Genomic DNA, 72,089 nt, shown 5'->3' with positions numbered 1-72,089 from the left:
ATACCGGGTTGGTTGGTTCGGGTCCAGAGTGGTTTCAGAGTGGAAACTTAAGTTGGAAAAGACAACCGGATGTTGACCTATGTGTAAAAGATCTCGAAATTTAATTCTGATGGTTCCATTACCTTTGTTAGGTGATTTTGGACTTAGGAGCGCGTCCGAAATATGATTTGGAGGTCCGGAGTGGAATTAGGCTTGAATTGGCGAAAGTTGGAAATTTGGCAATTTTGATCGATAGTGGAAAATTTAATATCGGGGTAATAATGTAATTTTGGAAGTTGAAGTAGGTTCGTAGTGTCATTTGTGATGTGTGTGCAAACTTTGAGGTCATTCGGACGTGTTTTGGTCAGTTTCGGCATCGGTTGCCAAATTTGGAAACTTAGAAGTTCTTAGGCTTGAATCTGAGGGTAATTTAGTATTTGGATGTTGTTTTGAGTGATTCGAAGGTTCGACTAAGTGACGGGAGTGTGACTGTACACCGTGGGGGATTGAGACTTGATCCGTCCCGGGAGACTGTGAAGTCTAATAGCCCTTATTTGTGTTTATGTGCATTCCTGTTTTTACTAGAACTTGACTTCCTTTCATGTTAGAAGTCATACTTAGGCTATATTCCGTTCATGGTAGTTATACTTAGTCATAGTGATTCTTGTACATGTCTACCTCAATCTCTGTTATTTGTTTTTCCCTAATGATATACTGTAACACTTTGATTTGGGTTGCTTTTTCTTTCTTTATTGAGAGCTATGAGACTAGAGAGGTTCATGACTGAGTAAGGCCGAAGGCCTGGTTGTGAGGTATTGTTCTATGGCACGTGAGTTGTCTGTGCGGATACTTATGTTTATACTATGGCACGTGAGTTGTCCGTGCAGAACGTGAGTTGTCCGTGAGGATTCAGATATGATTTTATAGCACGTGAGTTGTCCGTGCTTATAGAGCTTGGGCTGTAGGAGCCCCTCATGAGTCTGAACACCCCCAGTGAGCGCATGCACCTATTGAGAGTGTGTACTGAGGGCTGAGAGCCGAGAGTGTGAGGTTGAGATGGGTTGAGTGACTGCTGCCTTGGGAGGTTGTACCTTCATTATTTATTATTGCACTTGGTTGTTATCTGTTGTTGTTGTGAAATTTCTAGAAGATTCATATATGTTTTACATGAGCGCGAACTGTTTTGACTTATACCACAGGATTTGAAAGGACGTTCACTCTTTGCTGAAAACTTTTAAAATGAACTGTAATGTATAGCTCGTCACTGCTTCTCAGTTCCTTATTTATTTATGTTACTTGCTGAGTTGGTTGTACTCATGCTACACCATACACTTCATGTGCAGATCCAAGTGTGTTTGATTACGGAGGTCGTTGAGTCCGGAATGATTGAGTATCGGAGACTACGAGGTAGTTGCCAGCGTTCGCAGGGCCTTGTCTCTTCTTCTATATATTTCTTTGTGTCTTGTATTGATACTTAGACACTCGTTGTATTAGTTTGGTTATCTAGATGCTCATGACTTAGTGACACCCCGATGTCGGGCTATTTTTCCGCACTTATGTTTTGATTTGGGTTTTACCCCGTATTTATGAAAAACTCAGGATATTTTAAATATTTTAATTCACTTCTCTTTAAATTTTGAAAGAGTCTTGGAAAGGTCGGCTTGCCTAGTATCACGATAGGCGCCATCACGACAGGGTTAGTTTGGGTCGTGACCTTATAGTTGTGGGAGGGAAGAGTTCTGATAAGAACAAACTCTTTCTGACCAATCAAATTGAAGTGTGACATGACCGTATTTGATTGGCCAGAACATGTCACTTGCACATGTGGCGCAGTTTCATTGGCCTTTTGATTTGGCTTGGCATGCACTGTCATTTTGACACGTGGCATGATCATATTGGCACTTCAGTTTAACTTGGCGTTCCACGCCATTTGGCACGTGGCACCAAACTGGACCTCTAGGAAGAAGACATTTTTGGCTTAATGAAATGGGCCATGTTTTGTAACCAACTACATGGGCTAGCCCAATGGATTAAGGCTTATTTATTTAATCCATATATATGGGACTTATATAATTGATCCAATTATATTAGCTCATAATATTTATTTGAACTAGTATATTTAAAATAGGAAAAAAGTCCAAATATGCCCTTGTACTATACGAAATTGAGCACATTTTCCCTTCGTCAATACTTTATCTCAAGAATGCCCTTACCGTCACATAGTTGGTCTATAATGCCCTTAGAGTCACACAGTTGGCCCATATATGCCCTTTTTCGAAATAGAATCCACTCAAACTAATTAGCTCTTTCGTTAATTGTATTAAAGCGTATTACAAACACTATTTCCTTTTTATTAGTACATTTTTTTCTTTACTTCTCTCTTTTCTTTTCTTTTTTCTTTTCTTCTCTTTTTTTCCCTTTTTCTTTCTCCCTTATCCGACTTCCTCCATTGTTGATGTTTTCTCCATTTTCTTCACCAATTTCACTTACAAAACTCATGAATTCCAATTACTAAGAAAATTCTCCCATAAGGTAATCAAGTTCCAATTTCACTAGCTCTCTAAATAAACGAAATTAAATTATTTCAAAAATTATGGTTTAAACTTTAAACTAATAAAAATATCTCAACCTTTAACAATACTCAAAAGACCAAAATATTTAAATTATTTCAAGAAATATAATTTAATGATTAAAAGCCCAGAGTTCAAGTTCTAGTATTATAAATTTGAGTTGTTAGGCTTTTTTCATCTTTTTTCAGCTGAATATTTTCTATTTTTTTATTAACTATGTAAATTAGAGGTGTACATGGACCGGGTTGGTTCGATTTTTATCAAAACTAAACCAAACCAATTATATCGGTTTGGATTGGTTCGGTTTTGTTGGATTTTTCGGGTTTTTTGTTACATAAATATTATTTCAATCTTACTTTGTTTAATTTTTTATAATTAAATATATGTTTAGTAAAAATTAAAAAATTGACAAGCATATGATCTATTAAAATATTCTTATGAGAGAATTTTCTTAGTAATTGAAATTTATGAGTTTTGTCGAGTGAAATTGGTGACGAAAATGGAGAAGACATCAGCAATGGAGGAAATCAGATAAGGGAGAAAGAAAAGAAAAAAAAGAGAAGAATAGAAAGAAAAAAAAAGAGAAAGGTAAAGAAAAAAAAGTACTAGTATAAAGGAAATAGTGTTTGTAATACACTTTAATACAATTAACGAAAGAGCTAATTAGTTTGGGCGGATTCCGTTTCGAAAATGGAATATATGGGCCAACTGTGTAACTCTAAGGACATATATGGACCAACTATGTGACGGTAAAGGCATTCTTGAGCTAAATTATTAACGAAGGGCAAATGTGCTCAATTTCGTATAGTACAAGGGCATATTTGGACCTTTTCCGTTTAAAATATCATCCAGATTATTTATTGAATTTAAATCCAATAAATTTTATATGGCTACAAATATGATAGTGAGAAATGTCAAAAAGAATCTAAAATTTCAAGGCCAAGTGAACAAAGATGCTCAAAAAATTCTAAGCAAACAAAGGCAAATACCATGTTTTTCTTTTCTTTCTATTTTGCCTAAAACAAACATACTCCTCCCGTTTCAATTAATGTGAACCTATTTCTTTTTTAGTTCGTGCCAAAAGGAATGACTTATTTCCCTATTTGAAAATAATTTACCTTTATGCAATGATTTATAGCCACACAAAATAAATGTGCTTCATTTTACACCACAAGTTCAAAAGTTTTCTCTCTTTTCTTAAACTCCGTGTCCAGTCAAATAAGTTCACATAAATTGAAACGGAGGGAGTAATAATTAACAATAAAAAATTAAAAGTTGGTTTTTATGAAAAATAAACAAAACGTTCCCATTAGATTTTACATAGGGATGTCAATGATTCTCTGAAACTCAACTAATAACCAAATTAACCGAACCTTTCCAACCGATTATTAGGTTTTTCTTGATAAAGTTATAGGTCCGATAAAAATCTATGACCGCAACGAATAATTGGGAGTTCGATTAGGTATTTTTTAAATTAAATAAAAAATACCTAATCGAACCGAATAAATTTATACATACATAATATATTACATATACGAAGTTTAAAAATAATAAAGCATTAATATAATGTTAATGGAATTGCAACTAATTGTTTTCTAATATTTTTAATTTGAAATTTGTTATACAATTTATAATGGAATGTAATTGAAGACTCCATTTCAGCAACAAAAACAATCTTTACTGAATAAACCTCAAAATAAAGAGACATATACACGTTTATATCAAAAAAGAAAAGATGCACTTAGTTTTAGACCTATTTGCTTTTGAATATTAACCGTATAAACTAACTTTAAACTGTGATAATAATATTTTTTATCATTTTTATTAAACTTTTATTGACTTATAATTCTTCAAAAAAATTGAACTATAATATTTCAAAGATGAAATCTAAAAGTTTCTTTGAAATTGGAGTTTAAAGATGTCTTTATGCGTGCTATATCGTACCTCGTGCTAATCCTTTGAAAGCTTATATATGAATTCTTAGCTATAAAGCATAAAAATTTCAAAGTATATAAATTTATTGTATTCATAGGAACTTATAATTTTTCTTAATTTTTATTTATAATTCAAGCTAATTTCCAATAAAATATTATTTTCTGATATGGGGTACACGTGCAACGCGTGTATCTTAATACTAGTATATATAAATGTCTGAACAAAAACGTACACAATTTCACTTACATCCGTCCCTAAATTCTAGGTTTATAAAATTGTGTCATATAAAATGAAATAACGTAAGAACTTATCCTTGCTATAGGAAAGACCAATAAAAAAATTCATTTTTCGTGCTATATTACAAGCCTCATAAGAAAGGAAAAAACTCTTTCTCTACCGACAGAAGAAAATTTTTCTATCAATAAATTAAGTAGCTACTTCAATCACAAACTAATTAGTAAGTTATATGATATGAATCATTCATTCATCCCATTGGTAAGCAAAATTATTATACCAAATTAAGTGCACCAATAACTACTGAGATGGTATTATCCGTTCGTCCTTAACTAGAGTCTCGAGTTCTGTATATGAAGAATCCTAGAAACCGAACTCCAAAAGAAAAAGTAAACGGAATAAGCATTTATCGATTTACATACAATTAGGCAAATGGAGTTTCAAATCAATGGTACGTAACTCGTAGATTTTCATCTGAAGTGTTATTATTCTTCATCATTTTCTTATATAATTTTTTCTGCTCTTTAGCTATTATACCAATAAGTTTAGGACTAAAAACAAATGTCCTCCCACCCAAATTACATGTAAGTTTTAAGTATGTCCATGCATATGAAGAAGAAAAAAACACATGTACAAGTACTAAGAAAAATCCAGTATTAGCCACCTGAAAAAGACACTAGTATATGATCAATATTGTTATTTCCATCTAAGAAATATTTATTTATGCATAATATTGTAATTCTTCTTGTCACTAAGAAAAGTGGTAGCTATAGGACGTACTTATTTATATGGTAGCTATAGAAAGCTAATAACAACTAAACAATAGTGGTTTTTGAAAATTCCTCTATTAAATTTTGAAGCAATAAATTCAAAAGTATAGTGAGCTGAGGTTTTAGTGCAACGAACCCTCAAGTTAATTCCATTAAATTTATTGTCACGATCCGAAATTCCCACCTTCGGGACCGCGATGACGCCTAACATTTCACTTGCTAGGCAAGCCAACGTTAGAATAATCTTAACCATCTGTAAACAAATTAAATTAAACGGAAGTCAAGTACTGAAATAAAGTGCGGATGACCATAACTACCGAATCATCAAAATATATCCCCGAATCTGGTATCACAAGTGCACGAGCTACTAGAATAATACAAAGAAAGGTCTGAATAAAATGCAAGCTGTTTGAAAGATAATACACAACTAAGATAAGATAGAAGAGGATTTCGGAACTGCGGACGTTGTGCAGTTATACCTCAAATCTCCCCTGGGTAGCTGAATCCGAGCAAGTCTATGGTACGCCGCTGGGACCAACACCAAAATCTGCACAAGAAGTGCAGAGTGTAGTATAAGTACAACCGACCCCATATACTCCGTAAGTATCGAGCCTAACCTCGACGAAGTAGTGACGAGGCTATGACAAGACATGTACGTAAACAACCTTTACATGTATATACAAATACGAAGCAACAATAACACAATAAATAACAATTTATAAATTTGAGAGGGAAGATGCGAAGGGGCATGATATAATAATTTCAGCAGGAGAAGTGTCACGTAGCAGCCAATTAATTCATCAATAATAAAATGAGTTCGTGTTTTAACTCTCTTCTGGCACAGCATCACCCTTCATGCTTTTACACTCTTTGAAAATGGTACGGCATCACCCTTCGTGCTTTTATACTTTTTCTCACCATGAAAAGGATAATATAAATGGCACGGTATCACCCTTCGTGCTTTTACTCTCTTCCACAATATTCAACAATAATTAAATCAATAATAATTTCACGAATAATGATCAAATAATTAATAATAAACTTAAGATGGAATATCTTAATTAAATAGGCAATTAATCACAATGAACAAATTCCTCCCGCATGCTTTGACTCAACCACAATGCATAAGTACTCTTCACCTCACATATACGTTGTACCTGCACATTAAATCACGTAGCAAATAGACAAACAAGTCTTACTCCCTCAAGTCAAGGTTAACCACGACACTTACCTCTCTTTGCAACCAACTCAAGATTCCAATAAATTTTTGCCTTGCGAATTGGTGTCTAAATGACTCGAATCTAGTCACAAATAATTCAATATACTTAACACGAATTATAGAAACCAATTCTATATGAAAATACTAAATTTTTCAATTAAAATCCGAAATTCAATTCAAAAATCAACAGTAGTCGGGGCTCATGTCTCGAATCTCGAAAAAACTCACGAAATCAGAACACCCATTCTGAGACGAGTCCAACCATATAAAAATTATCAAATTCCGACATCGGATTGTCTTTCAAATCCTAAATTCCGACCTGGTGCGATTACATCAGGTTCTGCCAAGAACGAGCTTCAGCTTCTTTCAACATGCTCTACACGATCCGAATTTCACCCGAAACTCACCCGAGCTCTCGGGATCTCATCTGAATATTCCAACAAGTCCCGTAACATAATACAGACTTACTCGGGGTCTCAAATCACGTCGAATAATATCAAAATTGTAATTCACACCTCGATTCACATTTAAGAGTTTATGAAATTTTCACTTCACAAAACTCGTGCCGAAATGTATTAAATGAATCCAGAGTGATTTCACATTTGGCTCACAAGTCATAAATGACATAACGGAGCTATTCCAACTCTCGAAATTTTAACCCGAGTCCGATATTGATAAAGTCAAATTCACGGTCAAACTTGGGAATATTTAAGCTTTTAAACTTCTAATTTTCAATAAATGACGATAACTCGAGTTAGGGACCTCCAAATTAAATTCCGGGCATACACATAAGTCCGAAATTATGATACGGACCTACCGGAACTGTCATAACACTAATCCGGATCTGTTTGCTCAAAATGTTGACCGAAATCAACTTAAGTGAGTTTTAAAGCACAAATTCACATTTTTATCGATTTTTCACATAAAAGCTTTCCGAAAAATTATATGGGTTGCGCACACAAATCGCGAAAAGATGAATGGTGCTATTTGAGGCCTCAGAACACAAAAGTGAATATTAAATTTAAAGATGACATATCGGATCATTACATTTATATTCTGAATCCAACCATCGACGTCTCTGATAATGTACCTGAAGTATCATTGCATTCACTAAGCATTTCTATCAATGGACGAAGTTAGTATAAATATATATTTCTTAATCTTTATATATATAAAGGTCTGAACAAAAGCATATACAATTTCACTTACATCCGCCCCTAAATTACTTGACACCATGTTTATAGAATTGTGTCATATAAAATGAAACAGCGTAAGAACTTATCCGTGCTATAGAAAAGTCTAATAAAAAAAATCATTTTTCTTGCTATATTGCAAGCCTCATAAGAAAGGATCAAACTCTTTTTCTACCGACAAAAGACAATCTTTCTATCAATTAATTAACTACTTAATTTTTTAAGTTTTAAGTTTGTCCATGCATACGGAAAAAGAAACGAACACATGTACAAGTACTAAGAAAAATCCACTATTAGCCACCTGAAAAGGACACTAGTATAGATCAATATTTTTATTTCCATTTATCTACAACAAATATTTATTTATGCATAATATTGTAATTCTCATTTTCTCACAAATATTTATTTATGCATGATTTTTATTTCCATTCATCAGTTTTTTAGTCTACTCTAAAAGAAAAAGTTTTAAGCATACCACATGAAATCTTCTTGCTTTAGTAAAACGTATCGCAAGTGAACAAATATTATTTCTCGTTCAAAACTCTTTTTTCTAATTATTTAACCATTAAAATTCATTTTACATAGTTAAAACCAAATTTACCATTAACCTCACCACTTAAAATAATGATTTCATATCAGGTAGTTTAGATATGATAGGATTAAATTTTATATAAAGATTAACCCAAATCTTTATATAACCAATTTGTTGAAACAAAACCTGATCATATATTTCAAGTTGGACTCTTCCCGAGTGTCCTTCTCAAGCAAAACAATGGAGTCTGATAAGCAAATTCAGGCGAATTTCAAGGCATGTTAATTCTAGGACTGATCAAAACCCTAATATTGAAAAAACAAGAGCAAGAACAAGTTCTTTAAAAATCCATTGAATAAGTTCGACCCCATTTTTGTGATCCAAGTTCATGATCAATTGGCGTCTTCATACACTAGGCTCTTGAGTTTGTTCCTATATTAACCTTTTTTCCTATGGTGTTATCTTTTTCTTTGTCATTTTTGCAGCTCGACAGTTGGGTCTTGTGCAGAATCTATCAAAAAGTTGATAAGTCATTAAAAAGCATTCGAAGGGAACTGAACTCTCCTCTTTTTAGTAGTTCATTAGCTTTCTAGAAACTTATAGTTTTCGATCCAATAGTTTAGAGAAACTTGTTAGTCCCGCCAATATTGCTGTATTTGTAAATAATAATTTTGTAAAATATAAGTTATCGTAATGAAACAGTAATTAATTCGAGCCCACTGAATTCACAGTATTTCCTTAAGGAATTTAATCCCCTCCTAGTACCCAAGATAATGGATTATTTCCTCCCAGGATAGAACGAATCACACACTGGTGTAGCGGTACTTCAAACCCCAGTGTTTCAGCGAACACAAAGTTCGGTAGCAAATCACACTTACAGTTGCTTTGTTTGAAGTTAAAAATAATGCAGAACGAGGGAGTAGAATCTCAGAAAATCGTATGGAAATGCTGAGAGGAAGGAGTGCAATGTATAGCCAAATCTGTTGAGCGATTTCAGTTTGTGTCTTGTGTGTTGTGTGTCTTTCTTCAACAGCTGCTGCACATATATATAGCAGCCAATGTTAAAGAAGAACAATCGTCCACCCTCTATGGTGGAGCAAGCATTAGCTTGTTTGTGGAGCAAGCACAATCATGATGGGAAGAGCATTAGGCGGCTGCCTTGTGGTCAATACACGAATTGAAAAATATCCGTTATAAATGCGGATAATCTTACGTTAATATTTACTATTAACAAATAAATTTGGTCCAAAAAATTAATCAATCAATCGATCATTTGACCAAATCCAAATCCAAATCCAAATCTAAATCCGAAGCCGTAGCCGAAGCCGAGCCGAGAGAGCGACGACGACGACGGCGCGAGGCTTGCTTTCTTCTTAACTCTTTAAGAGCTACAAGAAGAGCAATTATATATATACCTACCAAAAATCTCTTCCTCTTCCAATATGGGACAATGTCTCATTGTCAAGAGGGGGAAACTTAAAATTTTACTCAAAAATTTCATTTTCCTTCTATTTCCCATTCACCCTCATTTTAAGACTATTTCATCTTAAAAACAAAAACCTCAACAATCCCCCACATGAATGGGGAATGGCTATATCACGGAAGTATGCATGGAAAAACTGTGTGATTTACAAGCAAGGATTAATCGCATCTGGATAAGTAGGTTTCCCTTTGAACTTTCCGTAGTAAACTTATGTCGGATATACTCGGTCAATCGGTAGATTTGATATCTTTGAACCGTCGATCTTTGGTGTATACCTAGACAACCATAAGTCACACAATCAACCCTTAACCGTCTTTGGTTCTCATTGTTGTATTCGTTTCAGCCATGAACACCGCCTGGTTTCATAAGTGCGTAGAGAACTGGCCTTACAAAGTTCTCCTTGAAGCGGCTAACACTTCACACTTACATAGGTGATTCCTAAACGTGTCATCCTGTAGATACACTATTTGATATACCCCGTATCAAATTTAGAAATCATTAAAAAGCCTTAATGCTTTATCCTTGGTACTGAACATTGTCTCATCACGAGAACGGACTAAAATTTTATTTGACAATGTTGAACCGTCATTAATGACTTTGTTTGATCTCCTTGAACCTAGATCTTGGGATCTCCAGTCTTCTAGGTAGAGTTACCGCCACAATGACTTGTTCTCGGCCATAGCCCCATTCCCCTTGATGATTTCTCAACTACCTCTCTAGTTAGGCCTTTTGTAAGTGGATCCGACACATTATCACTTGACTTTACATAGTCAATCGTGATAATTCCTCTAGAGAGTAATTGCCTAACGGTTTTATGTCTTCGTCGTATATGACGAGATTTACCGTTATACATAACGCTCCCAACCCTTCCAATTGCCGCTTGACTATCACAATGTATGCATATTGGTGCCAACGGTTTGGGCCAAAATGGAATGTCTTCCAAGAAATTTCGGAGCCATTCAGCTTCTTCACCGGCTTTATCTAAGGCTATGAATTCAGCCTCCATTGTAGAGCGGGCAATACATGTTTGTTTGGACGACTTCCAAGATACCGCTCCTCCACCAATAGTGAATACATATCCACTTGTGGACTTAGAATCAGTTGAACCGGTGATCCAATTTTCATCACAGTATCCCTCAATCACCGCAGGAAAATTACTGTAGTGCAATTCAAAGTTCTGGGTATATTCTAAATATCCCAAAACTCGTTTCATTGCCATCCAATGAGATTGGCCTGGATTGCTCGTATATCGACTCAGTTTACTTATAGCACAAGCTATATCTGGTCGTGTACAATTCATGATATACATTAAGCATCCCAACACACGAGCATAATCCAATTGTGATATGCTTTGGCCTTTATTCTTTGCTAATGCAAGATTCACGTCAATTGGAGTCTTTGCAACTTTAAAGCCCAAGTGCTTGAATTTTTCAAGTACTGTCTTAATATAATGAGATTGTGACAATGCCAGACCTTGAGAAGTCTTATGGATCTTAATTCCCAGAATTAAATCAGCAACTCCCAAGTCTTTCATATCAAACTTGCTATTGAGCATACGCTTAGTAGCATTTATGTTGGCAATGTCATTACTCATTATCAGCATATCATCCACATATAGGCAAACAATGACTATGTGATTTGGAACATTTTTAATGTACACATATTTATCACATTCATTTATCTTAAAACCATTTGACAATATTGTTTGGTCAAATTTCGCATGCCATTGTTTGGGTGCTTGTTTTAGTCCGTAAAGAGACTTAACAAGTCTACATACCTTCTTTTCTTTACCTGGAATCACAAACCCTTCAGGTTGTTCTATGTAAATTTCTTCCTCCAACTCTCCATTTAAGAAGGCCGTCTTAACATCCATTTGATGAATTTCAAGACCATATACTGCAGCTAATGCTACTAACATCCGTATGGACGTAATTCTTATAACTGGAGAGTATGTATCAAAGTAGTCTAGACCTTCTCGTTGTCTATACCCTTTGACTACGAGTCTTGCCTTGAATTTATCAATAGTGCCATCATCTTTGATTTTTCTCTTAAAAATCCATTTAGAACCCAAAGGTTTATTTCCAGGAGGAAGATCAACCAATTACCATGTATGGTTGTTTAATATGGATTCTATTTCACTATTGACTGCCTCTTTCCAAAATAATGATTCCGAAGAAGTCATAGCTTCTTTAAATGTTTGAGGATCATTTTCCAATAAGAAAGTTATAAAATCTGGTCCAAATGAAGTAGACGTTCTTTGACGTTTACTACGTCTTAGATCTTCCTGATTACATGTACTTTCTTTTGTTTCTTCCTGAGGTCGTTTAGATCCTTCACCAAACGACTCACATTCCTTTTTATACGGATATATATTTTCAAAAAACTCAGCATTATCTGATTCTATAACCGTATTATTATGAATGTCGGAATTTTCTGATTTATGAACCAGAAATCGATATGCTTTACTATTTGTCGCATATCCTATGAAAACACAATCAACGGTTTTCGGTCCTATCTTTACCCTTTTGGGTTTAGGAACTTGCACTTTTGCCAAACACCCCCACATTTTAAAATAATTCAAGTTGGGCTTCCTTCCTTTCCATTTTTCATATGGAATGGATTGTGTTTTGCTATGGGGCATTCGATTTAATATTCGATTAGCCGTAAGAATGGCTTCCCCCCACAAGTTCTGTGGCAATCCAGAACTTATCAACAACGCATTCATCATCTCCTTTAATGTGCGATTCTTTCTTTTCGCAATCCCATTAGATTGGGGCATGTAAGGGGCTGTTGTTTGATGAATAATTCCATATTCTAAACATATTTCTTCAAAAGGATATTCATATTCACCACCCCTATCACTTCTTATCATTTTTACTTTCTTGTTAAGTTGCGTTTCAACTTCATTTTTGTATTGCCTGAATGCGTCTATTGCTTTATCTTTACTATTCAGTAAGTAAACATAGCAATATCGAGTACCATCGTCAATAAAAGTTATGAAATACTTCTTTCCACCGCGAGATGGTATTGACTTCATGTCACAAATATCTGTGTGAATTAAGTCTAAAGGATTTGAATTCCTTTCAACTGACTTATAAGGATGTTTAACATACTTAGATTCCACACATGTTTGACATTTTAATTTTTCGCATTCAAACTTGGGCAGTACTTCCAAGTTAATCATTTTCCGTAAGGTTTTATAATTGACATGACCCAAACGTATATGCCATAAATCATTTGACTCAAGTAAGTAAGAAGAAGCTGAAATATTATTATTGTTTTCCACAACTATTACATTCAGATTGAAAAGGCCCTCAGTGAGGTAACCTTTTCCTACAAATATTTCATTCTTACTAATGACAACCTTGTTGGACACAAAAAGGCACTTAAAACCGTACTTAACAAGAAGTCCAGTAGAGACTAAATTCTTTCTCATTTCGGGAACATGAAGGACATTGTTCAAAGTCATGACCTTGCCAGAAGTCATTTTCAGAAATATCTTCCCATATCCTTCAACTTTTGCTGTTGAAGCATTTCCCATATAAACTGTCTCTCCGGGTCCAGCAGGAGAATAAGTAGCAAAAGCTTCTTTAACTGCACAAACATGGCGAGTGGCTCCTGAATCAAACCACCACAGTTTAGGATTTCCCACCAAGTTACATTCAGAAAGCATGGCACATAAGTTATCAACATCATTATGGTTTACTACCATGTTTGCTTGACCCCTTTTCTTGTCTTTCTTCGGAGCACGACACTCCGTAGATTTATGTCCGGTTTTTCCACAGTTGTAGCAGTTTCCACTGAACCGCTTCTTGCTTGGGTTGTATTTCGGACCAGAAGCCTTCTTCCTCTTTTTGTTATCTTCAACAATATTTGCTCCCATTATTGTTGAATTTCTACGGCCTCTCCTTTCAGCAGCTTTATTGTCCTCTTCGATTCTCAACCGAACAATGAGATCTTCAAGGGACATTTCCTTTCGTTTGTGTTTCAAATAATTTTTGAAGTCCTTCCACAACGGAGGCAACTTCTCAATCATTGCTGCTACTTGGAATGCTTCGTTGATGACAAGACCTTCAGCAAGTAGATCATGAATAATCATTTGCAATTCCTGGACTTGGGTAATAACAGACATGCTATCTACCATTTTGTAGTCCAAAAATTTTGCGGCAACGAATTTCTTCATCCCGGCATCTTCAGTTTTATATTTCTTTTCAAGCGCATTCCACAATTCTTTTGACGTCTCCACGCTACTGTATACATTATACAGATTATCATCCAGTCCGCTAAGAATATAATTCTTGCATAAAAAATCAGAATGCTTCCACGCTTCAATCACGAGAAAGCGTTCATTCTCTGGAGTTTTATCTAGCAGATCAGGAACATCTTCCTTGATGAACTTCTGTAGACATAACGTAGTTAAGTAGAAGAACATCTTCTGCTGCCAACGCTTGAAATCAATCCCGAAAAATTTTTCGGGTTTTTCTACCGGTGCCAATGCCGGTGTTCGGCTTGTCGATGCGTTGGCAGTCACCATCGGAACAGCTTGGTTTTCGCTTTCAGTCGTCATTTTTTTCTGTTAAAAAAAATGACACAAACAAACATTTAATACACGTTTTCAAACAGGAGTAAAAATCACGTAGATTTTAATCTCCAACAAATCGCCACAAAGGCTTTACTCTCCAAAACGGGAGTACACAAAACCACAAAGGTTTTAGTTTGCAGAATAATAAGAATAACACAAATACAGAAATAAATATTAAATTCCTTAAGATTGTTAGTCCCGCCAATATTGCTGTATTTGTAAATAATAATTCTGCAAAATATAAGTTATCGTAATGAAACAGTAATTAATTCGAGCCCACTGAATTCACAGTGTTTCCTTAAGGAATTTAATTCCCTCCTAGTACCCAAGGTAATGGATTATTTTCTCCCAGGATAGAACGAATCACACACTGGTGTAACGGTACTTCAAACCCCAGTGTTTCAGCGAACACAAAGTTCGGTAGCAAATCACACTTACAGTTGCTTTGTTTGAAGTTAAAAACAATGCAGAATGAGGGAGTAGAATCTCAGAAAATCGTATGGAAATGCTGAGAGGAAGGAGTGCAATGTATAGCCAAATCTGTTGAGCGATTTCAGTTTGTGTCTTGTGTGTTGTGTGTCTTTCTTCAACAGCTGCTGCACATATATATAGCAGCCAATGTTAAAGAAGAACAATCGTCCACCCTCTATGGTGGAGCAAGCATTAGCTTGTTTGTGGAGCAAGCACAATCATGGTGGGAAGAGCATTAGGCGGCTGCCTTGTGGTCAATACACGAATTGGAAAATATCCGTTACAAATGCGGATAATCTTACGTTAATATTTACTATTAACAAATAAATTTGGTCTAAAAAATTAATCAATCAATCGATCATTTGACCAAATCCAAATCCAAATCCGAAGCCGAAGCCGTAGCCGTAGCCGAAGCCGAGCCGAGCGAGCGAGCGACGACGACGGCGCGAGGCTTGCTTTCTTCTTAACTCTTTAAGAGCTACAAGAAGAGCAATTATATATATACCCACCAAAAATCTCTTCCTCTTCCAATATGGGACAATGTCTCATTGTCAAGAGGGAGAAACTTAAAATTTTACTCAAAAATTTCATTTTCCCTCCATTTCCCATTCACCCTCATTTTAAGACTATTTCATCTTAAAAAACAAAAACCTCAACAATCCCCCACATGAATGGGGAATGGCTATATCACGGAAGTATGTATGGAAAAACTGTGTGATTTACAAGCAAGAATTAATCGCATCTGGATAAGTAGGTTTCCCTTTGAACTTTCCGTAGTAAACTTATGTCGGATATACTCGGTCAATCGGTAGATTTGATATCTTTGAACCGTCGATCTTTGGTGTATACCTAGACAACTATAAGTCACACAATCAACCCTTCACCGTCTTTGGTTCTCATTGTTGTGTTCGTTTCAGCCATGAACACCGCCTGGTTTCATAAGTGCGTAGAGAACTGGCCTTACAAAGTTCTCCTTGAAGCGGCTAACACTTCACACTTACATAGGTGATTCCTAAACATGTCATCCTATAGATACACTATTTGATATACCCCGTATCAAATTTAGAAATCATTAAAAAGCCTTAATGCTTTATCCTTGGTACTGAACATTGTCTCATCACGAGAACGGACTAAAATTTTATTTGACAATGTTGAACCGTCATTAATGATTTTGTTTGATCTCCTTGAACCTAGATCTTGGGATCTCCAGTCTTCTAGCTAGAGTTACCGCCACAATGACTTGTTCTCGGCCATAGCCCCATTCCCCTTGATGATTTCTCAACTACCTCTCTAGTTAGGCCTTTTGTAAGTGGATCCGACACATTATCACTTGACTTTACATAGTCAATCGTGATAATTCCTCTAGAGAGTAATTGCCTAACAGTTTTATGTCTTCGTCGTATATGACGAGATTTACCATTATACATAACGCTCCCAGCCCTTCCAATTGCTGCTTGACTATCACAATGTATGCATATTGGTGCCAACGGTTTGGGCCAAAATGGAATGTCTTCCAAGAAATTCCGGAGCCATTCAGCTTCTTCACCGGCTTTATCTAAGGCTATGAATTCAGCCTCCATTGTAGAGCGGGCAATACATGTTTGTTTGGACGACTTCCAAGATACCGCTCCTCCACCAATAGTGAATACATATCCACTTGTGGACTTAGAATCAGTTGAACCGGTGATCCAATTTGCATCACAGTATCCCTCAATCACCGCAGGGAAATTACTGTAGTGCAATTCAAAGTTCTGGGTATGTTCTAAATATCCCAAAACTCGTTTCATTGCCATCCAATGAGATTGGCCTGGATTGCTCGTATATCGACTCAGTTTACTTATAGCACAAGCTATATCTGGTCGTGTACAATTCATGATATACATTAAGCATCCCAACACACGAGCATAATCCAATTGTGATATGCTTTGGCCTTTATTCTTTGCTAATGCAAGATTCACGTCAATTGGAGTCTTTGCAACTTTAAAGCCCAAGTGCTTGAATTTTTCAAGTACTGTCTTAATATAATGAGATTGTGACAATGCCAGACCTTGAGGAGTCTTATGGATCTTAATTCCCAAAATTAAATCAGCAACTCCCAAGTCTTTCATATCAAACTTGCTATTGAGCATACGCTTAGTAGCATTTATGTTGGCAATGTCATTACTCATTATCAGCATATCATCCACATATAGGCAAACAATGACTATGTGATTTGGAACATTTTTAATGTACACACATTTATCACATTCATTTATCTTAAAACCATTTGACAACATTGTTTGGTCAAATTTCGCATGCCATTGTTTGGGTGATTGTTTTAGTCCGTAAAGAGACTTAACAAGTCTACATACCTTCTTTTCTTTACCTGGAACCACAAACCCATCAGGTTGTTCTATGTAAATTTCTTCCTCCAACTCTCCATTTAAGAAAGCCGTCTTAACATCCATTTGATGAATTTCAAGACCATACACTGCAGCTAATGCTACTAACATCCATATGGACGTAATTCTTGTAACTGGAGAGTATGTATCAAAGTAGTCTAGACCTTCTCGTTGTCTATACCCTTTGACTACGAGTCTTGCCTTGAATTTATCAATAGTGCCATCATCTTTGATTTTTCTCTTAAAACTCCATTTAGAACCCAAAGGTTTATTTCCAGGAGGAAGATCAACCAATTCCCATATATGGTTGTTTAATATGGATTCTATTTCACTATTGACTGCCTCTTTCCAAAACAATGATTCCGAAGAAGTCATAACTTCTTTAAATGTTTGAGGATCATTTTCCAATAAGAAAGTTACAAAATCTGGTCCAAAAGAAGTTGACGTTCTTTGACGTTTAATACGTCTTGGATCCTCCTGATTACATGTACTTTCTTTTGTTTCTTCCTGAGGTCATTTAGATCCTTCACCAAACGACTCACATTCCTTTTTATACGGATATATGTTTTCAAAAAACTCAGCATTATCTGATTCTATAACCGTATTATTATGAATGTCGGGATTTTCTGATTTATGAACCAGAAATCGATATGCTTTACTATTTGTCGCATATCCTATGAAAACACAATCAATGGTTTTCGGTCCTATCTTTACCCTTTTGGGTTTAGGAACTTGCACTTTTGCCAAACACCCCCACACTTTAAAATAATTCAAGTTGGGCTTCCTTCCTTTCCATTTTTCATATGGAATGGATTGTGTTTTGCTATGGGGCACTCGATTTAATATTCGATTAGCCGTAAGAATGGCTTCCCCCACAAGTTCTGTGGCAATCCAGAACTTATCAACAACGCATTCATCATCTCCTTTAATGTGCGATTCTTTCTTTCCGCAATCCTATTAGATTGGGGCGTGTAAAGGGCTGTTGTTTGATGAATAATTCTATATTCTAAACATATTTCTTCAAAAGGAGATTCATATTCACCACCCCTATCACTTCTTATCATTTTTACTTTCTTGTTAAGTTGCGTTTCAACTTCATTTTTGTATTGCCTGAATGCGTCTATTGCTTCATCTTTACTATTCAGTAAGTAAACATAGCAATATCGAGTATCATCGTCAATAAAAGTTATGTAATACTTCTTTCCACCGCGAGATGGTATTGACTTCATGTCACAAATATCTGTGTGAATTAAGTCTAAAGGATTTGAATTCCTTTCAACTGACTTATAAGGATGTTTAACATACTTAGATTCCACACATGTTTGACATTTTAATTTTTCGCATTCAAACTTGGGCAGTACTTCCAAGTTAATCATTTTCCGCAAGGTTTTATAATTGACATGACCCAAACATACATGCCATAAATCATTTGACTCAAGTAAGTAAGAAGAAGCTGAAATATTATTATTGTTTTCCACAACCATTACATTCAGATTGAAAAGGCCCTCAGTGAGGTAACCTTTTCCTACAAATATTTCATTCTTACTAATGACAACCTTGTTGGACACAAAAACGCACTTAAAACCGTGCTTAACAAGAAGTCCAGTAGAGACTAAATTCTTTCTCATTTCGGGAACATGAAGGACATTGTTCAAAGTCATGACCTTGCCAGAAGTCATTTTCAGAAATATCTTCCCATATCCTTCAACTTTTGCTGTTGAAGCATTTTCCATATAAACTGTCTCTCCGGGTCCAGCAGGAGCATAAGTAGCAAAAGCTTCTTTAACTGCACAAACATGGCGAGTGGCTCCTGAATCAAACCACCACAGTTTAGGATTTCCCACCAAGTTACATTCAGAAAGCATGGCACACAAGTTATCAACATCATCATGGTTTACTATCATGTTTGCTTGACCCCTTTTCTTGTCTTTCTTCGGAGCACGACACTCCATAGATTTGTGTCCAGTTTTCCCACAGTTGTAGCACTTTCCACTGAACCGCTTCTTGCTTGGGTTGTATTTCGGACCAGAAGCCTTCTTCCTCTTTTTGTTATCTTCAACAATATTTGCTCCCATTATTGTTGAATTTCTACGGCCTCTCCTTTCAGCAGCTTTATTGTCCTCTTCGATTCTCAACCGAACAATGAGATCTTCAAGGGACATTTTCTTTCGTTTGTGTTTCAAATAATTTTTGAAGTCCTTCCACAACAGAGGCAACTTCTCAATCATTGCTGCTACTTGGAATGCTTCGTTGATGACAAGACCTTCAGCAAGTAGATCATGAATAATCACTTGCAATTCCTGGACTTGGGTAATAACAGACTTGCTATCTACCATTTTGTAGTCCAAAAATTTTGCGGCAACGAATTTCTTCATCCCGGCATCTTCAGTTTTATATTTCTTTTCAAGCGCATTCCACAATTCTTTTGACGTCTCCACGCTACTGTATACATTATACAGATTATCATCCAGTCCGCTAAGAATATAATTCTTGCATAAAAAATCAGAATGCTTCCACGCTTCAATCACGAGAAAGCGTTCATTCTCTGGAGTTTTATCTGGCAGATCAGGAACATCTTCCTTGATGAACTTCTGTAGACATAACGTAGTTAAGTAGAAGAACATCTTCTGCTGCCAGCGCTTGAAATCAATCCCGAAAATTTTTTCGGGTTTTTCTGCCGGTGCCAACGCCGGTGTTCGGCTTATCGATGCGTTGGCAATCACCATCGGAACAGCTTGGTTTTCGCTTTCAGTCGTCATTTTTTTCTGTTAAAAAAAATGACACAAACAAACGTTTAATACACGTTTTCAACCAGGAGTAAAAATCACGTAGATTATAATCTCTAACAAATCGCCACAAAGGCTTTACTCTCCAAAACGGGAGTACACAAAACCACAAAGGTTTTAGTTTGCAGAATAATAAGAATAACACAAATATAGAAATTAATATTAAATTCCTTAAGATTGTTAGTCCCGCCAATATTGCTGTATTTGTAAATAATAATTTTGCAAAATATAAGTTATCATAATGAAACAGTAATTAATTCGAGCCCACTGAATTCACAGTATTTTCTTAAGGAATTTAATCCCCTCCTAGTACTCAAGGTAATGGATTATTTCCTCCCAGGATAGAACGAATCACACACTGGTGTAGCGGTACTTCAAACCCCAGTGTTTTAGCGAACACAAAGTTCGGTAGCAAATCACACTTACAGTTGCTTTGTTTGAAGTTAAAAATAATGCAGAACGAGGGAGTAGAAACTCAGAAAATCGTATGGAAATGCTGAGATGAAGGAGTGTAATGTATAGCCAAATCTGTTGAGCGATTTCAGTTTGTGTCTTGTGTGTCTTTCTTCAACAGCTGCTGCACATATATATAGCAGCTAGTGTTGAAGAAGAACAATCGTCCACCCTCCATGGTGGAGCAAGCATTAGCTTGTTTGTGGAGCAAGCACAATCATGGTGGGAAGAGCATTAGGCGGCTGCCTTGTGGTCAATACACGAATTGGAAAATATCCGTTACAAATGCGGATAATCTTACGTTAATATTTACTATTAACAAATAAATTTGGTCCAAAAAATTAATCAATCAATCGATCATTTGACCAAATCCAAATCCAAATCCGAAGCCGAAGCCGTAGCCGAAGCCGAGCCGAGTGAGCGACGACGACGACGGCGCGAGGCTTGCTTTCTTCTTAACTCTTTAAGAGCTACAAGAAGTGCAATTATATATATACCCACCAAAAATCTCTTCCTCTTCCAATATGGTACAATGTCTCATTGTCAAGAGGGGAAAACTTAAAATTTTACTCAAAAATTTCATTTTCCCTCCATTTCCCATTCACCCTCATTTTAAGACTATTTCATCTTAAAAACAAAAACCTCAACAATCCCCACATGAATGGGGAATGGCTATATCACGGAAGTATGCATGGAAAAACTGTGTGATTTACAAGCAAGGATTAATCGCATCTGGATAAGTAGGTTTCCCTTTGAACTTTCCGTAGTAAACTTATGTCGGATATACTCAGTCAATCGGTAGATTTGATATCTTTGAACCGCCGATCTTTGGTGTATACCTAGACAACCATAAGTCACACAATCAACCCTTAACCGTCTTTGGTTCTCATTGTTGTGTTCGTTTCAGCCATGAACACCGCCTGGTTTCATAAGTGCGTAGAGAACTGGCCTTACAAAGTTCTCCTTGAAGCGGCTAACACTTCACACTTACATAGGTGATTCCTAAACGTGTCATCCTGTAGATACACTATTTGATATACCCCGTATCAAATTTAGAAATCATTAAAAAGCCTTAATGCTTTATCCTTGGTACTGAACATTGTCTCATCACGAGAACGGACTAAAATTTTATTTGACAATGTTGAACCTTACCTTAAGAGTTACGACTAGAATTCACCAATTGATCTCAAGATAGTAGTGTCACCAAAATTATGAGTTTACTCAAGGCAACAATAGTATGATCATTTAAATTTGTAAAAAACATTCAAGCTCAGCTCGTGAACTTGTTTTTATCATGTTTCAAGCCCTAGATTAATTTTTTTGGCTTTTCATTTGGTGTCCGCTATCCACTCCGGGATACGCCTAAGATCAAATTTGTGCCAAAAAGTTCCACTTAAGGGGGATAAAATATCTCCTACCAAATACAACTCCATACTCATATATCGAACGGTCGAACCCGAAATCTATAGTTAATGATGAAGTAGTACTTACCGCTCCATCATGATATTTGGTGGTCAAACCCTAGACTATAACCCCTTTCTGCGAAATTTCCTCCAAATGATCTCTTATGCCCAACAATGCATGCCTTTCTTCCATTCAGTTAATTCTTAAACTTTCTTTAATTAACCAATAATGTTATCAATGATTTCTATATTTTTCCTTAATCATATTTAGTTCATCTTCAAATCTCATAGGCTTATTTATTAGATTGTAGAATAAATTAGCTAATCTAATAACTAGTTAATTAGTAACTAGTTCCAAACAGTGTTGTGTAAGAACAACACTGTTTGCACTATCATCAGCAATAGTATGCGACAGATTACTCTAGAGGCCAATCACAATGGAAATAATTTCTGGATTACAGGGATCTATGCTAAATCTACTATCGAAAAAAGAAGGAAACTTTAGCGCAAAATCAGGTCTGTCCATCACTACATCAACGGGCCATGGACTATTCTGGGAGACTTCAATGTCATTACGAATGCTGCTGAAAAGAAAGGTGGTGCACCTTACTCCTTAAATGAGAACATAGATTTTCTTTCATTCATGGAGGATTGTGGGATGTGCGACCTAGGCTTCAATGGCTATCCTTTCACATGGTGCAATGGCAGGGGTAGAAGAAACAGAATAAGCGAGAGGCTGGATAGAGTCATGATTAATGAAGGCTGGTCAGATCTTTTTCATTCTAACAGGGTCGACCACAAAGGCAAGACTGGATCTGACCATAGTCTCATGATTTTCAAAGCCGGTAATGATAGTGCTGAATTCACCAGGTACTTCAGGTTCCTCAACTTTTGGACCTCTCAAAGTAGCTATCTCTCTACAGTGGAGGAAATTTGGAACATTGACGTTCAAGGCAACTATCTTTGGGTATTACAACAGAAACTTAAAGCTATTTCTAAAGGCCTGAGAAAATGGTCCAAAGATACCATTGGTGATATTTTTGAAACCATTAAAAAACTAGAGACTGATATCTGCCGACTAGAGGAAATCTATGATGCTAACGACACTGACAATAACAGGCAGACTCTTATGAAGGCCCATGCTGAATACACCAGATGGCTAATAATACAAAAGTCCATTTTCAAACAGAAAGCAAGAATCAAATGGGCAGAGGAAGGAGATGCCAACACCAAATACTTCTATAGTGTAGTGAAAGAGAAAAGAAGGAAAGCTCATATACATAAAATCAGAGATGCCAATGGATGATGGATTGAGGGTACTGAGGCTATCTCTAATGTTGTTGTGGACCACTTCTCTAAACTCTGAGCACAGCCCCAGTGACAATGATCTATCTATCTTACAATGTGTGGACTCATTCTGAACTGAATAACGATGTTTTTTCTATGAATTGCCATATGAAGAAGAGATAAGGGATACTGTCTTTTCCATGGATCCCAATAGTGTTGCTGGTCCTGATGGATTTAATGGGCACTTTTATCAAGCTACCTGGAATATTATTAAAAAGGAGGTGTGCCAATTTGTCCAAGCTTACTTCTCTGGGACCAGTATTACTAAATACTTCACTCACACTAGCCTCGTTCTAATTCCAAAAGTATCCTCACCTTCCACCTTAGACCAACTCAGACTTATTAGTCTGTGCAATGTGTCCAACAAGATTATCTCCAAAATCTTATCTACCAGATTATCCCAACTACTCCCCAAACTCATCTATGATAACCAAACAGGCTTCATCAAGGGTAGGCTTATTACTGAGAACATCCTTCTGGCCCAAGAGATTATCCATGATATTGGTAAGAATAACCAGGGAGGCAACATTGTCATTAAACTCGATATTTCCAAAGCCTATGACAAATTATCTTGGAGATTCCTTTCAGATATGCTTAGGAAATTAAACTTCTGTGAGGTTGTGATTGACATGATCTACAGGCAACTTGCTGACAATTGGTATTCTATCCTGATCAATGGTACAAGAAATGGTTTTTTTAAATCCTCCAGAGGTTTAAAACAAGGGGACCCCATATCCCTCTCTCTCTTTATTTTGGCTGCTGAAGCACTGTCTAGAGCTCTAAATAAGCTCCATGAGAATAGCCAGTTCATTGGCTTCTCTATGAGCACTAGTGGCCCCAAGATCAATCACTTGAGCTATGCTGATGACCTGGTCCTCTTCTCCCCAGGAGATAGGAATTCTATCAAACTCATCATGGAGGTCCTCAATGACTATCAACATATTTCAGGGCAGGAAGTTAACAGGGATAAAAGTTTCTTTCTCACTCAGAATTCAAGAACATAAGGGTGAACAGGAGGATCAAAAAGTGGATAGGTTTCAAACAAATGGAATTTCCCTTTACTTATCTAGGTTGCCCAATCTTTATTGGCAGGAAAAAAACTTCTACTTTTTTGATCTCGCCTCTAAGGTCCTTAATAAAGCAGGCGGTTGGCAAGGGAACTTGCTTTTATTTGGGGGTAGGGCTATCATAATCAAACACATTCTGCAATCCCAAATTCTCTATCTACTTGCTGCTATGGTACCACCAAAAGCTATTATTAGCCAAATTGTAATGTACCTCTCTAACTTCTTCTGGGGAGAAAATAAAGGCAAAAAGAGCTATGATTGGAGCTCCAGGGAGAATTTGAGCTACCTCCACAATAAAGGGGGAGTTGGTTTCAAGAAGCTTTAAGACATTTGTAACTCATTTGCTGCTAAAAGATGGTGGAGGTTTAGGGTAGAAAATAATTTATGGACCAGGTTCCTCAATGCAAAGTATTTCCCTAGATCTAATCCACTATCCAAAATTCTTGTGCCTAAGGACTCCAATTCCTGGAGGAACTTAATGAGTACTAGAGACATAATTGATTATCACATTTTCTGGAAGATACATGAAGGCAACATCTTATTTTGGTGGGACAAATTGACTCCTAGGGGTCCTATCAACATACACAACAACAACACTCAGAAACCTGGCAATACAAGGGTCTGTGAATTTATCCACAACCAGGGCTGGGATATGGAGAAATTACAAGACATTGTCAACCAATATATCTTAAGCGAAATTTCCCAGGTGGATATAGGCCAGCAGCATCGCAAAGACAGGGCTATTTGGACGCCTAATGTTCAAGAAAACTTCACATGTGTTTCTGCCTTCCATCTCCTAAAACAAAAAAGACAACCCACGTCTATGATGTCCAAGGTATGGATAAAGGAACTACCTTTCAAGATCTCCTTTAGTATCTGGAGAATTATTTACAAAAAGCTTCCCTTTGCTGACATACTTTAGAGATTTGGTGTTGCTTTACTACGCACTTGTTTTTGTTGTAGAGCCCCTAAAATTGAATCTCTGAACCATGTCTTTACCATTAGTGATATGGTCTCTAGTGTTTGGAATTATATCTCTTCTCCCTTTGGCTTCAATACTAGAGGAAGAAACATTCTCTCTATCCTTAATCACTGGTGGTCCATTCCCACCAAGAATCATGCTCAATTATTCCTCCTACAGATCACCCCTATGATTGTCTTGTGGGAATTATGGAAGGCTAGATGTAGCAAGAAGTATGGTACCAAATCAATATCTACCTATAATATTTGCCAATAAGTTCTATTACAGGTTAAGATATCCATGGGGCTTAAATTCAGTAAGATAGGTTGGGATTGGAACTGGTGGAAGGTGTGCCAGACTGTTGAATCCTACAAACCTACCCTCAAAAGTACCATGGTTATATGGTCCAAACCGGAAGGCAACTTCTGGAAGCTAAACACTGATGGGAGCTACATTGATAATCAAGGCAAGGTTGGAGTTGGGGGCATTGTTAGGAACAAAAATGGACATATGGTGATGGCCTTTGCATCACCAGTCCAATTCTTGACGAACAACTATTCAGAGGTCCAAGCAGCCTTACAAGGGATACAGTGGTGTTGTGCTCAAAATTGCTTCAACTTTACCTTGGAGATAGATTCGCTACTGGTTGTAAACATGGTCCTTGACCAATGCAAAATTCCATGGAAACTTCACAAAGACATCACCCTTATCCAAAAGATAGTAAGGCAGCACAATATCAAGGTCATGCACTGTTATAGAGAAGGGAATGGAGTCGCTGATCTTCTTTCCAAGCATGTTAATTATGTGACTCGCAGCGTTATTTACACTAATGAGAATGACCTCCCTCCTGAAATAAGAGGTGTTGTTAGAGTTGATAGAATACAAGTTCCAGCCTTCAGGTTAAAGGCAAAGAAACACTCAGGATGGTACTTTGAACCACCATAATCTATTGAGAAGGGCTGCTTTTGATTATCTTTACTAACAATGCAGCCCTTTTTGTAAGGTGTTATGCGTACCAGGTCCTAGACCATCAATAATCCATTTTAATATTTGTCTTCTGGAGGTTAGGTATTACGTCCCCCTCTAATGTACTTAATTTTACGATCTATATACGAGGTAGGGGATAATGCCAAACCCCCCATCATCTTGGGCCAGCATAGCCCGGATGAATGGTTTATAAAATAAATAAATTTAAAATAAAAAAAAACTAGTTCCACATAGACTCAAAACTTTCAGAGTAGTCAAACCTTTTAAAAATTTAAGACAAATGGAAAGAAAGCATATGCATGTGTCTGTTTAGTATTCTTTTCGTATTATATATTTCTTTCTTTTTTTAAAACTAGGAACATCCTTATATGGAGTATCTTTTATATGGTCTTAATAAGAGCAGGTTTTTGCAGTTAAGTGAAGAAAAATACCTTCTCTTTCTCTACCTCATGTCTCATCTGATTGAACAGAATATAGAACTAAAATTGGTGGATTTGATTTTTATCAATTTCTTTTTTAACTTTGTTTTTTTGATTGTTTGCAGAGAAGCTTAATGAGTACTATAGACATAATTGATTCTCACATTTTCTAGAAGATACATGAAGGCAACATCTTATTTTGGTGGGACAAATTGACTCCTAGGGGTCCTATCGACATACACAACTACAACACTCAGAAACCTGGCAATACAAGGGTCTGTGAATTTATCCACAACAAGGGCTGGGATATGGAGAAATTACAAGACATTGTCAACCAATATATCTTAAGCGAAATTTTCCAGGTGGATATAGACCAGCAGCATCGCAAAGACAGGGCTATTTGGACGCCTAATGTTCAAGGAAACCTCACATGTGCTTCTGCCTTCCATCTCCTAAGACAAAAAAGACAACCCATGTCTATGATGTCCAAGGTATGGATAAAGGAACTACCTTTCAAGATCTCCTTTAGTAGCTGGAGAATTATTTACAAAAAGCTTCCCTTTGCTGACATACTTTAGAGATTTGGTGTTGCTTTACTACCCACTTATTTTTGTTGTAGAGCCCTTAAAATTGAATCTCTGAACCATGTCTTTACCATTAGTGATATGGTATCTAGTGTTTGGAATTATATCTCTTCTCCCCTTGGCTTCAAGACTAGAGGAAGAAACATTCTCTCTATCCTTAATCACTGGTGGTCCATTCCCGCCAAGAATCATGCTCAATTATTCCTCCTACACATCACCCCTATGATTGTCTTGTGGGAATTATGGAAGGCTAGATGTAGCAAGAAGTATGGTACCAAATCAATATCTACTTTTAATATTTGCCAACAAGTTCTATTACAGGTTAAGATATCCATGGGGCTTAAATTCAGTAAGATGGGTTGGAATTGGAACTGGTGGAAGGTATGTTAGACTGTTGAATCCTACAAACCTACCCTCAAAAGTACCATGGTTATATAGTCCAAACCGGAAGGCAACTTCTGGAAGCTAAACACTGATGGGAGCTACATTGCTAATCAAGGCAAGGTTAAAGTTGGGGGCATTGATAGGAACAAAAATGGACATATGGTGATGGCCTTTGCGTCACTAGTCCAATTCTTGACGAACAACTATTCAGAGGTCCAAGCAGCCTTACAAGGGATATAGTGGTGTTGTGCTCAAAATTGCTTCAACTTTACCTTGGAGATAGATTCGCTACTGGTTGTAAACATGGTCCTTGACCAATGCAAAATTCCATGGAAACTTCACAAAGACATCACCCTTATCCAAAAGATAGTAAGGCAGCACAATATCAAGGTCATGCACTGTTATAGAGAAGGGAATGGAGTCGCTGATCTTCTTTCCAAGCATGCTAATTATGTGACTCGCAGCGTTATTTACACTAATGAGAATGACCTCCCTCCTGAAATTAGAGATGTTGTTAGAGTTGATAGAATACAAGTTCCAGCCTTCAGGTTAAAGGCAAAGAAACACTCAGGATGGTACTTTGAACCTCCATAATCTATTGAGAAGGATTGCTTTTGATTATCTTTACTAACAATGCAGCCCTTTTTGTAAGGTGTTATGCGTACCAGGTCCTAGACCATCAATAATCTATTTTAATATTTGTCTTCTGGAGGTTAGGTATTACGTCCCCCTCTATTGTACTTAATTTTACGATCTATATACGAGGTAGGGGATAATGCCAAACCCCCATCATCTTGGGCCAGCATAGCCCGGATGAATGGTTTATAAAATAAATAAATTAAAAAAAAAACTAGTTCCACATAGACTCAAAACTTTCAGAGTAGTCAAACCTTTTAAAAATTTAAGGCAAATGGAAAGAAAGCATATGCATGTGTCTGTTTAGTATTCTTTTCGTATTATATATTTCTTTCTTTTTTTAAAACTAGGAACATCCTTATATGGAGTATCTTTTATATGGTATTAATAAGAGCAGGTTTTTGCAGTTAAGTGAAGAAAAATACCTTCTCTTTCTCTGCCTCATGTCTCATCTGATTGAACAGAATATAGAACTAAAATTGGTGGATTTGATTTTTATCAATTTCTTTTTTAACTTTGTTTTTTCGATTGTTTGCAGACAAACTTAATGAGTACTAGAGACATAATTGATTCTCACATTTTCTAGAAGATACATGAAGGCAACATCTTATTTTGGTGGGACAAATTGACTCCTAGGGGTCCTATCGACATACACAACAACAACACTCAGAAACCTAGTAATACAAGGGTCTGTGAATTTATCCACAACCAGGGCTGGGATATGGAGAAATTACAAGACATTGTCAACCAATATATCTTAAGCAAAATTTTTCAGGTGGATATAGACCAGCAGCATCGCAAAGACAGGGCTATTTGGACGCCTAATGTTCAAGAAAACCTCACATGTGCTTCTGCCTTCCATCTCCTAAGACAAAAAAGACAACCCATGTCTATGATGTCCAAGGTATGGATAAAGGAACTACCTTTCAAGATCTCCTTTAGTAGCTGGAGAATTATTTACAAAAAGCTTCCCTTTGCTGACATACTTTAGAGATTTGGTGTTGCTTTACTACCCACTTATTTTTGTTGTAGAGCCCTTAAAATTGAATCTCTGAACCATGTCTTTACCATTAGTGATATAGTATCTAGTGTTTGGAATTATATCTCTTCTCCCCTTGGCTTCAAGACTAGAGGAAGAAACATTCTCTCTATCCTTAATCACTGGTGGTCCATTCCCACCAAGAATCATGCTCAATTATTCCTCCTACACATCACCCCTATGATTGTCTTGTGGGAATTATGGAAGGTTAGATGTAGCAAGAAGTATGGTACCAAATCAATATCTACTTTTAATATTTGCCAGCAAGTTCTATTACAGGTTAAGATATCCATGGGGCTTAAATTCAGTAAGATGGGTTGGAATTGGAACTGGTGGAAGGTATGTTAGACTGTTGAATCCTACAAACCTACCCTCAAAAGTACCATGGTTATATGGTCCAAACCGGAAGGCAACTTCTGGAAGCTAAACACTGATGGGAGCTACATTGCTAATCAAGGCAAGGTTAAAGTTGGGGACATTGATAGGAACAAAAATGGACATATGGTGATGGCCTTTGCGTCACCAGTCCAATTCTTGACGAACAACTATTCAGAGGTCCAAGCAGCCTTACAAGAAATACAGTGGTGTTGTGCTCGAAATTGCTTCAACTTTACCTTGGAGATAGATTCGCTACTGGTTGTAAATATGGTCCTTGACCAATGCAAAATTCCATGGAAACTTCACAAAGACATCACCCTTATCCAAAAGATAGTAAGGCAGCACAATATCAAGGTCATGCACTATTATAGAGAAGGGAATGGAGTCGCTGATATTCTTTCCAAGCATGCTAATTCTGTAACTCGCAGCGTTATTTACACTAATGAGAATGACCTCCCTCCTGAAATTAGAGGTGTTGTTAGAGTTAATAGAATACAAGTTCCAGCCTTCAGGTTAAAGGCAAAGAAACACTCAGGATGGTACTTTGAACCTCCATAATCTATTGAGAAGGGCTGCTTTTGATTATCTTTACTAACAATGCAGCCTCTTTTGTAAGGTGTTATGCGCACCAGGTCCTAGACCATCAATAATCTATTTTAATATTTGTCTTCTGGAGGTTAGGTATTATGTCCCCCTCTATTGTACTTAATTTTACGATCTATATACGAGGTAGGGGATAATGCCAAATCCACCATCACCTCGGGCCAGCATAGCCCGGATGAATGGTTTATAAAATAAATAAATTAAAAAAAAAAATAGCTCCACATAGACTCAAAACTTTCAGAGTAGTCAAACCTTTTAAAAATTTAAGACAAATGGAAAGAAAGCATATGCATGTGTCTGTTTAGTATTCTTTTCGTATTATATATTTCTTTCCTTTTTTAAAACTAAGAACATCCTTATATGGAGTATCTTTTATATGGTCTTAATAAGAGCAGGTTTTTGCAGTTAAGTGAAGAAAAATATCTTCTCTTTCTCTGCCTCATGTCTCAGCTGATTGAACGGAATATAGAACTAAAATTGGTGAATTTGATTTTTATCAATTTCTTTTTTAACTTTGTTTTTTTGATTGTTTGCAGAGAAAGAAAAAGAAATCATCTCATGGAGAGTAGATTGGACATGCATGAGATTGAATGAATTTTCATCAAGGTATTTTCACTACGGAGTACTAAAATAATGAACCTTTCTTAATACTTTTTTTCTTTTTTACGATTTAAAAAACGTAACAATTACCGATCACTATAATTAGTTGTTACACAAAGCCCTATCACGGCAAATTTTCTTAAGAAGTAGGCTCGAAAGTGGATGTAGCCAGTAGGATTTGAAGCTTACGAGTTTGGGATTTTTGTCTTTTTAAATTATAATTGAGTTCTAATTAAGTAATAACTATATATATATATATATATATATATATATATATATATATATTTTAAAAACAAAAACATACGCTTTGGACTAAACGTATTGGTTTAGGCTAATTTAAACTATAGAAGCTACTGGTTTTATTTTTTTTAAATAATTTGATTGTAACTGAAACAAATTTTGTTTTTGCGACGCTTTGAAATCTTTTTTACAGAAACAAAACACAGAATTTTCTTTTTATCTGACCATGAATAATGGTGACGCTTATGAAACAGTACATAGCTTCTTCTTTTTTGTGACAATACTAGTAAGCTAATTTTTGTACAATTCTAATGCAAGACAAAAAAAACTATATATATTTAAATTTACTATATTCTTCATCTTGCATCAGTTTTTCAAAATGGCATATGTCTTTACATAGATTGTTATCTACTACTTAAATATCAAAGTTAAATAATAGAACGTCTCGCCTATCACTAATTAACTGTAGTAGTATACTAAGTAAATATTTTTCTTGGCATATATATTTTCTGAGGGACCAAAATTATTGTGCATTTATAAAAAAGGAAAAGAAATATATTTTGGCATATAAAATCACATCTTTTCTTTTATTTTATTTTCCTTCCTTTTTTGTCACCTCTTCTTTTTTTACCTAAGTTATTCAATAAAAACCCTAAAATTCTCAATATTTGAACAGCTGTTTTCCAGCTTCATTATTATGTACTATATGTGTTCTATGTCCAATCTGGTAGTCTTAATTCCATTTGGGGTAGTAAATTTATTATCTTCTTTAAAAAAAACATGAGTTTTTAAAAAATACTACTGTAAAATGGAAAAAACATTAAGAAAATGGCCGTTCCATCCATTCTTGTATATTTTACCTTTTAAGAAGCTCATTTCTTGATTTTCTTTGCCATATATATATGTATATATATATATATATATATATATATATATATGATAATGACATACCCAATAAAATTAACTTGAGTAAACGAGTTGAGGTAAGTTGTATTTGTACATGATCATGCTTACATTAATTTACCATGTTAAAGCTTATTAAAATTCGCCCATGTGAGCTTGCTCACATTACAGGTCTCAAGCCGGATAAACAAGGAGGGTTACGGTAGGTTGGCAGCCAACGTAGAACTTGTCAATTCATGATAAATCCTCATAATTCAGGACATGAATTGAGCTTAAATAAAGAAGCGATGATTCATATTACCGACCTCAACTTGTTTGGGACCGAGGCGTAATTGTTATTGTTGTTATTTTGAGCTTATTAAAATCAATTCCTCCAGTTTTGAATTTATTAATTGCTCTATGTTGTATTATGACTAGTGTTTAAAGTTTTCTAATCACCATGAAGGAACTCCAACATATCAAGCCATGAAGCTAAGCTCATTTAAAGTGCCAAAGCCAGTTTGTTTCTGCTTGGTTCTGGTAAGTTTAAAGTACATAACGCTCTCTTTTGGGTGCGGTCCTTTCTCGAATTCTGGCATCGCCGGATGTTTCGTGAAGCAGGATACCTTTTTAATATTTAACAAAAAAAAATCTAATTAGCTGACTCTAAAGTGTTTTTTCTTGATGCAGGCAGTCATAATGCTATTAGTGCCCACTGTATTGATACCTTTTTGGGTCAATAAGGTCAAAAAAATTGAAGACGAAATTAAGGTAATGCCTCACATTTATCTTTTTTACTCTGTAAGTGCATAAAACTTAAATGAAAACGCAAGAATAATAAGAATTGCACCTTTGCCTAGACTGTAGCATTAACAGCCAATGCAGTAGATGAAAATTATGGTAGACCAGAATTCAACTCATATATATATATATATATATATATATATATAAAATCTTTAAATCATCAAGTTGTTGACCTATAACAATATATAACTCTTCAAAACAAGCCTAAAATGCACGGTAACCTAGAAAAAACAGTGATAACATATTATACCACATTATACTTTGTTTACACCATTAGTTGAGAAAAAATAAAAAACAGTTCGATGCACAAAGCATTCCACACTCACGCAGGATCCGAAGAAGAGTCGCACCCCTAAGGAGTGTGATATAGACAGTCTCTATCCTAATGCATTTATTATATGCTGCTTCCACGACTCAAACCCGTGAGACAACTTTACCGTTTCTCCAAGTTTTACACTATTAGTGTATATAACTTTAATTTGCACATCAATGAATTAACTAACACTCGTTTTTGAATCATTCTAAGTTATTGTATGGTTTAATTTCAGGTGTATATATCAGGCAATACACAAGACATATTGCAAAGCCATTTTCACAAGAACATTAAATTTGGATTCATGCTTATAATCCTAATGATGGTTTCAATGGCTATCTCCATATTTACTTTTGTGGTTCTAACAATAAGAGCAGCAAGAAGAGAAATGTATTTGTGTGCAGCACTTATAAAGCAAATGGAAGCAACTCAACAAGCAGAAAGGAAAAGTATGAACAAAAGCACTGCATTTGTTCTTGCAAATCATGATATTAGAGCTTCTCTTGCTGGAATTAGTGGATTAATTGAGATGTGTCGTGCCAATGCTTCGCCAAAATCCGAATTGCAGAAGAATTTGAATCATATGGAAACTTGCACAAATAATCTTTTAGGTCAGTGTTTTAGTTGACTCTTTCATATCATCAGATTTAACTTATATACACTGACATTATCGTTAGTATCAATGTATTTTAACATGTTGTAGTAGGTAACTGTCTTATTTTATACGTTACTAATCTCACCTTTATTGGACGGTTACTCGTTTATGGAAGCTTGCACAAATAATCTTTTAGGCCAGTGTTTTAGTTGCCCGGTTTATTGCTTTTGGCCTGTTTTAAGCAGTTTTAAACTTATTTTAAGCACACTTTTTGACTTTGCCAAACATTGAAAAAATACTTTAAAAAAAAACTTAAAAGCTGATTTGTCCAGCTTAAAAGCCAATCCAAATACCTTCTTAACTTATACAGTGACAGTTTAAAGAATTTCGTCAGTATCAATATATTTTAACACAATAAGTGTCCGGTTTAATTCTCACTTTCCTCTTCTGTTTTCCCTTTTCTAATCTCCTATAGATGTTATATAGAAAATATTTAACTAAAATATCTCTCTCTCTCTATATATATATATATATATATATATATATATATATATATATATATATATATATATATATATATATATATATAATAATTTTAACTAAAATATACCTCTCAAACACACGAACAGTATTTCAAACACATACACACATATATATAGTGTGTGTGAGATTGTGACTCGGAGGTCACGTGAAAACAGCCTCTTGCAGAAATGCAAGGTAAAGCTGCGTACAATAGACCCTTGTGGTCCAGCCCTTCCCCGGACCCCGCACATTGCAGGAGCTTAGTGCACCGGGCTGGCCTTTTTTTGTTTGTGTGTGTGTGATGAAGTGTCTGTAATGACAAAGTTATGATCTTTTTTCTTCAGCAATATTGAATTCTATTCTTGATCAAAGCAAGATTGAAGAAGGGAAGAAGCAACTTGAGCAAAAAGAATTCAACATGGAAGATCTACTAGAATATGTTGTCAACTTATTTTATCCAAAAGGAGCAATGAATAATGTAGATGTGATACTAGATCCATGTGATGGCTCTATCAAAAGATTTTCTCGCGTTAAAGGAGATAAGACAGAACTAGAACGGATCTTGACTAACTTGTTGAGTAATGCAGTTAAATTTACCTCAGAGGGGCACATTACTCTTCGAGTTTGGGCTCGAAAACCTGGTTTTGATCAAAGCTCCATTAGTTCTGCTCCAAATACAAGTAATTCTGGTATTGGTTGTATGTTATGTTTACTTTTGCACAATAATAATGAAGTTTCTGCTGAATTTCAAGTACATAAAAAAGTCGAGAACGATCCCAACTGCGTGGAATTCATATTCGAGGTGGAAGATACAGGGAAAGGAATACCTAAAGAGAAACATAAGTCTGTATTTGAGAATTATGTTCAAGTGAATGAGACGACTTCTAACCACGAACAACCAGGCACTGGCTTAGGCCTCAGCATTACTCAGTCTTTGGTACGTGTATCTTTTACTATAAACTACATACAGTAGCGAATTCAAAATTTAGAGTCAGTGTGTTCTGCTCTTTATATATACGATACAATTACACGTGCATATGACAAACCTGCTGTGTCTAATCTAGATCTGTTACTGCCTACATATGTATTCGTCAATCATATTAATAGCCATCTATTTTATAGATACTGTACAAAGCCAGCAAATCCCTTAGCCTTGTATAAGAGTGATGATAAAATAGAATAAAATTTACAGCAGTAAAGGTTAAAAAAAATTCCTGTTGGTCAAGTTTCTTGTGTTATCAGTGGCTACTGAAGTTTCTGTTTGGTACTAATCTTTTTATATATATAATGGAACTAAATTATGTGTGATATAACAAGAAAGATATTTATGGAAACACTATAAAACACAAGAATTTGTGAACAGCAAAAAGCGTTGCCTTCTGTATGTTTCCGAGTTGTCTCCTCTCCCATATGCATTACTTCATACCTATGACCTCCTGGCCATGTGACCAGAAGGTCAAGGGTTCGAGCTGTGGAAACACCTTCTTGCAGAAATGCAGGGTAAGACTGCGTACAATAGACCATTGTGGTCCGGCCCTTCCCCGGACCCGTGCATAGCAGGAGCTTAGTGCACCGGGTTGTCCTTTTTTTTTTCATTACTTCATATTTCATGTTTCTTTCTTGTTTTGATTCAATCTGTAGGTACATTTGATGGGAGGCGAAATAAGTATCGTCGACAAGAATATTGGTGCAAAGGGCACTTGCTTTAGATTCAACATTTTCCTGATATCATGTGATCAGCCTCAACAACATCAAGCATTTAGTGTTAATAATGCAAGAGAAGATTTGGAGTCACATTTTGGAGGTTATATATCTAGTGATCACTCCTATCATTATTCAGTAGCAAGTAGTAATAGTATCACTAGCCATCAGAAACCAGAAAGTTCTAGTACTGTCATTCTTTTCATCAGGGAGGAGGAAAGAAGCCGAGTTCTTCGTAGATTCGTGACGCGGATCATAGGCTTAGAGGTACATGTGGCGAGGCAACACGAGCAATTTTCACATAAGCTCAAGAAGGTAAAAAAGGAAATTATCAACTTTTCATCATACAACTCTGCCTCCTCCTCCTCAGGGAAATCAAAGGAAATTCCTCTCGGTGCTTTAGAAGGAACATATGATGATCATATCCCGTCGTTTCATAGGAGGGAAAGAGGACTTAATTCTAAGAGCGCGCTTATAAGATTCATCGTGATTATAATTGACACAAGTGCTGGCCCCATTCGAGAAATAACTCGAGCTATGGCTGAATTTCGAAAGGACTTTCCCAAGAATGTTTCCCTTCGAGTTGTTTGGCTCGATAAACCAGGGCTAGATGATGATAAGCTACCTTCAACAGATATAATCCTGACAAAACCACTACATGGTTCTTGTTTATATCATGTGCTCGGATTTGTACCAGAGTTCGGAGATAAGATTTTACCAACTGTCACACAAGAAACAAAGGATGAAACAACTTCAAGAATGAGGATTCAGCAACCTCCAATGAGGTCCAGAAGTCCACCCTTAGAAGCGAAAAGAGAGGATGTTTCTGTTGATGTTAATGGAAGTTCTAATAACAACTTACCTTTAACAGGAAAGAGAATTTTGGTGGTTGAGGATAACGCGATATTACTTATGGTTTGCAAAAGAATGGTTTCTCAGCTTGGTGCAACCATTTACACATGTAAAAATGGTGAACAAGCTCTAGCTCATATTCGCACAGGCCTTAGTGATCAACGCGATATAGGACCGTCTACTCCTTCACCACCATTTGATTATATTCTGATGGATTGTGAGGTAAGATGTGATTCATATTCATTTCTTCTGGTTGAAAACTTAGTTGCTTATATACTCCAAAAATGTTGTTGCACCGATGTCAGAACCTCCAAAAATGCATAATATTTGGAGGATCCGACATGGGTGTGGCAACACTTTTGGATGATTTGAGAAATATAGGTTAAATAGGACTTAAGAAGGGGAGCCTTGGAGCAACGATAAAGTTGTCTCTATGTGACCTATAGGTCACGCGTTCAAGCCGTAGAAGCAGCCATTAATGCTTGTATTAGGATAGGTTGTCTGCGTCACGCCCATTGCGGTGCGGTCCTTCCCCCGACCCTTGCGTGAATGCGGGATGCTTTGTGCATCGGGCTGCCCTTTTTTAGGTCAAAGAGGACTTAAGTTAACATTTTTGTTGCATGGTTCATAAATGGAAAGCTTAAAATGTTGTATTATTAGACTTTTACATATTACCATAAGAAGAAGTAATTTTGCCAGTGTATAATTTTTTTAGATTGTTAGGTTAAGTTGCCTACAATAACAGGTAACTACTTATACCAAGCCAAATCGAGTAACCTGAAAAATAGAATAGATAACAAGTTAACTACATCGATAGTATAAAATTTATTACATTGTCAGTATATATAACTTATATCGTTGTTTGTTTTGTTTATTGAAAGATGCCATTGATGGATGGATTTGAAGCAACCAGATGCATTAGGGAAGAAGAAGCGCGATATGGTATTCGAATTCCTATTATAGCTTTAACAGCTCATTCAGCAGAAGAAGAGATCATAGCTAAGATATTTCAAGTTGGAATGGATTATTACTTACCTGATAAACGAATCGACCGTGATGAGCTTTTGAAAGCCATAGATTATATAGAGCATAGAAATGTTTAAAAAATGCTCTATTTCGTCGAGCATTAATAAGTTTGTTACGTGAGACATAAAGTAAAATTTCTCTTCTTGCATGCAGAGGGATGTCCCCGCGGATAGCAGGAGCTTAGTGCTCCACACTACCCTTTTATTCTTATATGCACGGGGTCGCGAGAAACAGCCCTCAACTGTCTTTCTCATAGTTTTATCGTCTTTCTAAAGTTGAGTATCTTGTTTTTTTACTCTCATGTAAATGTTTTCGTGATATTTACAACTTGAAATGAAGAAACAAATTCTTAAATCTTACCAGATGGAGATGGAGCTCATGTCTTCCGTACATCTGAATTTATGATTTTGTGCCGACATTGTAAAGAATTTTTACACTATCAGGTTAAGCTCGCAAGTAAACTCTCTATATCAAGCTTGATATGATAACTTGAAAAATATAGTACAATAATTTGCTATAACCATGACCATCTGAGCACCAGCCATGGCCTCAGTGGTCATCTTTCCTAACCCAATGAACATCGTATTGTAAGTCCGAACGAGTCGAAGATATAAGTCCTTAAAAGGGATAACTGTGTCCTAATCCTGGCCACAGTCATCCAAGAAAATCTCAAAAAAAGCCTCAAGCCATCTCTCTCCTACATTCTTGCTTGAAGCAGTGTTGGCAACTACATAAGGAAGTGAGATCCAGAGCAAAAAAATGTAAAGAGATACGACTTCATATCGTTAATACTCTTCTTGAGACAATACGTCTACTTCGCCAGTTTTTGCATCCCTCGAGGTCAATGGTGGCATTCCCATACGTCTACTTCGCCAGTTTTTGCATCCCTTGAGGTCAATGGTGGCATTCCCACAGCATACTGGAGGGGTCACAGTTCATCATGACCATGTGGTTGTTCCCTGTTCATCGTTTCTAGTTTATCTTGTATTTCCTATCACATTTCGATATTTCACCATTAGAAGTTTTACGATAAGTAGTTAATGTAATAAGAGGAGATTATATATACAGTGTTAGAAGAAGCTTTTGTAGGGGGTGCCGGGGTGGGCAGCCGATATAGTGGTTAAGAAGAGCACCTTCAATTTTTCTTCCAGACAAAGTGCCGGTGTAGACAAAAAGGATAAATATCTGCCATAACAAACTACACGTCAGATTAAAGTGCACAAAAAATTCACTAAGCACATAAATCATGCAAGATTCTGCTTATATAAACATAGATAAATGCTTACTCGCAGCGGCTAGGTTCATCTACATCAGTAAGCTCATTTTTCAAACCACACCTTAATTTGACCTGTACAAATCAAAAACAATTTAGAAGGCAATAATGGATCTTAAGAAGAATGCTTAAGAGTGAATGCCGATCATCAAATTAGTAAGGTATCCTCACCTTTAAACTTCTATTTGGCCCATTCCAGCAATGGTCACCATTTGAAAATTGCATGGTTTTATAGGAATCCTCAAATTTATCCCAGTTTCTTGATGAAGCAAGGGAGAAAGAAAAAAGGAGTATGATGAGTTCTGAGCTTATAACATTCAGGCAGAAAGATAAAGATCTCGAAAAGGAATTCCAGATCATAATTATACACGTCAAACCTAAAATCAAGTAAAGCTGTCTCTCTCTTTTTTATGAATGAGAAATCCCCGAGGGACAGTGGCGCATGGTTCAAAACTCGATGGATAATATCCCCCTCTACCCTTCTTCGCTTTTGTCTGCAGCAGGATTCGAACCCATGACATGCGCCTACCCCACACATCACGCGTGCTGCGTTCTTATCATAGAAATAAGATGGCTAGCTATCAAACGGTTTTATCATTTCTATGATAGGTCTGCCATCAATATCTAAACTAAAGAGAGGATAACAAAGTGCAGAAAGTACTCCAGAATCGTGAAAGGATATTTGCAGTACTAGTCATGCTTGTCTTCTACTTCAGAGACAATCAACTAAAATTTGCTGCACAGAACGACGCAGATAATGCATATACTTGAGATGTTAAAGAACCTACCCCAAACGAGTTGTACTGTAGCCCTCAACTTGGCTAGCTTCTTTGAAAGGGCAAATCTTGTACGTGTACCTTAAGTAAAAAAAAAAAGTTAGTGCCTGCTAAAGAATAACTTAGTAATATATTACTAAAAATAAAACTAAGACTTAGGTTAACAAGACAATGAAAGATTCATCACTTGTTCTCCTTGCTCTCGAAACATTGACCATGGAATGAGTAGAATTCCTTCTCCGGTCCTGCAATAGAACTAGTGGTTCAGCATATGCAAAATTATTCGCCTTCTTCTTATAGAAGGAAAGTTATGAAAATATCCACAAGGAAGAAGAACATTAATAAACAAAAATACATGAATTTCCATACCAAAATCTTGTTTCAACTTTTCCGTCAAGCTAGATATCCTCGATTGGATTTTTGTCAACTTAGAACTTGACTCATCATACTCTTTGCGTATCTGGTCAGCATCTACGAGAGCAAAAACAAAACATCATCCATCATTTTCCTTCTCAGACTATTCTTTTTCTCCTCATTAGACTACAAGAGCAGAAAAATGGATGAAACCTCAATTACTACCAGAAATGTTCGCTGGAGTTTGGAACAAATTGACAGCTCGAAAAATGCTCTTTACAGTTTGTTGCATCTTCTCCATCCACGAAGGACTACTTGTGGCTGTAATATCTGGATAATTAAAAAATAACAAATTAAATAGGTACTAGCTGTAGGCATCAAATGCAATAGATTGCTGTCCTGCGTACCTGCGAAATCAGAATCATCATCAGACTCGGACTTATGTGAAGAACTTGAATCATGGTCCTCTCCAACAAAATCTTCAACTTGGTCCTCACTGTCATCATCGTCATACTTGTGTTCATCAACCTCAGAATCATATCCGTTATACTCCTCTTCATGGGTATCAGGTAGCACCTCCTCATGGTTATCATAGTTAATATCTGTACCAGCACCAACCTCCTCAATTTCCTGCTCGCTCTTTTTTCCTAACCAACGAGAACCAACAACACGACCTAACTCTTCCTTTGACAGTGACTCTGTATTTTCAGAAGCATCTTTCTCCTAAAAACATAAAAATGAATCACAAAATTAAGAATGTTAACATCGTTGATCAAAATCCCTGACCACAGGAGAATAATATATGTCATATAGTGACAAATTCCATATGCTTTGATTAGAAAAGTAAATCAATTGTTCACCCAGGAGAAGACGCAAAAGACATCAGAGGACCACTACTTAGGACTTTCTCTGATTCTCCAAAATATTACTTAACACCGTACAGAAGAGCAGAAGAGAGAGGGGTTATGCCCTTCGCTGACATTAAGCTTAAGGAGATAAAAAGTATTCGGTATATCATCCACTAAAACACGGTACTTTAAAATCAATAGCTATACCTCATTTCGGCTACTAACATCAGCTTTATCATTGATGATGGACGCCTCCTCTTTCTTTTCAGGATGCTATACAAAACGAGATTCTGGTTAGTCATGATAAACCAAATACTTTTACAGGATCACATGTGAAGAAACCTGGGCTTCTCTAAGACAACAACCCGGATTCCCGATCCTAACAAGGTGCATGCTCTACCTCATCAACAGGAAACTCATTGTTCACAGAATGGTCACCATGCTGTACTTCATCCACATTTTTGTCATGGCCTTCCACCACATCCTGGTATAAATATATAACATAAGTACTAGATCAAGCAACAAAGAATAATCAAGGAGACTTGTTTACCAAAAAGCACATACAAGTTTTACAGCAACTATTTGGAGATAATAGATAATGTTGCAATACGAACATCTAGAGTCAGTTCTACATTTACTAAATGACCCATTAGCTATTATGCTCAACAGCATTATTATCTCCAGAGTGTGCACAGTCGTAAATCTCTTAGAAAGTGAAAAGTTCTACTTCTAAACAAAAGGAGTACCCCAGCCTGCAGCCAAATTTGCACATCTCACAATGTTTACAGAACTTTATCATAAAGAAAAATGCTAAGCATAATGGGACATAACACATCTGTCACAAAAACCAAATTAGGTATCCTGCATATCCTTGTGAAAGAGCAATGTAAAATAGATTCACCACTAAAAATAAGGAAACTTCAGGATTTTGGAACCATAAAACATCCTTTGTCAGTAGTTCTACACTTTGTGGAGCCACGATTAGGTAAATCCTTAGCATTTTCCAACAGGGTTAAGGAAAGGAAGAGGTGGGAGTAGAAAGAATCGCAAGCACGAAGCCCAACTCCAAATATGAAGATCTCATGAAGCCGCAAATTGTAAATTGTTAAAAGAAGCCTCCTTTGAAATGTGAATAGAGTACCTTATTATTGATATTGGAGCTAATGAAGCAGTGCGAAGCTACATAATCATTCATAGAAAAGAAAAGATGTGGCATCTCTAGGCCAAAATCTTCACTAAACACACAGCATTGACTTTCACTTCCAAGGACACAAGGAATGAAAGAATAGCATATTGAGGAGATACTTATATTCATTTAAGTCATACTTGCTTCAGATTACTTAAAAAGATATACCATTGCCTTTAGTTTTTAAGGACACAAGGAATGAATAAATGACTAATCGAGGAAGTAAGTTAAATTCCCTCAAGTCAAACGTAATCCAGATCACCTTCTCCCATAAAGTTCAGAAGGACGGGGAGATAGATGAGGATGTCACACACCGTATCGGAGCAGGGTGGATGAAGTGGAGGCTCGCTTCCGGTGTCTTGTGTAATAAGGATGTGCCGTTGAGACTTAAGGGTAAGTTCTACAAGGTAGTGGTTAGACCGGCTATGTTGTATGGGCCAGAGTGCTAGCCAATCAAGAACTCCCATGTCCAGCAGATGAAAGTAGCTGAAATGAGGATGTTGAGATGGATGTATGGGCATACTAGGTTGGATAGAATTAGGAATGAAGTTATTCGGGACAAGGTAGGAGTGGCCCCTGTGGAGGAAAAGATGCATGAGGTGAGGCTGAGATGGTTCGGGCATGTTAAGAGGAGAAGCACAGATGCCCCAAACAGGATGTGTGAGAGGTTGGCCTTGGGGGGTAAGAGGAGGGGTAGAGGTAGGCCAAAGAAGTCTTGGGGAGAGGTGATCAGGCGGGACATGGCGCAGCTTGAGCTAACCGAGGACATGACCCTGGATAGAACGGTATGGAGGTTGAAGATTAGGGTAGAAGGTTAGTAGGTAGTCGTGTGTTTCCCTTTTGTCTTCTCTAGTTCGATAGTATTAGACAAGAGTGGGTTGCTCTAGTGGTAAGCACCCTTCACTTCCAACCAAGAGGTTGTGAGCTCGAGTCACCCCAAGAGCAAGGTGGGGAGTTCTTGGAGGGAGGGAGCCGAGGGTCTATCGGAAACAGCCTCTCTACCCCAGGGTAGGGGTAAGGTCTGCGTACACACTACCCTCCCCAGACCCCACTAGTGGGATTGTTGTTGTTGTTGTTGTTGTAGTTCGATAGTATTAGTGTTAGTACGGTACGCATTTATCCTTAGTTTGCTATTATCACATTTCTTGTTCTGTTATTGCTTGCCATTGGTAATTCCATAGTTTGCTAGCAGTACTTCGTTCATATTCTCGTTTGCTACCTTGGATTTAGTTTTCTAAATATATTGTTTTGCTATTACTTGTGATCGATACCTCTTTCATATTTTCTGTTGATATCTTCGATTTAGTTTTCTAATTATATTGTCTTGCTATTACTTGCTATCAGGGCTTCTTTCACCTTTTTTAGCCGATGGTCTATCGGAAACAGTCTCTCTGCCCTTCCAGGGTAGGGGTAAGGTTGCGTACATCCTACCCTCCCCATACCCCACTTGTGGATTACACTGGGTTGTTGTTGTTGTTGTTGTTGTTTGCTTCTCCCATAAAGACTTCAGAACTTGGTGGAAATTATCACAAAGTTTCCCAACAAGCTAAATGTTCGCAATGTCTAGTCTTGTTATGGTTGACACAAGACTTCCTCACATCGTCCCTTCTTTTTCAGGCATTTAATGCCCACAATTAAAGAGCTAACAGCCCAGCGAGGAACCATAAAAAATTAACAGTAAAAACCTCCACACCTAGAAGTTTGTTAATGATTGTATTTCTTCTTTTATGGTAATTTTGTAGATGCGGCCCTTTGTCTATATCTATTTTGTAATCCTTCTTTTAAGCATGGGACAAATTGCAAGCCTCCTCCTTCTGATAGACATTTCTGTGGATGAATCAAGTAAGGATACCAAGTTTTATACCCGTGAAAGAAAATTTTACTTTCTAAAATCATAAATAGGTTTTGATAGCTTGGATATCTAAAAACTGCAAAATAAAAAGTAGATAGGGACTAGGGTGCAACAGAGATGTGGAAAATCAAATGTCTTAAACATGTGGAGGGAAAAAAATCAGTCAGCAGACCATAGGTATTTTCCCAAGTTCCACTATCTACTTCCATGAGATATTCTGATATCCTTACTTAATTTGGCACATGTTTAACATCATCTAATAGTGTAACTACTATAAATATAAAATAACTAACCTTTATGGAAGGAGAGTCTTCTAGGAGGCCAATCTTATCATGGATGTCACTCTTCACGGCTTCTTCGTGAACTTCAGTTTCCTTCTCAGCTTTGCTTGCGTCTAGATTAGCATCATCAGCTTCCTTTCGATCCTTCTCTTCCTTTTCTCTCTTTAACCGTTCTTTCTCCTCAACCTTCTCTATTTGTTCTTTTTTCTCTAAATCAAGAGAAGTGAACTTATAAGAAATGATTAAAAGCAAATTATTGAACTGTTTATAAGATATCAAGGTTGTTTCTCCTCAGCCTTCTTTATTTGTTCTTTTCTCTCTAGATCGGGAGCAGTGAACTTATAAGAAATGACAAAAAGCAAATTATTGAACTGTTTATGAGCTATCACCTTGCTAGGAGAAAAAGAGATATTAGTGCGTGAGAATTCAATAATACACAAAAAAATTGGACTTTTCTCATGTCATCTGTGGAAAATGGACAACAAGAAAAGTGACAATGATATCATTAATAAGTTTTGAAGCTTGCTCTACTTGGCATAGGTGTAAATACTACTCCACAAGGTCTAAGATCAGGGAACTATTAGGTAGGGGTGTACATAGGTCGGGTTGGTTCGGATTTTTCAATTATCAAACCAAACCAATGGTGTTGGGTTTTTAAATTTATAAACCAAACCAAACCAACAAAGTCGGGTTTTTCAATCTCGGTTTTTCTCGGGGTTTTCGGGTTTTTTCGGGTTTTCGGATTTTTTTTCCGGTAAAGTCTTCATAGCATAAAATATGTAACTTGTGCTCCAAATATTTCTTAAGTCCTAGTAAAATACAACTATATAATGTGTTTTCCAAGAAACTAACACAATAATATGAGATAAATCATAGCATTATACTAAAATATTCAATAACAAAGATAAAATAATAAAATTACATAAAATAAATATTGCTAATTAATAAGCCATAATGAAAATTAACATAATCTAAAAATACTATATAGGTTATGCTAAAATAAGTATAGCTAATAAGTACTAATATTAATTACATAACTAAGCACTAAAGAAAAAGATAAATTAAGTTATGCATTTTCATTATAAACCAATGTAAAACTAAAATAATTATCCAACACTATCGTCATTCCTAGTATTGAATTGAATTTCTTTTGTTAGCATTAGTATTAATTTGAACTTTATTTGAGTTACTACATTTATGGGCTATAAAATTTATTTACCATTCAAGAATGTTAAGTCTAAACTTGAAATAATGCGTTAAAAAATAAAACTGTGAAAAAGTTTAAGAAAAATTTATAAATTACATTACAATAAATATTTATATGTATAAAATATTTTTAAAAATTATATAAATGTACTATCGGGTTGGTTTGGTTTCGGTTTGACTTTTTTTAGTTAAAACCAAACCAAACCAATTATGGTCGGGTTTTATTTTCCAATACCAAACCACATCGGGTTTTTTTTCCGGTTTGACTCGGATTATCGGTTTGATGCGGTTTATCGGTTTTCTTTGTACACCCCTACTATTAGGTATCTACTCAGAATTTTCCCTATAAATTAACAAAATATGTATAACGAACAGTTTATAGTCTTTTCTAGAATAGTTTTCTATGGTCAAATCAGTATCTGCTTTTAAGTGCTGGATTAGCCTTACGGAGAGGTACCGTATAGGAACCAGTTGTTATTTATACAGGGAGCAGAGAGCATGAGCTGTATGGCACCTCGTATTCAGGAAAAAATTGAAAGATTGGAACATGGTATATCTTCAAAGCTTGCTTGGGCTCTTATACAGGGAAAAGATCTCAATGACGTGCAGAGACTATTGAAAGAGGCAGGAAAGAATGGTTTCTTCACAGTAAGATTGTGCTATTAGAGAGTTTTGAGGAGGGGAAGTGACGACCTTCCTTATTCTTTTTTTTGTGGATTCCTGAAGCACCAGAGAAGGTGCATTTCTTTGCTAGCTGGCAGTATAGAGGCCATTCTTTTAGTATGGATTCCTAAAAGACTTGCTTACATGCAAAAAAAAAAATTGATTCTCCAAATTAGGAGGGTCATACATAAAAATGAGGAAATGTAGGAAATGAGGTCCATTCTCTTTTCTATTTAGGCTTGTTGCATTTGTACCATAACGTAGAAAAGATCAATATCAGAAAGAACCATTTTCCAGAGATATGCAAACCGGCCCCAATCTGGAGTGATAGTAACATAACAAAGAAATGTAGGTGGCATTCATCAAGCTAGGATAGTAATCCTCTCAAGTACAATCTTACTTGTGGGAAGAGAAAATTACCCTTAAGCTCATTCTCAAAAAAAAAAAAAATTACCCTTAAGCTGCTCAACTGTCTCTTTAAGTATCTTCTCCTCATTTTTCAGCTTAGATAGTTCATCTTCCTCCTTTGCTATTGCAAGTTTAGCTTCTCCAACCTCCTTCCTCCTTAGAGTTATACCTTCCTGATACGTTGCAATCTTTTTCTTCAATTTTTCTCTAGCTACTTTGCCGAACTCCCAACATGTATTTGGGCACTTAACTTTACCATCATACTCATCACTTCCGTCGCAACAATCTGCTCAATTGTGCCATTATGATAGTTAATAGGATTTAAATTTTGAGAAACATGAATATACACAAAAATATGATTTAATTGACAGGAAGAGATTGCCAAAGATAGTCCAAAGGCAATAAAAATCATTCTACAATGGTTATTTATGTAAGAAGTAATATCCTATACTAACAATGAATTCTTCAAAAACCGAAAATTTATGAAACTTTGCTTGTCCTGGATTTGAAAGATAGGTGATGTGCAACCGTCCTTTTTCTTTTTATTCATAAGCACTTCTGTATTGATCGTCATTCAAACATCTTTGCAGTTACTAAAAATGCACTATTGCAAATCACACAAAGCACTGTGACGTAGAAATAAAAAGATGCTAATCAAACACTATACAGAAAGGCAAGAGCGCAATGATTCATACCGCAAATGCCATCATTAACCCTAGATGAGTATATGAAGATAGGAACATGTCCTGTATTTTTGCAATAAAACTTCCCAGTAGGGCATGCCGAAGTCCCTGCAAAACCAATCATCAAGCACAAACAACATTCAACGACATGCACATATTAGAGCCAAAAAAGGTAAAGCAAACATCTTTGAACCCAAAAGAAATTCTAACATACTTTTGCCTCTGAAATGCTATGCAAATAAATCCTTAATTTTCTAAAAAGACGAATTATTTAGTATTTGAATGAAATAAGCCAATAAGCCGAAATATATATAGAGGATCATATAGTCAAACTCAACTATGTTCTTACTGACCTCCAATATTAAATAAATAAATAAACAAATGCAAGTGTCCATTTTTGGACAAGATGGTTCAAGCAATTTTATTTTGCTATCAGGGCATGCAGAGATCCCAGTGGTTCGAGTCCCAACAACACCACAAACGAAAAATTTTCACATGCTTGGACCGAGATAAAAAATCAGGCTCCGCATGAGGGGCACTTTGCAAACCTAATATAAATAAGGGAAATGGAAGTGCCTTTCTGTAGTGGTCTACATAGTTCGATATTTAAAATGGATGCATAGTTGATTGATTGAATGCACAAGAAATGCATATTTTTGCACAAACAAAGGAGCGAGTGAAAAAAGAGGGATCATTGGGGGGGAGGGGGGGGCGCACACATGGCTCGTCAGAACATAATATTGCCTCTGAAATGTACAGCAAATAAATCCTCAATTTTCTAAAATAACAAATTATTTAGTATTTGCATGAAATGAGCCCCAGTATGTGAAATGCATATAGAGGATTCGTATAGTCAAACCCAACTATGGTGTTGCTGACCTAAAATAAATAAGGGAAGATGTCCATTTTTAGATACTGTGGTTAAAGCAACTTATATTGCTATCAGAGCATGTAGAGATCCTAGTGGTTTGAGTCTCAACAACTGCACAAGCAAAACCTTTTCACATGCTAGGACCGAGATAAACAATCAGGCTCCCACATGAGAGGCACTATAAAGGGCAGCCCGGTGCACTTAGCTCCTCTTATCTATGGGTTCCGGTGAAGGGCCGTACCACATTGGATCTATATCGTACGTATCTGTTTCCACAGCTTGAACCAGTGACCTCTTGGTCACACGACAGCAGCTATTACCGTTGTGCTAAGGTTCCATGAGGGGCAGTTTACAAACCTAAACTAAATACATGGAAGTTTTTCTCTAGTGATCTACATAGTTCAGCATTTGAAATTGACACGATAGATTGAAATGCACTACAAATGCATATTTTTTGCATAAACAAAGGAACAAGTGATAAGAGGGAAAGTAGGGAAAACACACACACACTCACACAAACACACACCTGGCTCGTCGGACCCATCAGGGCAGTCACAAAAATCATCATTGAACTGAGACTTGGTGAATTTCTTGGACCCATCTTTGCATTTTATAGCACCCAATGATAAACCCTTGTAATAATTCTCATCTGTACTTCAACAGTAAAAAATAACGAATATTTTCACCGGAAAATTATAAAATCACGAAATGGATCATCAGTAATCCCATTAAAAAGCAAAGATTGAATATTTATATTATTTTTAAGGAAAATAAATTGAAACAAAAAAATGAGTGTATGACAAATTAATGGGAAAACCTTGAGGGGAAATTCCGAGACTGTCAATTGAAGGAAGAGATACGGATCTGTCAATTGAATAAATTATAAAAGAAAGTAATAAGATGAATTGAAATTTTATTTTCATCATTTTCACCAAAATTATGCAATTGGAGCTCTCTTATCTTATGTATATTTGTAAATCACCATTACGGACAGCCCAATCAAAAGAGTTTTTTCTTCAGTTTAGAATTGAAAGATCGACCTCCATTGGTGGGTACTTTAAAACGGTGACGTTTTAGCAGTCTTCTCTACTATTTTATTTTTTGAGTAAATTCCACATAACCCCATTAGCATTTAAGGGCTTGTTTGGCACGAGAGATAAGGGATAATTAATCCCGATATTAAATTTGAGATGAATTTAATTGTGGTATAACTACTCCGGGATTAGTTATCCCAGGATTATAGTATTTTTTATCCCTATGAGAGGGTAGAATAACTAATTTCTGGATAACCAATCTCAGAATACTTAATTATAGGATAACTTGTTTCCCAACTAAACGGCCCTAAGGATTGGGAAATAACACCCGTTTACTTTTGGAATGGGACTGATAATCCCCTTAAACAACGTTTTTCAGTGAGCTATAAATTTAATACAAGGAAAAAATATTTTATATATAAAATGAAAAACTTATTTCCATTAGTACTCTCATTCTTTTTCGGCTATAATAATATGAGTTGAGAGTGAGAATTTATATCGTGAACCCGAATTTTGGTTGAAACTAAGGCGTAAGTTTTGTTATTGTTGTTGGTTGTGACATATTGTCCAATACCCAACATGAAAAACTTTTCTTTATATTTATCGAGAGTCCATTATTCAAATGATCACTTAACTATCTAAATTACTAGTAAGACGGTTGAGTTATTTATGAATGTCTTCGCGCTGGACTTGATTTTACCAAAAATGAAGAAACATTCTTTTGTTTGTAACAGAAAAATCACTTAACTATTTTTATAACACTCAGAAGGTCATTTAACTAAAATTCTCAAACTTTCACTGGCCAAATATATTTTACCTCTAAATTTCAACCTTTATCTTTTTTTGATATCATAAATTTTTTTTAACTCTATATTATGAACTTACCTATGGAATAAATAAATCTTATTTATAAAGTAAAAAAGGGAAACATAATTTCCAGGCATATATAATGTTGGAACAAAATAATTGAACAAAGTTTTCAAGCATACATAATGTATATTATAAATATACCTCTATTTTAAATAATAATTATTTTGTATTACAATTATTTTTGTGAGGTGATGCCAGGGGAAAGGGGCCGTTTTGTTTCCTCAAGCACTTTGCCACTTCAAAACTTAATTTTCAGACTTTATGATACCAACAATGGCATGAATCATGATAATTGAATGTCTTTTTTTTTTTCTATATCGTTTACTTTTCCTTTGACTTTCTTTTTTATTTATGTTCTAGTTCTATATTGAGGATGAAGTCAATTAATTACAATAATTAATGAAAAAAATAATTCAAATATTACAAAAGTACTGTTAGCAAAGTTAACTAGAGTTTTAATTTATTTTTCAACGAACTACAGGATAGTTTTTAGGAAGTTGGAGTTTTTTAACATTTTTTCAACCAACCAAAAAACAATTCTATATTAAAAAAAAAATTGTTTTACACCTAATGTTCTATACACTCATTAGGCCGCGACTAACCTGGATTCGCCCCCTAATTATTAGTTAAAATCCTAAAAGGAATAAAACTTAATTTCTTGCTTCCTACTCCTTGTTGGCATGGGATTTATCATATAAATGTTGGTTATAACACCTATTATATATATTTTGGTTCTTTCCTCTTATACTTCTTGTTTTCATCTTCAATTAATTAATCTCTTTCTTCTTCACCAATAAGAATTAAGAACAAACTTTTTCTTCATTACCAATTTTCATGGCAACGTATACTTTCGAACAAAGTGAATACCTTGAAGATGTAATTGAGAGTCAGGTAATCTTCATCTAAGTTTTCAGTTTTTTTTTGTTAAATTTTACCTATAAAATTTTCGTCAATTACGTGAACCGTTTGTTGTGTTATATGTGTTATTCTTGTTGTTATTGTTATTCTAAGCTAGTATAATACTTTTTTCGCGAATGTTAATCTGTTATAACTGCCTTTATATCCTAGGATGGAGCTAGCCTTATTTAAGAGAAGTCAATTCACATCGAAAAATTACATTATGTAGTTTTAATTATTTTTTTTACATATATATACTAGCTTTATGTTGAATCCTTGCCTTCTTCATGTATTTATTACTTTATATTTTGAATTTTTTTAGTAAAAAATTTGGGTCCGCCACTGTTTATATCTACTCATCCCTAACCCCTTATCACATATTAGCACGCTTATGATGCATCATATATAATCAATAGACAGTAATTTTTTCCCCTTTCTTGCTATCCAACAAGTACGATTTTTCTTTGCTTTTTTAGTAATTTCACTTTTATTAGTATTATGTTTTAGTTGTAGCTATATGGTCTCTAAGGTTTTGATATTGTTTACTTCAATTTTCTTCTTTATTTCCTTGGCTGTTGAATACTTTTTAATTTCTTCCTCTTTTTGATAATTTTTTTTTTAAATGAAAATATGTAGGGTTTCTATGTGATGAACGATTTTGGTTGGAAAACATCTTGTGGAATAGTGAAAATTGGCCAAGATTCTGAAGCTTTTGAAAAAGCAAAGAAAGCTACAACTTTTGCAGTAGATAAATACAATGAGAAATCAGAGAATTCAAAGTTGGAATTATTGAGAATTATGAATGTTAATTTTGAACCTACTGCTGGTGCAATTTATTATATTACTTTGGAAGTCGTGGATTTATCTTCTAGGAAAATTCTTCATTATCAAGCTAAGGTCTGGGAAAAAATCAACACTGGTTATAAAGTTGAGATTTTTCGACTTGCCCCTTATGCGCCGAAACTCTCAGGTAACTTATATTCTTTATTATCAAAAATAATTTAACTTATATATACTGACGACGATGTACGAATCACTACTAAAAAATGGAAATTTTCTATCGACAGCCGATTCCAAGGGATTTCCGACGGAATGTCCATCGGAAATTTTCGTTATTTTAGTAGTGAATTTCTTACAAAAATAATGTATTTTAACTTGCTATAGTATGTTATTTATGTTATTTTTTTTAAATTAATAAATTAGATTATTATTATAGTGAATAACATGCTATTGTAGGTCACCTAAACATGATAGTATGTACAATATTGATACATAAAAGTCAAACTCTACTAAAAATAACACTCCATTTTCTTATTCAGTTTATGAGTAGAAATTCTTGTAAAATTGTTTAGGAGATTAAAAAAATAAAATTATTTTTCATATTTCTTAAAACTCTTAGTATTTTTCCTTCAAAAGATACTAATTTGATAAAATTGACTTGAGAAAGTGAAAGGCTATTATTGTTTAAACGTATGGAATAATTTTTATGTTTTTAAACAATATTCACCTAAAATTTAGTTGGTCACCTTATATTTTATTTTTTTTCTTTTGATATGGGGTTATTTATTGCAGAATGTGAAGAAGAGAAGCATTGCTGTGTTAAGGTTAATAATTTGCAGGACTGGATGGATGAGAATTATCTTTATTACAAGTGTTGTTACACATTCAAAAAGGTAATTAATTTTTAAGCATAATTTACTGTTTATCTTTCTTCATAGTATAATTTTCAGACTGGTAAGTATTTTAAAAGGCTTTTTTGAGATTGCCCGAGGCTCGCCCTTAGGCGGAACACTCGCAAAACGTTCGGAGGATCATACGTGAGACTTATTTTTATGAGGCTTACGCCCTAAGCACCCGACTCTAAACACATCTAATGCTTAACACTTTGGAATCGCCCAACAGTTTCTATACAAATCATGTGTCAATTATCTAATTTCATATTTTTATGTTCTTTAACATGAAGTAAATTTTGATTAGTTAGTTGATTTGTTATTTTCAGCTTGTTTCTGTGGAGGTGATTAGAAATAAAGAAACTGGCAAATCTATGGGCTATGGTTTTCTTTGGTTCAAAACTCACTCAAAAGCAATGGAATTTTTAAAGAAAAATGAAGGAAAGCAAATGCCAAATTCCAGCCAGAATTACTCATTGGTGTTTGGAAAATTTTGAAGGCCTGTGTTTTTATACATAGTCTATTATCCTTTTAAAGATTATGTTATTTTATGTATTACTCATTTACATAGTTTAATGTAATACTTACAATTGGTTTTTATGGTATTTAGATGATGGTCTTTTCTTAAGTAGTTTCCAATAAAAACTTTTACTTCCACCACACCTCCTCGCATGATCTCGTTATTGATTAATTTCAAACTATTATATAATTTGAGAAAACGAACGGTCTCATTATTCGCTGAGTTTCTAATCGTGCACTACCTCGCTCTCGAATTTGATTATTAGTTTATACACATATGTACAATGTAGTACATATATATTAGAAAAGTAAAAAAGCAATTTAATAGTAGAAGGGTAATTGAAATACTAAATTTGCACGAGAAAGCTTTAACAATGTCTTATTTAATTTTTTTTCCTTTTTACATTAACAAAAAACGCATAATAACAAGAATAAAGACAACACTTCCCCTCTCTTAATTTGCGTTGCGGCAAATTCTAGCAGTTGGATTTGTAACACAAACTTGATAGTACTTCTTCTTGGCTTCCGGGGAGCCGCGCTTCGGCTCCTCGTCGGCCATGGCGGCCTTTGCCACTGAGCTAGCGGCAACAGCCGCCATGGCGAAGAACAACTCTCTCCGGCCACTGTTGTTGCTCTCTTTCTTGTAGCTCATTACAACATTTTCTCCCTCAAATGGCACCTTTGAGCTTGCCTTCGCCATGACAACCCCGCGGCGGTTCGCGGCCGGGACTTTGGTCAAGGCCGCGACGGAGCCGCCTGCCAAGGAGGTTGTCATTGTCATTGAAGCCATTTGATCAACTCAAAAATTTTCCTAGTTTGATTGCTTATTACTTGCTTTCAGTTTTGTGCAAAGGAATGGTTTGGCTTTGGTGTTAGTTAAAAATATGTATACATGTAAGAAACAAAAAGGAAATAGTGATTTCCATAAGGTATGTTATCCATTTTCTTATCTAAACAAAGGTTTCAGAGCCAATGATTTTTTGCCATGTGGACAGCTCAATCTTGGAAAGAAAATTTGTGGTTATTGAGCTCCTATTATAGGTACCAATTTTGAGGACGATTTTGTTTCAAATTGTCTTTTCATGTTTTTTGGCTTTTGTTTTTATCTTTCTTTTCTTGACCGTTTTATGGTTCCCTTAGCTTTTCCAAAATATTTATTTAAACTCTAATATTAGTAACCAATGAACACTTTCATCCCACCCCATTTTTATTTTTTTCCAACTAGTCAGTTGATTTGCCTAAAGAGTGAAAACAGTCAGCAAAATAATCTCAATATTTGCAATCATTTTACTCCAACTACCATAAAAGAATTCAACGCCTCCCCTAAGAACTTCCAATTATCAAATGTTAACTAACCAACCTCAACTGGTAATAACAATAACAAGCAAAGGGGAATCTGGAATAAAGGGCAGACCGGTGCACTAAGTTCCCGCTATGCGCGGGGTCCGGAGAAGGGCCGGACTATAAGGGTCTATTGTACGCAAACTTATCCTGCATTTCTGCCAGAGGCTGTTTCCACGGCTTGAACCCGTGACCTCCTGGTCACATGGCAGCAACTTTACCAGTTACGCCAAGGCTCAAGGGGAATTGGAATGAGCAACAAAAATAGACACAAAGATAGTCCAAGCTAGCTAGGCATTTGCCATTAACAAGTTTTTCAAGACATAACAAACTAACAAAGTTTGAATGAATCAAATTATAAAGAGAGAAAATAAGACTATCCAAATTCTATTCTAATCTTGATCATCCCATCTAACTGTCTTTTTCTTCCTCCTCCATACTCATTAATGAGGAAGAAAATAAAAGGGTAAAAGGAAAGCACTTCGAGTCGTTGACTAACTGTGTAGTCAAGTTTTCACATTCTCCCTGATGAACTGCTCCAACTGAGAGATTTCACCAGTCAAACCAGAAGCTTCGGCAACAATTACTTTGTTACAGCACTGAGAAAATCCAAATGGTTCTCCGGATACTCCAAGCGTAAACTCGTTAGAAATGTCTGCCTCAGATACTGCAGTTCTTGATGTACGAAGCTTGTCGCTGAATAACAATGGCAAAACAACCGCGGAACACATTCAGAAAACAGAAAACTCCGAGTTCAACATAAAGTTAAAGCAGTTTTAGATAAGTCCATTGACATAAGGAAAAGTTTGCTATAAAGAAAAACGGAAATAAAAGGAAAACAAACGTGACAGGATAAAATGCAGAACTATTGAGTTAGCTTTCCCATGAGGCAGTCCTGGTAGAGGACGCGCTTTTTTTATCAAATATAATCCTATATTTACACCTAACATTAGTCAACTGACATTAGTTTTTATTTTTTGAAATAATCAACTGATATTGTTTCAGAAACTCTAAGAACACGGACTTGAGTAGCTTGCTGATGCAAATAGCAGCTAACGATATCGCTACTATTGACTAAAATGGGAGTATAGAGTTATCTTACATTTCCTTCTCCAGCTGTTTCCTTATGAACTCCTTTGTATGTGCAGTTATTTTATCAACCTTGTTGCACAGGAGAAGTACTGGAATCTTTTTCTTGACCACAGTTGCTTTTGTCAATATTTCATACAGGTACCTTTTGTGAGACGGCATTAAAATGTCAGAATCAGTTATCAAGCAAATAATCCATATGAAGATTAATAGTTAAAAGTAAGTACTCTGCAGCAGTACGGCTATTTGGTAAAAATTCCACTGAATCCACCACAAACACAATGCCAGCTGCTTGAGGCAAAAACTCATCTAGTTTCGGACGCAAACGAGAATGCCCTGGAACATCAACAATATGAACAGGTCTTGTTTTCCCCTTCTGCAGCCAAACAAAAACAGGTCTGAAAATTTGAATTGTGAAGTCCATTTGCGGACAAATATAATAAATGGCACTTCCGCACATCAATTAAGCAAAAAACTAAGTACAGCCAAGGTAGACTACTAGCACTTGACAAAATCCACCCTTATTGAAGGTTGAAAGAATGATAATCTAGTTACATGGCAGGAAAAGGGAAAGAAAAACATACGGTCATCACTACCTTTTCTCTCTCAGAGTGTAGTATAAAACTGTCTTCATTTGGTTCCATCGATGTCACAGTACCCTGATGGGCTGAGCCATCTCTAAGCTATAACAGACATCATAAAAAGATAAAGTCACATAACCTTTTATAAAAAGCTTATATCAGGTCCTGCATTCGTTCATTCAACAGCACTTACCTGGTAGAAGAGGAAAGTTTTGCCACTTCCACTCAGTCCAGTGAGTAAAATTGTATTAGATGTTGTACGTTTAAAAAGGCAAACTGCAAAAAGACACTAAGAATTTCTAATTTCAGCTTTTGATGAGAAAAAATTCAGCAGGTAACATGGAGCATTTAAGGACAGAAGAGAGACATAAAAGTTTAGGGGAAGGGACCAAGAAGGAAGTAGATTTTAAAAAAAGACTTAATCTATAAGTTCCTTACAGAGAGAAAGAAAAATGTTTTGGGAGAAAATAACAGAAAGACCGAGCGAGGCATGTAATTTAAGGACAATTTTAATTCAACGGCATGTGGTTCATTTCTATATTCACTTCTCCATGAATCATTTATTACAATCACGTGACTCAGTTTATTAACTATATATTGTTCCCAGCAGCTGATACCAGGAGACATACTACTGTTGCTAAGAGTTAATATCGGCATCACAATTTTTTGCCTCTTCGTGTTTCCACTAACACAATCCACTACACACCCAAGCCAACTCTTAGTGTTCCCACTGACATATTCCACTTCACACCCACAACCAGACAACATCTACTCATCGAACATATGTAACAAATGATCGTACTGTCAGAACTATTATGACTTGTCTTTACAGAGGAAAAGAAAGAACAGAGTTCACATATTGATTACAACACCTACATCAACTTTAATCAATCTGCATTGCTTTTGTGGCTACATCAATATCCTCTACAAGCATCACTACTACAACTCCTTTCTTCTGTTATCACATTATCACCCAGCATGGATCCAGCATATGTAAAGCAATTTCAAAACGCATCAAACGTTTGATAACACTTAAAAAATTATAGATTACAACAGCAGAGACAATAGTGGCCATTGATGAACTTGTTGGTTCAGTTGTCTTCATTGGTCATACACATCCTTAAGGAAGAACACTAGTAAGTCAAAAATATTTCATTAAGGTTAGGAAGAAGCAGCACCATGAAGTCAGAAGCAAAGCACCTAGCGACTTAAGAAGAAGATATGCTGGACAGTAGCACTATGAACTACAGGAGACACTATATAAGGGACTCTGGGGCTTTGACAAGAGCAATTAGATCTGATTTATATATAAATGATCTGCTGAACAATGGACAGCGTTGGGTGCTTTAAATTGACTTAAGAAGAAGATATGCTAGACAGTAGCACTATGAACTACAGGAGATATTATATTGGGACTCTGGGGCTTTGCGTCAAGAGAAATTAGATCTGATACAGATATAAATGATATGCTGAAAATGGACAGCATTGGTTGCTTTAAATTGGCAATGACAGTGATGATAGATAGGTTGAAATTCCAATAGAGTCACTAAGACTCCTTTAACCTATTGACCATCCAGTACAAGAAGATGAGAATTTTCAATTATCCAGAATAATTAGGAATCTTCTGCCAAGTCTTGGCTCAAAAGCTAATTCAGACTTGGAAGGAAGGCAATAATGTGGTAGAGTCATCTCGCCTCTATTCTGTACCTCCTAAAATACTTATCCTTCTAGATCCTTCTCCAAGTTTGAGGTACTTCCTTTTCACAATATGCAAATTAAGTTGCATTACAGAGATTTCTTGAACAGTAAGATAATTTCCAAGTTACAAAAGAGGACATAGCTGATGGTTTTACTGCTTGAATTACGTAAATAACTGGATGTAGTATGCCGACGTACGCATTAATAGTCCGCAGGATTTGGAAAATCTCGAACACTTAAAGGTACAACCACAATGTAGTTCTACCCAATTCTCCTTCTGTTTATAGTGGTTACTTTTTTGCCCCAACAGAATGGATTGTCAAACACGGAGGACGATACATTTAATATAAGAGTAAATCGCACATGAGATGAGCTCAAAAGGAAAGGATATATAGCCATTTGAACACACCCAAGAAAGACTTTAAAGTGCAAAATGTGTCAAGGAATACAGTAACAGCTTACTTATTAGAAACAAAATCATGGTAAATAAGACGACCCCGACTGCAGCATAAAGTTGAGTAGGAGGTATATGGTGAACATATTCTTCAACTTCATATAACCACTGCTGCATTTGAATCTGCAACTGCTCAATTTTCTCCTTATCCATTACTTTGAACTCACTTCACTGAGTTTGAATCTTTCCTTACATAACAACATTTACAGAAACGTGTCAGTCTATAGCACACAAATGCAATATATACACCCAGAGAGACAAAAGAAAGCATTCAAGTATTTGACAAAGAATACATCATAAGTTTATCAACCAAATATTTCATTCAAGGTGGGGCAAAACCCTTGTTAGAAACCAGAGACGGATCCAAGATTCGAACTTTATGAGTTCGAGATTCTACCACAGCCTATTTGACTAACTGGGTTCGAAATCTATTATACATAGTCAATCTTTAATATATATATACAGGGTATGAGCCAAAGCTACTGGGTTCAGATGAACCCATGACAATGCACTACATCTGCCACTATTAGAAACCCCCCAAAAGATTTCTTTTTCCAATATAGGCTAAGGTAGTATATGTGCAACAGGCAGAGGCGGATCCAGGATTTCAATTTTATGGGTTAAACATTTCCGGTTCTTAGTATTGAACCTATTATATTTTTAAAGTTATGGGTTCAGACCCACTATATGTTACAATTTTGGTGAATTTTTATACTAATTTATACTCCGTGTCGAAAGTACTAGGTTCAGATGAACCCGGTACTATAACAATACATACGCCTCTGGCAACAGGTGCCCATTACTTTCGACTCGACCTATATATAGTTGAGCAATTTAATATACAAATGTGTATGTGTATACATACATAGTTGAGCAATGTAAATATACAAATGTGTACACACACACACGTTGCTAATGGGTTCAGCAATTATGAGCATTCGCTGACTTAAAATTTTGGATTCCTCTCAAACAGATCATAAACTCAATAAGAATAACATTTTTCAACAAATAATTCTGTCTAAAAAGGCCACAGTAAGCAAATTACAGAAAAAGTACAATTGGACCTGCAAAATTCAGAATACAGAGAAATGCAAATACGAAATGAGCACAGATTTTTGCCGAACTATTCAAAGAGAATTAGAGTTTTGGATTTGATGTCGAAACAAGAAAAAAAGCAAAATGACAGAATGTATCGAAGAAAGGGTAAGAGGGAAACCTGTAATTCAAGTAATTGACTGCAGCAATGAGGTAGAATTCAAAAGTGAAGACAAAATCTGTGGAAATTCGGGTCAAGATGTAGAATTACAATGAAAATGAGGATTTGGGCCTGTGGTTAATCCACTCAAATGGGCCTTTTAGGATGTACTAATTCTCTAGAAATAGCATGGTATAGCCACTTTTTTAAGTGGTATTTACTTTTTAGCCAGTATTTTTAATATTGAGCAAATATAGCCACTACTCTATTAAAATTGATACGAAAAGTTTTTTTTACCCTTTCTTCATGAGTGATGTTAAATATTAAGGACACTATGTTATTAACATTTACACTGCATACATGAAGTTAAGGACACCATGTCCTTAACATTTACAATGCACATATGAAGTTAACGACATAATGTCCTAAAGTTTAACAAACAAATACAAGTTAATGATATTATGTCCTTAACATTTATATTGCACACATGAAATTAAGTACACCATGTCCTTAAAATTTACGCTGCACACATGAAGTTAAGGACACCATGTCCTTAATATTTACACTGCACACATGAAGTTAAGGACACCATGTCCTTAATATTTACATTGCACATATGAAGTTAAGGACATGATGTCCTAAAGTTTAACAACAGAAGTTGCAAATACAAGTTAATGATATTTTGTCCTTAACATTTACATTGCACACATGAAGTTAAGGATACCATGTCCTTAATATTTACACTGCACACATGAAGTTAAGGACACCATGTCTATAATATTTATATTGCACATATGAAGTTAAGGACATGATGTCCTAAAGTTTAACAACAAAAGTTGCAAATACAAGTAAATGATATTATGTCCTTAACATTTACATTGCATATATGAAGTTAAGGACACCATGTCCTTAACATTTACACTGCACACATGAAGTTAAGGACACAATGTCCTTAATATTTATATTGCACATATGAAGTTAAGGACATGATGTCCTAAAGTTTAACAACAGAAGTTGCAAATACAAGTTAATGTTATTATGTCCTTAACATTTACATTGCACACATGAAGTTAAGGACATCATGTCCTTAACATTTACACAACATGTCTGAAGCTAAGGACACCATGTCATTAATATTTACACATCACTCATGAAATTAAGGACATTATGTCCTTAACATTTACATTGCACACATGAAGTTAAGGACATTATGTCCTTAACATTTGCATTGTACACATGAAGTTAAGGACATTATGTCCTTAACATTTACACTACACACATGAAGTTAAGGACATGATGTCCTAAAGTTTAACAACAGAATTTACAAATACAAGTTAAGGACATTATGTCTTTAACATTTACATTGCATACATGAAGTTAAGGACTACATGTCCTTAACATTTACACTATATATATGAAGTTAAGGACATGATGTCTTAGAGTTTAACAACCGAAGTTGCAAATACAAGTTAATGATATTATGTCCTTAATATTTATATTGCACACATGAAGTTAAGGACATCATGTCCTTAACATTTACAATGCACATATGAAGTTAAGGACATGATGTCCTAAAGTTTAGCAGCAGAAGGTGCAAATACAGGACACTTTGTCCTAAATATTTATACAACATTCATGAAGTTAAGGGCATCATGTCCTTAATATTTACACCACCTACGTCTAGCACAGGGGTAGTTTTGTCCGCCGGGTAAAAATTTATTAAGCACTGGCTAAAGAGTAAATACTTTTAAAATAGTGGCTAAAAAATAAAGATATCTCTAATCAGTGGCTATCTGTGCACTTTCCCTTGTAATTCTAGTGAAAATAGCACGGACTAGCCAGTTTTCAGACTGGTAATTGAAAAATAGTCAGCATTTATAAAGTCATTGAAAAGTTTCACCATAATATGCTGCATTATGGAGTTTCTGCATATAAACTTCCAGCATATTATGTTGGAATTCTAATACATTATGAAATTCCAGCACATTATGCTGGAATCTCATGTAAAAAATTGAACTCTAACATATTATGCTGAAATTTTTCCGGATTTTAAGGATATTTTTGTTCATTTTTATCTTTACATGAAAAAATGGCTAAATTTCGATTACATTTGAAATTGTGAATTATTTTTCAATTACCAATTGTAAATCTGGCTATTTCCGATTTCCCTCCTAATTTTGTGGTCCATTTTTCAAAACATTAGGCCCATTACTGCTTCTCCTCTACCAAATGTTGTTATTGTTGTTAAATATTATTGAGATCTCTATGGAAATAGCCTGCCTGATTTACTATTAATTTTTTCTAGCTCTCTCTCTCTCTCTCTCTCTCTCTCTCTCTCTATATATATATATATATATATATATATATATATATATATACACACACACACACACATCAATTGATAGTCAGTCACTTAGTACTAGTGGCGGCTATTTAGGTTAGCTCTTCAATATTTTATTTTTCTAATTTATCCCAAATTATGTGACACTATTTTCTTTTTAATCAGTTCCAAAAAAAAAAAACGACACACTTGTATATTTAGTAAATATTTATAATCATATAAATATTTATGACTTATTTTAGATCACAAATTTAAAAGTCTTTTTTTTTAATTATCTGCAGAAATAAACATCGTTACATAAGTTAGGACATAAGGAGTACATTTGGTATTTATTGAAATATTAGTAAGTTGTCAAATACATATCTATGCTCCACATAAAAAATACGAAGTTCAGATGAATCTCGTAGCTAAAAAATTACACTGTCCCCGGAAAGAACTTTATCATATAAGTACATATTTATTGCACCGGCGGTGACACAAAACTTAAACCCCTTAATTTCTACCATCTATTACTATTACAAATCATTAAATACCTTCAAAATACAAGTTATGGTAATTTGTTGATTTGGCAATCCTTCAGTTCCCATGTTGAAAAAAAAATCTTTCAGTTCCCATAAATTCCGCGTTTGATTTTCCTTTTCCGACCTATCCATATTTGGCAAGTAAACATTATTTTTTTCAGAATATAATTTATGGTTTCGTTTCCATAATTAGATGCTTTTTTGAACCAAAAAACAACTTTTGGCTTGTTATAGCGTAATATTTTTCAAAATATAACTTATGGTAATTTTAATTTCTGTTTTCATAATCCTTAAGTTTCCATATATTAATTCCGTGTCTTAATTATTCTCCTTTCCCACATGACTATCTAATTATGGCAAGTAAACATTACAACTACGTACTCCTATATATAGTTGCATTGCATGAACAACTTTATTCTTCCTCATCACAGCCCGTTAACCCGAACTCTAAACCCTGAACCCTGATCGCTCTCTCGACATGGACGAGACCGCGTTATTCGTCGGTGGTTTCGGGGTTTTGTTTTTGGTAGCAGTTTTTATTAAATCAATGACTCCATCACCAGCAACAGTTGCAGCAGCAGCAACTTCTACTTCAAATCCTATGCCACTAATTTGTATTGGTTTGCTTATTATTGTCATTATTGCTTCTTTTGCTAGAATGCCACCAAGTGGTGGTGCCTAATAAATTTTTTTTTTTTCATAATAGTTTTTTTTTTTCTTCAAAATTGTCTAGTTTATCTGCATGCATGTAGTGCAGACTAGTATTATTTGGTGTTAGATTAATGTTTTGTTTTTTTAATAAAAATAATGTTAATTTTATGTTTTGGTATTTAGATACTGCAAAGTCATGTTTATATTTGTTGTTTAGTTGTGTGGAATGGTTCGTTGCAGATTTAAGATTTGGATGTTAAATTCGGAATTATATTTTATCACAACTCATTAGTTTACTAGGATCGAAATTTGTACTTATTTAATGAATTTTAAACGCATACAATATTCGATACTAGTACTAGAATACCAAAAACAATAATCAAAACATTCTCCATACAAATATATTTCAAAATGTTAACGACAATTTTTTTGCTGGGTGATTTTCCAAAAATATATATAGAGGAGAGTTAGTATGAATAATAAGTTCATGAAAAAAAATCTGTCACTAAGTGACAATTATTATATCTGCTATCTAAATGTTTGAATCAACTCCGAGATATTGTCTATTACAATCTTAAATATTATGAAATCAATAAAGCTGAAATTTAATATTTAAGGATAACGATAATAGAAAGAACATATGGAAGCCATTATTATATCTTCTATAACTTGCATACGTTGAATGTGGTTTATGAGTCTCATATGGCACATGAGATTTATAAGTCGTATTTGTAGAATAAATTTATAAGTAGTAATTACATAAGTCACATTTATTGATGCGATTTATATATTCAATAACCGACACACCTCAGTTTTTTTCCATTCTTAGATTCCTGCTTTGATTCTGTTTGTCACATAAAAAATTTCTTTTTAAAGTGCTAGTTCTTCATTTATAAATAAAAACTATTTTTTAAAAATAAGATTTCTCCTATAAAGAGTAAGAAGTTATTCTTTAGTGTAGTATAATTGAGTACAAATATACATCAATAAATTACTACATTTATCAAATAATTGACGATCATTGATTATATAAAAGAGCTACCATTAGAGAGAAATCTTTTTCTTTCTTCTAAAAGTCACTTTCTTGTGGAGAATTATAGATAAAGAGTTAAATTTTAAAAAGAAAGTTTAATGTAATTAAGAAGAAAGTCCAAAGTCAAAATCCAGAATGGGAAAAAACTTTTAGAAAAAGGGGAGAAACGTAAATCGCAGTGGAAAGCATAAATCGCACTAAATAGAATTCGACTTGTAAATCTCATTCCACTATTGCAATTTTAAGGGTGTGTTTGGTACAACTAAAAATATTTTCTATGAAAAATATTTTTCAAGAAAATATTTTCTTGGAAAATAAGTACTAATCTTACTCATTTTTCGGTGTTTGGTATGCAAATTAAGGAAAATAGTTTCTCAATAGTATTCATAAATAATTTAGATACAATAAACATAAAGCCATAAACTTTCGAACCAACAACTTTCCGAACCCACAAATTTCATAAACTTCTGAATCACTAAACTTTCGAACCCGCAAATTCTCGAACCCCTAAACTCTATAATTTCTAAACCTGCAAACCTCCAAGCACATAAACCTCTGAACTCATAACTTTGAAACTCGTAAAATTTAGAACTTGTAAACTGAAAAATGAAAAACCCAGAACTGAAAATATAAAATAAAATAAAAAAAAAAATTGTCGCGGGGGAGGGGGTGGGTGGTGCAGAAAAATAAAAAAAAACATAAAACAGAAATTAAAAATACAAATAAATAAATAATTTTTTTTATGAGGGGGGGAGGGGGTGTTTAGCAAGGTGGGTGGTAACGAAAAAGAAAAAAAACTGAAATTTGAAAAAAAACCTTTTTGGAGAGAGGGGCGGGAGAGGTGGGGTAGGGGAGAAAAGGAGGAGGGGGTTGGGTTTAGATGTGAGGGTAGGTGAAATTTTTGGAAAATGTTTTCCTATTTTTTTCTAGGGAGGTCATTTTTCTCCAATTTTAGCAAAATGTAGGAAAATATTTTTCAAACTATTTTTTGCAACCAAACAGTGAAAAATAGGAAAACATTTTCCGAAAAATATTTTCCGCCAAACCAAACACACCCTAAAACAACACACCACTGGCCACATTTTTGGAAAAAAATTCCCTGCTTCTCTATACGCAACGACTATTAAAATAGTCTCACTACGATACTAATCTAATCTTTGGTTCTATTTCTAATGGATGAGAACTTAGTATGATTATTTATTTTAGTTTTCTGAAATTTTGAATACTGGGTTTCTGAAAGTTTAAAACTTCATGTGTAATTTTAATTCCAGTGGCATCATATTGAAGTTTCTTTTAGTTAAAAGCGATAGTTGGTTTGTGTTGATAAAGATTCTTTTCAAAAAAATTACTTAGTTTCAATTAGTTTATTTCATCTTCTATTCCTAGTATCGTCTCTTAACATACAACACTGCCTTTATCCAACTGCTTTTATCCATCTACTTTTACCTGAACATGAGAGATAAAAAGTATGAAACTGTAGCACAATATCAATATAACAAGAAGTATTTCTCAATTCCAAGAAAGTCGTGATTGCCTACATGAATCTTCATTGTCCATGTTATTTATCAAAAAAACGGTACAGTTAAATTTATAGCGTGGTTTATAGACAGGTGGATTAAATTAATCCGATAAGGTAAAACAACAAAGTGAAAACATGGTAAATAAGGATACACTACTAGAAATTCGCTAAAAATCGACCAAAAAAATCGACCAACGTTGGTCGGTTATGGAAAATTACCGACCAAAACGCGACCATTACGGTGTAGACGATGTTTTGATGGTCGGAATGGCTTACCGACCAAAGTTGATCGGAAATTACCGACCAACTTTGGTCGGTATATTAAAACGACCATCTGACAAGTTTAATTACTTACCAACCAACTTTGGTCGGAAACATATTTTATTAATTTAATTTTACCGACCAAAGTTGGTCGGTTTAACTAAATTATATTTTTTTTATTAATTATTAAAATTTAAAAAAATCGACCAACTTTGGTCGGTAATTGAAAATATATATTTTTTAAAAATAATTAAAATTAAACATTACCGACCAACTATGGTCGGTAATCTCAACAATGCAAGCAAAATACCGACCAAAATTGGACGGTAATGTTGAATTCTGGGAATTCAATGTTCATTAACCGACCAACTTTGGTCGGTATTTTGGAATAATTTATTTTTTTTATTAAAAACCCACCAACTTTGGTCGGTTTTTTTGGGTTTAATTTTGGCATAAAATGCCTGTTTTGGCAGCTACACCACCTGCCAGCATACCAATACAACAACACAACAACAACAACAACAACAACAAAAACACAACAACAACAACAACAACAACAACAACAACACAACAACAACAACAACAACAACACAACAACAACAACCAAAACATTCAATAAATACTTTAAAACTAACAAATTAAAGTTCAATTGAACATAAAAATTCAAAACCAAGTTAAAACTAATTATAACTAGTTTAAAACTGGTTCTATTTGTCTAGTTCAAAGTATATAAAATTCAAGGGGTGTTTTCTACAACATCAGCATCATCGTCTGATGAACTTTCATTTATAAGACGATATAGAGAACGGTCTTATGGAGGACGGGAAGCACGATCACGGGAAGGACGGGAGGAACGATCACGAGCAGGACGGGAGGAACGATCACGTGGAGGTCGGCCCTCTGGAAATGACTCACGAGATCGGGGCAACGAAAAAGCTCCACTAGATAGGAGAGTTCTGATCTGAGCTTGCATGCCAAGGAATTGAGCATCTCTAAGCCTTTCTCTTTCCTTGGCCTCTTCTAGCTCTGATGTGAGCTTTGTCACTGTCTCCCGCATAGCGGAGAGGCTCTCCCTATTAAGTTGCTCGCCTTGCGAGGAAGTCCCTATTCCTCGCATTCCACACTTATAGCGATGAAAGTTTTTAGTAGGAAGCCCGTATACCTTCCCCCATTTTGGACCGCCAACAGACTCCAACCATATTTTTTCAGCATCCTCGTCCGAAGGTTGGGTTGGCTCACCCGATTCACCAGCTGGATGACTATGGATGAATTCCTCCACGTTACTTTGGTAGCGACCCTATATTATTTTAAATTATATCTTTTTTAGTTAATTCAAGATAATTATTTTTTCCTAATTACACCAATTTATATCCTAAAAGTTCAATTCATATCCAAAAGGTCCAATTCATATCTTAAAAGTTCAATTCATATCCTAAAAGTTCAATTCACAAGAACAAATCCTAAAAACTAAAATTTCATTTCATATCCTACGAGTTTAAACATAAACTAACTAAACTAAAGAAATTCAACCCATACCCTAAAAGTTCGATTCACAAGAACAAATTAATTTATTCTACAATTATAAATTAATTATATCTTTTTTAGTTAATTCAAGATAATTATTTTTTCCTAATTACACCAATTTATATCCTAAAAGTTCAATTCATGTCCAAAAGGTCCAATTCATATCTTAAAAGTTCAATTCATATCCTAAAAGTTCAATTCACAAGAACAAATCCTAAAAACTAAAATTTTAATTCATATCCTACGAGTTTAAACATAAACTAACTAAACTAAAGAAATTCAACACATACCCTAAACTAAACTAATTCATAACGAATTGACTAATTAACAAAACTAATTAGTTAATAAAACTAATTAACAAAACTAATTAAAACAAGACCTAAACCCTAATCCTCAATAAAATACAATGTTCAAATAATTGAAACACTAGTCAATTGAAACTAATTCATAACTAATTAAAAAAACCTATAAATAATAAATAAATGGATTATAATTCAAACCTAGAATTTTTAGGAGATGGAGAATGAGAGGGGCGGCAGTGGCAGTGGCAGCGGTGACAGCGACGGCGAGGGCTGGGAGAAGGAGAGAGGGGAAGGTTTTGAGTGAAGAGGGGAAAATTTCAGAGAAATGGGGGTTTCCCCCGTTTTTCAATTCTCTGATTTTAGAATTACCGACCAAAGTTGGTCGGTACATTAAGTGTTGACCGTTTGACCAAAAACCGACCAACTTTGGTCGTTTTTTTTTTAAAAAAATAAATTCTTTTTTGTGTATTTTTTTTCTTAAAATATTATAAACTATAAAAAAATATTATAAACTACAAGCATTTATTTTATTTAACTATGCAATTATTATAAATAATTATAAACTATAAGCATAATCTTTATAAATAATTATATTAACTATTTAATTTTAATAAATTATAATAGCATCTATCTAAGTAAATTTTCTAAGTTATAATTAAGTATGTGAGTAATTTCTCACTCACATACATACACTATATTGTAATTGATGCTAATAACTTCTTTTTTCATTCGTTCATCACTAATAATGCATGACATAGATTAATCGATATATAGGTCGAGACGTTTTGATGAATTATCGATTAATATTCATCAATACATCTAAGTAAGTTATAAGTCGATGAATCAATTTACAAATAGATATATTTGATGATAAAGTATATATACTAATTAGTATCTTCCCAAGTCTATCCCTAAAAGAACCCGACCATGTGGTCCTAGCGCTTCGTGTTCTTATATATATATATATATATGTATGTATGTATGTATGTATCGTGTTCTTATATATATATATACACATACAAACACACTTCACTGTAATACTTTAACTATATATATAGCTTGTTATAGTATATGTTAGTGTGTATATATATAGCTTGTTAAAGTTTGACCATGTTTGACCTATTAATTTAACTCGTTTACTTAATACTAATATCTTCTTTCGTTTATTTAATTTGTGATCTATATATATATATATATATATTTACTTAATACTAATATATATATATATATATATGTCAAAGATGTTTAGTATTAATTCTTTTATTTTTCATTCATTCATCACTAATAATGCATGGCATAGCTAGATTAATCGATATAAGTCGAGACGTTTTGTTTTTACTATTAGTCGATATAGGTCAAACGTTTTGTTTTTAATATTCATCGATGCATCTAAGTAAGTTATAAGTCGATGAATCAATTTACAAATAGCATGTTATATATAGTATATGTTAGTGTATTCATTATTTGTATTACAAAAGTGTTAACGAATTACATTTATATTATTTAGATAGTAAATATAAAAGTAATTCGAAAGTTTGATCAATGTTGACGTAATAACCGACCAACTTTGGTCGGTTATTTTGCAGAAAATAACAATTACCGACCAAAGTTGGTCGGTAAATGCTTCCCCTACATTAACCGACCAACGTTGGTCGGTAATTTTAAATATAAATTCTTAAATATTATAAAATATTTTAAATAATAAAATAATTATTATAATTTAAAAAATTAGATCCAGATTACCGACCAACGTTGGTCGGTAATTCAAAATTTTCTTGTTTGACCAGCTGGGTCAATTCGTTGACCAATTTACCGACCAATGTTGGTCGGTATTTAGTCAGTTTCCGTCCAACCTGGACGGTTTTTGGTCGCTTTTTTTGACCGACCAACATTGGTCGAAAATAGTTGGTCGATTTTTAGCAGATTTTTAGTAGTGATAATTGAAGAAGAAACAAGCCTGGGCTTTAGAATATTCCACTTGGATCAAGAATAATTGAAAGATCATGACAACACTTTGTATGAAACTTGAGAGAAAGAATATAGTCTTTTGCTAAGGGTATTTCTTGTTGTCTTACAATAGAATGGAAGTCCTTATTTATATTAGAGCTATGAGGTGTATGGTCTACCAACTATGTTCCCATTAATCATCGATATTAATACTACAATAAAAGGTAATAAAAAGGTGATAAAGAAGAATAAAGGGTAATAAAGCCTAATAAATGCTGGAGGCATCTTGGAGTCTTCTGTAATATTTCTGTAACGGCCATATCTTTATTTAATGATCTGGCTGGTCGTTTTGAATATTACAACCATGTTCCCCATTTACAGCTCAATTTATGCTTTATTGTTGTTGTATGACTTGCCGGGATAATTGGTTCGGGTCCGAAGAGATTTCGGAATGAATTGAGACACTTAGTGTCTTAATGGAAAGTTTAAGTTGGAAAAGTCGACCGGATATCGATTTATGTGTACACGACCTCGGATTCATATTGTGATGATTCCAATAGCTATGTATGATGATTTTGGACTTAGAAGCGTGTCTGAAAAATTATTTGGAGGTCTGTAGTGGAATTAGGCTTGAAATGGCAAAAGTCAAATTTTTTGGGAAGTTTGACCGGGGGGTTAACTTTTTGATATCAGGGTCGGAATTCGATTCTGAAAATTTTAATAGGTTCGTTATGTAATTTATGACTTGTGTGCAAAATTTGAGGTCAATCGAACTTGACTTGATAGGTTTCGTCGTCGTTTGTAGAAATTTGAAATTTCAAAGTTCATTAGGCTTGAATTGGGGTATGATTCGTGATTTTAGCGTTGTTTGAGGTGATTTGAGAGTTCGACTAAGTTCGTATGATGTTTTGGGACTTGATGGTATATTTGGTTGAGGTGTCCCCGGAGGGGCTCGGGTGAGTTCCGGGATGGGTTCGGATCATTTTTCCTTATTTTGCAACTGCTGGAACTGATGTCTGGTATTGTTCTTCGCGAACGCAAAAGGTCTCACGCGTTCGCGAAGAAGAATTTTGGGCTGCTGGGATTTTCCCATCGCGAACGCGATGAAGGAGATGCGAACGTGAAGAAGGGAACTGGGGAAAGCCTACGCGAACGCGAGTAGGTGGACGTGAACGAGAAGAGGAAAGGGAGTTGGGGGCCTGCCTGGCGTTAAGCCTTCGCGAATGCGGCTCGTGTCTCGCGAACGCGAAGGGCAGAGGTCGGAAGGCATCGCGAACGCGATGAGGAGATCGCAAACGCGATGAAGGAATCTTGGCAGCACATTTTTGTGCTTCGCGAACGCGAAGCTATAGTTGCGAACGCGATGAAGCCATTTCTGGGTAGAATTAAAAGTTCCAAAATAAGAGTTTTGAGTTCATAACACATAATCAAATTGGGAGCTAGGTAAAAGGCGATTTTTGGAGAGATTCTTGCGTGGGTGTTTGGGGTAAGCGATTCTCATCTAGTTTTGATTAATTTCCATGATTATGCCTTTGAATCCATCATTTAATGGGTAAATTAAGTTGAAAAATTTAGAAAAACCCTCTTGGTTTAATTTGGAGATTTGAGGGTCGAGTTGGTGTAGGAATTTGGTAAAATTTGTATGGTTAGACTCGTGGTTAGATGGGCGTTCATATTTTATAACTTTTGTCGGGTTTCGAGACGTGGGCCCCACGGGCGATTTTTGAGTGTAATTTCGGATTTTGTTGGAAAATTAGTATTTTCATATGGAATTAATTCTTATAATTTGAATTGATTAAATCGAATTAATTGTGACTAGATTTGAGCTGTTCGGAAGTTGATACGCGCAAAATGGAATTTTTGGAGCATTATTTAGCTTGCTCGACATTGGATTCAGCTTGTTCGAGGTAAGTAACTTTTCTAATCTTGGAGCTGAGGGTATGAACCCTGCATATATGTATTATGTGAATTATTGAGAGGTGATACACATGCTAGGTGACGGGCGTGTGGGTGTGCACCATGAAAATTGTGACATAATTGTTTCCGTAGAATTTTGTAGTCAAATAATCTTGGCATTTTCTATGTAGTTTTATGTGATAAAGAAATTGAGCTGAGAATCATATTAAAAATCATGTTGAGGCTATGTGCCAGTATTATTGGGACCCACATAGGTCATATTGCTGTAAATTATTTATTTTAAATTAAAAATTCATACTCAGTCATATTCATGTCATTACATATCATATCTCAGTCTCTGTTGTTATTTATTTATACATCATATCATTATTTTTGGGCTATTTTCATGACATT

General features: G+C 35.2%; 6 protein-coding genes across 9 annotated transcripts; 3 read left to right on the top strand and 3 right to left on the bottom strand.

Moving 5' to 3' along the window:
• Positions 1–22,634: 22,634 nt before the first annotated feature.
• On the top strand, positions 22,635–23,297 carry LOC107811500 (uncharacterized). The gene has a single exon (XM_016636444.2). It carries the CDS (start codon positions 22,635–22,637, stop codon positions 23,295–23,297), a length of 663 nt encoding a protein of 220 aa, XP_016491930.1.
• Positions 23,298–28,043: 4,746 nt separating this feature from the next.
• LOC107811501 (histidine kinase CKI1-like) lies at positions 28,044–38,008 on the top strand. The gene is made up of 11 exons (XM_075231805.1): positions 28,044–28,315; positions 29,695–29,754; positions 29,796–30,332; positions 30,792–30,876; positions 32,557–32,658; positions 32,809–32,893; positions 33,463–33,846; positions 34,697–35,289; positions 35,994–36,838; positions 36,869–37,127; positions 37,787–38,008. Exons 1-11 carry the CDS (start codon positions 28,044–28,046, stop codon positions 38,006–38,008), a joined length of 3,444 nt encoding a protein of 1,147 aa, XP_075087906.1.
• A 310-nt stretch (positions 38,009–38,318) lies between these two features.
• On the bottom strand, positions 38,319–49,356 carry LOC107811503 (glucosidase 2 subunit beta). Its single transcript, XM_075231366.1, has 17 exons — positions 49,150–49,356; positions 48,859–48,981; positions 47,474–47,569; positions 46,825–47,064; positions 44,514–44,710; positions 41,567–41,666; positions 41,513–41,529; positions 41,390–41,455; positions 40,742–41,057; positions 40,560–40,664; positions 40,350–40,451; positions 40,168–40,225; positions 39,993–40,061; positions 39,376–39,463; positions 39,218–39,279; positions 39,065–39,116; positions 38,319–38,922 (listed from the first exon to the last, which is right to left on the bottom strand). The coding sequence occupies exons 1-17, from the start codon at positions 49,256–49,258 to the stop codon at positions 38,860–38,862; spliced, it is 1,863 nt and encodes a 620-aa protein (XP_075087467.1). The 5' UTR covers positions 49,259–49,356; the 3' UTR covers positions 38,319–38,859.
• A 1,624-nt stretch (positions 49,357–50,980) lies between these two features.
• LOC107811502 (uncharacterized) lies at positions 50,981–53,427 on the top strand. The gene is made up of 4 exons (XM_016636447.2): positions 50,981–51,127; positions 51,770–52,103; positions 52,706–52,806; positions 53,133–53,427. Exons 1-4 carry the CDS (start codon positions 51,071–51,073, stop codon positions 53,298–53,300), a joined length of 660 nt encoding a protein of 219 aa, XP_016491933.2. The 5' UTR covers positions 50,981–51,070; the 3' UTR covers positions 53,301–53,427.
• Positions 53,428–53,776: 349 nt separating this feature from the next.
• On the bottom strand, positions 53,777–54,112 carry LOC107811505 (photosystem II 5 kDa protein, chloroplastic-like). The gene has a single exon (XM_016636453.2). The coding sequence runs from the start codon at positions 54,110–54,112 to the stop codon at positions 53,777–53,779; it is 336 nt and encodes a 111-aa protein (XP_016491939.1).
• Positions 54,113–54,940: 828 nt separating this feature from the next.
• Positions 54,941–59,821, bottom strand: LOC107811504 (uncharacterized). 4 transcript variants are annotated; one of them, XM_016636449.2, is made up of 7 exons: positions 59,702–59,821; positions 58,494–58,673; positions 56,527–56,609; positions 56,349–56,435; positions 55,980–56,128; positions 55,766–55,897; positions 54,941–55,359 (listed from the first exon to the last, which is right to left on the bottom strand). In XM_016636449.2, exons 2-7 carry the CDS (start codon positions 58,636–58,638, stop codon positions 55,170–55,172), a joined length of 786 nt encoding a protein of 261 aa, XP_016491935.1. In that variant the 5' UTR covers positions 58,639–58,673; positions 59,702–59,821; the 3' UTR covers positions 54,941–55,169. The 4 variants fall into 4 exon arrangements, with proteins under 4 accessions (XP_016491935.1, XP_016491936.1, XP_016491938.1 ...); XM_016636450.2 differs by having other exon boundaries at positions 58,494–58,668; positions 59,702–59,803; XM_016636452.2 differs by lacking the exon at positions 59,702–59,821 and adding an exon at positions 59,550–59,689 and having other exon boundaries at positions 58,494–58,668.
• Positions 59,822–72,089: the final 12,268 nt, after the last annotated feature.

The sequence above is a fragment of the Nicotiana tabacum genome, chromosome 15 (genome assembly GCF_000715075.1).
Source record: "Nicotiana tabacum cultivar K326 chromosome 15, ASM71507v2, whole genome shotgun sequence".
Taxonomy (NCBI): Eukaryota; Viridiplantae; Streptophyta; class Magnoliopsida; order Solanales; family Solanaceae; genus Nicotiana; species Nicotiana tabacum.
This window is presented reverse-complemented; position numbering and strand designations above follow the sequence as displayed.

Coding starts and splice junctions, on each gene's coding strand:
- LOC107811500 (XM_016636444.2), top strand. CDS start 22,635: ATGGAGGATTGTGGGATGTGCGACCTAGGCTTCAATGGCTATCCTTTC.
- LOC107811501 (XM_075231805.1), top strand. CDS start 28,044: ATGGTCCTTGACCAATGCAAAATTCCATGGAAACTTCACAAAGACATC. Junction 28,316..29,694: donor GCAAAGAAACACTCAGGATG/GTACTTTGAACC, acceptor GTTCTATTACAG/GTTAAGATATCCATGGGGCT. Junction 36,839..36,868: donor ATTCAGCAACCTCCAATGAG/GTCCAGAAGTCC, acceptor AGAAGCGAAAAG/AGAGGATGTTTCTGTTGATG.
- LOC107811503 (XM_075231366.1), bottom strand. CDS start 49,258: ATGATGAAAATAAAATTTCAATTCATCTTATTACTTTCTTTTATAATT. Junction 44,711..46,824: donor GACAGTTGAGCAGCTTAAGG/GTAATTTTTTTT, acceptor CTCTTGATTTAG/AGAAAAAAGAACAAATAGAG. Junction 41,667..44,513: donor AAGACTCTCCTTCCATAAAG/GTTAGTTATTTT, acceptor TATTTATACCAG/GATGTGGTGGAAGGCCATGA.
- LOC107811504 (XM_016636449.2), bottom strand. CDS start 58,638: ATGGATAAGGAGAAAATTGAGCAGTTGCAGATTCAAATGCAGCAGTGG. Junction 55,898..55,979: donor AATAGCCGTACTGCTGCAGA/GTACTTACTTTT, acceptor GTCTCACAAAAG/GTACCTGTATGAAATATTGA. Junction 55,360..55,765: donor AAACAGCTGGAGAAGGAAAT/GTAAGATAACTC, acceptor ATTGTTATTCAG/CGACAAGCTTCGTACATCAA.
- LOC107811502 (XM_016636447.2), top strand. CDS start 51,071: ATGGCAACGTATACTTTCGAACAAAGTGAATACCTTGAAGATGTAATT. Junction 51,128..51,769: donor AAGATGTAATTGAGAGTCAG/GTAATCTTCATC, acceptor GAAAATATGTAG/GGTTTCTATGTGATGAACGA. Junction 52,104..52,705: donor TTATGCGCCGAAACTCTCAG/GTAACTTATATT, acceptor TATTTATTGCAG/AATGTGAAGAAGAGAAGCAT.
- LOC107811505 (XM_016636453.2), bottom strand. CDS start 54,112: ATGGCTTCAATGACAATGACAACCTCCTTGGCAGGCGGCTCCGTCGCG.